General features: G+C 46.5%; 1 protein-coding gene across 1 annotated transcript; it reads left to right on the top strand.

Moving 5' to 3' along the window:
- The first annotated feature begins 973 nt into the window (after positions 1-973).
- On the top strand, positions 974-54,478 carry adamts6 (ADAM metallopeptidase with thrombospondin type 1 motif, 6). Its single transcript, XM_070988798.1, has 25 exons — positions 974-1,109; positions 2,619-3,030; positions 3,124-3,506; positions 5,324-5,498; positions 6,129-6,352; positions 6,513-6,596; positions 7,990-8,135; positions 11,011-11,054; positions 13,327-13,432; positions 15,884-16,030; positions 20,596-20,737; positions 25,169-25,276; positions 28,577-28,722; positions 30,142-30,205; positions 33,461-33,563; positions 35,183-35,316; positions 38,020-38,143; positions 38,894-38,974; positions 41,126-41,289; positions 42,841-42,979; positions 44,726-44,855; positions 47,259-47,463; positions 47,540-47,716; positions 50,473-50,629; positions 51,972-54,478. The coding sequence occupies exons 2-25, from the start codon at positions 2,931-2,933 to the stop codon at positions 52,079-52,081; spliced, it is 3,393 nt and encodes a 1,130-aa protein (XP_070844899.1). The 5' UTR covers positions 974-1,109; positions 2,619-2,930; the 3' UTR covers positions 52,082-54,478.
- The last annotated feature ends 6,470 nt before the right edge of the window (positions 54,479-60,948 follow it).

Below are 60,948 nucleotides of genomic sequence, written 5' to 3'. Positions count from 1 at the left end.
CCGCATCAGTATAAAAATGTCATCATATAACTGTGGGACGCTCACAGGATGCAGTACTCTGCTCTTTTGGTACTTTTAAGTACATCTTGCGCATATTACTGATGTAAGTTTTCAGTGCAGAGCTTTTACTTGTAAAATTTGGTTTTTTACAGTGTACTTTTGCTACTTTTAGTGAAGTAAAAGATCTGAGTAGTTCCTCCAACACTGCAAATCAAACTGGTTTAGATCCACTGGTTTAATCTTCAACATGTGTTTTAAACTGATGTGACATGGGGTGAGGGGCTAACTAATGAGGTGCAAGTACTTAGTTGTACTTAGTTCTGACTTTGTCGCTGATACTTTTGCACTTTTACTTCAGTAAACTGCCTTTGAACGTGCTCCTCAAACACACGGGCTTCTCTTTGTGATGGAGTACTTGTGGGTAAGTGATCTGAGGGCTGAACCTCCTGCACCTCCTCTGTCAGGGCTCGCGGAGCTGAGGTTTATGTGAGCTGGTGTTATTTCAGGGCAGCACTGATAGACATGCGCACAGCTGATGGAAGAGAGGCACATCTGCACTGACGTCACCCCCACCCCCACCCCCCACCCCCCCACCTGAAAAAGCTGCCAATTTGAAGCTGTCCGGGACTGGGACATACCGGGTCTCTGCAATGTAGTGAGGAGGAGCAGCTCCAAGCCAACTTCTGTGGTGTTTGCATGCACTTCTGTGAGCTGCAGTCTGCTGTGAGGTGGCAGGAAACCCTCTGCAACCTCAACTCACTTTTTAAGCCACTCTGAGCCACCACCAAGAACACAAAGTCTAGATTATAAAGACGACAGATAGGCTGAAAATAGACCCTTCTGCTGGACGAAATCCAAGACTTTGAAAAGCTGAATAACTGCTTTTTGCGCGTGTGCGTGTGCGTGACAGTGTGTGAGATACTGCTGCTCCGGGTGTCTGCTCCGAAGGGGAGACTCTCGCTGCAGTTCTGGAGGATGGCAGAGTCCAGGAGGAGATGAAAAGAGGAGCGCAGCAGAGGTTTGTGCGCGGAACTTCAGAGCTGCAGCCGTCTTTTGTCCTGAGCTCTCGCTGCGCACTCGGACCGGAGCTGACCATGAAGATGAGCCTGGTAACTATGTGCTAATGCTGTTGACTTTCAGGTGGTTTTCGTCGGAGCAGATTCGTCTGAGTCCTCTGAGAGGAGCAGAGTGTGTTTACAGAGCAGCGTTTAGCCAGTTGTGCCGCGAGTCCGCAGAGTTTTTGGGGGGCATTTGCGCGGAAAATGTGCACTTTTGGAAACATTTACGCACTGGGGGAGCATTTGCAGGGTGTGAAGTACTGCAGCGCTACAGGTCCACAGCTGCAGAGCTCAAACTAAGCAAACTTCTAGACAGAGCGCGCTTCACGCCTTTTGCAACAACACCAAAAGGCGTCAACGCGATGTCAGGTGGCGTATTTTGATTGCGCAGACGCTCCTTGAGGCTTGTATTCGAGGTACCGGTGTAATGCAACCGGGCCGGCTGCCAACTGTCTGGGTCACAGTGGCCAAGTAAGTAGCGCTGTCTGTCTGCAGCGCTGGAGTCAGAGCCCAAGCAACACGCGCAAATCCTCAGATCCAAAGGCTGTCGCCCGCGTTATGAGCCCGGTCACTTTTCATTGGACATCATCCGTCTTTCACCTGGAGCCGTTGACGTTTGTTTATAGTGGTGCAGTTTGCACATGCTGCCGTGAAGCGCGTCAGTGAGTAAAACCACAGTCTGCAGAAATTATATCATGTCGACTAGTCAGCACCGTTGGCGCTGCTGAGATTTATGCATCCATATTAATGCGGTTATTACGCGTCAGTGACACTGTGCAGCCTCGTTCAAGTCACCCCGGCACATGAAGAAGTCAGCGGCGTTTGGCTGAAATCAGTGCTGTTAGATGGCTCCTCAGATCCTGGACTTTGTGTTCCACTTTCATTCATTCACCACACCAACAGGGATTATTTTCATTACAGCTGCAACGATTTTTCAGTTGATCGATTTGATCAGCAACCATTTCTGATAATCAATTCCTCTTTTTGGTCATTTTTCAAACACAAATCTAAAACTTTTTGGGCTTCTGGCTTCATAAATGTGAGCATTTGCTGCTTGTTGTTGGGTTATGTCATTTTAACTTTAACATTACTGTTTTCTGGACTGTTGGCTGGATAAAAAAGAGCATTTCAAAGAGATTTTTCCATTATTTTGTGATATTTTCTAGATAAAATGACTAATAAGCTACTTATGTTCATTGTTAAGAAAGATTTTCCATTATTGTTCCATCTGCTGGTTAATCCATCAGTGGTTTGGTTCATAAAATGTCAGAAAATGCCCCAAAGGTGGCAACTTCACATCGCTTTTTGTCCAAACAGCCATCTGAAATCCAAAGATACTCAGTTTACATTAAACTGAACCAACAACAAGCAGCATTTCCTCACATCTGCGAAGCTAAAAGCAGTGAATCTTTGACATTTCTGCGTAAAAAAGTATCAACTGATTATTAGAGAAGTTGCAGATGAATTCTTGCTGGTCGGTGAGTCGATTAATTGATCAATCGTCCTGATTAAGAGATGGAGATAAAAGGCCGTTTGACCTCTGACTGATTTCCTTCGCAGGAATGCAGATGGATCGGTCGAGACAAGTTTCCAATATAGAGCTTCCCGTTTGGAGTTACACCTGAGAGTGACTGTGTCTGATGGATTATGCTGTTTTCTCCGAGCTGCTGACATGAATTCAGAGGCCAGTGAGATGTGGAAGCGCTCGCCTTCAGGAGAAATCTGAGACCTGGATGAGCCCTCGAGCAGAACATTTCAGCGAAGGAGACGAACCATGGACTTGTTATGGTGTGGCATCGGACCGATCGCGTGCTTTTAACCCGTTTGTAGCACCCTCTACCCCTCACCCCATGTCACAGCTTTCCCTGAATTATGGAAATTTTGTGGAAGACGCTGACTTGGACACTGAGCCTGGTGGTGATGGCTGCTTCTGAATTTCAAAGCATCAACAGACTTTCACACAACTCTCAAGGTATGATGTAGACAGGTGGACAGGAAGCGCGTGCCGTGTTTTAACCGACAGTATGCTCATGATCTCCTCTTTTCTCTTTTCTCCTTTAAAAAGAGGAGTTCCTGTCCTACCTGCAGCACTACCAGCTGACTGTCCCGGTGCGGGTGGATGAGAACGGAGAGTTCCTGAGCTACACTGTGAAGCAGCACCGGCCGGGCCGACGGAGACGAGGGGCGGCGGACCCCGTCGTGGGACAGCTGCCCGCCTTAGGCCCCCCAGAGCCCCGGCTCTTCTACAGACTGTCAGCCTACGGAAAGCACTTTCACTTAAACCTGACGCTCAACCCCCACCTGGTGTCGAAACATTTCACAGTGGAGTACTGGGGCAAAGAAGGGCTGGAGTGGCGTCACAACATGGTAGATAACTGTCACTATGTTGGATTCTTGCAAAATCAGCACAGCACGACCAGAGTGGCGCTCAGCAACTGCAAAGGCCTGGTGAGTAGAGAGGCTGTCTTCTTCTTATTCCAGTGACCGGCCCACGCTCCGCCTGAGCCACGAAGAGTTCACGCCGCTCACCTCAAACAAACCCAGATGCTAATGCCACATAACTCACATATACCTAGTTTGTGCTGCTCTCATGTCAGCCAATCTTTCAGAGGATTAGACCAGTTGTAGTTTGCTTAGCAGAATCTTGGCTTCCTTCCACTTGGCACAGCGAGTCTGCAGGCAGCTCAGAGTGAGGTGATGCACATGGAGGGAAATCATCTCGGTGAGCTGTCCGCGATAGGCATCAGGGGCCTTTCTTTCCACGCGTGCGTCAAACGTCGCGCTCCATCCTCGGATCTGAAAAGTCTCGGTAGTTGAGATCGCCTTTCTTTTAGTTGATCTGTAAAACAGTCTGTCTAAATCACAGATATTACCGCGAGCGCTCTGCTCAAAAACAAAACCGAGCAGCACTAACAGGGCATCTAATTATCCTGTCTAAGCTTTTAGTCCTCAGGCTTTTATCCACAGACTGTGTGACTGTCCAGCTTCTCTTTGCTAATCAAGAAATTGGAAGGCGTTTTAATAGCTGTTATCCCTCCTTGGTTCAGAATAACTCTAAAGAAGGGAAAAAGGCCCTGCTTCTTATTGGCAAATGTAATCATGTGGAGGAAACATGTAGCCAAATGTGCTGGCAGGACCTACACGGAGCATCATAAATTGAATTAGTGTTTGCCCTTTTTTCTAACAGCACCAAAAATGGACAAAACTGTGTCTGTGCTTTAATGTAATCAGCTGTCTGGACAGTGTGAGATCTTGACATCACACACCATTAAAACCCTCGATCGAATGTGTTTCTGGTGTGATGTGCTTTTAATTGCTTTCATCGTAGGTTTTACAGAACCAGGCTCGTGTTTTTTCTACAAACTCATTGTGACAGACTTCTCTCTGTTTATGCTCCACAGAGGGTGTTGAAGGATTAAGAATAATGTTTGTGATTTCAGTCTTGATGTAACTGATCGTTAAGGGTTCTTAATTTTGACTGCAGGCTGCTAACTAATGTGTTATATGTGCTGAAACGTGAGCCCGTCAGAGAGGAAATTACACGAGGAGTATATGAGTTATTTAAAGTACCTTCCACAAGTCGAGAGGCTCGCATCAGACACAATACAGAAAACTGAAGCAGCAAAAACGGAGATATCCTGACTCCTTAGTGCTGAAAGTCCAAAAATGCTGGATCCTACATTTCCCATAATGCAACTCAATGGCATCTTTCATCAGACCTTCCCTGCCAGTGAAGTGCCCACGTATCTCACACTCCAAACTCCAGACCCGAGCTGAGATGACCCCGATGACGTCACCAGTTATCTCTGATGATGTCATCGGGTTTGCCCACAGCTGTTAAAGTTGAGTCCAGAAGGAAAGCAAAGTGAACCTCACATCATTCACCAATTTGACAAACGTCCAGCTGCACAGACGTCAGCTGTAAGCTAGCGAGCAACAGACTGACTGCGTCTGTGCTGCAGTCTCTCTCCTTTATCAACTCACTCTGAGACGTCTTCTCACCAGTTTGTGCTGCCTCGAGGAAAACTTGCCTCTTTCCATTGACTTTGCATGCAGTCACATCGCCTCTGAAATTCTCTTTGCGTATAAGTGAACTGCAGTCCTGTGTGAGTCGGTTGACGTGCACCTTCACAGCAGACAGAAGAGTCAGAAATACAAACGTTTGATCTGCTTTTCCTGCATTTTTGTTAATATTTCTGCATTTAGTGACAATGTGTGCTTGTGTTTGTAACCTGTTCCTTTCATTGATTTTCTCCCCCGACAAGCACGGTGTTATAACAACAGAGGAGGAGCAGTATTTGATAGAGCCATTAAAGAACATATCCTCCACCACCTCCAGTGAATGGAACCTGGAAGAAGCACAGCAACATGTTATTTATAAAATGTCTGCCATTCCCTCACCACAAGAGCATAGCCAGGAGTTCAGCTGTGGCATTTCAGGTTGGTGAACCTCCATCTGGGTTGGACTCTGTGTGGGTGGAACTGACGTAAAGGAATAACTATACATAGCAGGTTAGAGGAAGTGCCGGTTTGGTTCTAGGCCCAGGTTCTGGTAGACATGACCGGGCCTCTTGTGTGCTATAGTTGCTCCTGGCCTGGACACCTTTCAACCTGTAAGAAAAACTCCAGCTCCAGCTTTCATAAAAGGCCCTTCAGTGCATAAAGAGTACTTGGCTCTGACTTTTATAGAAGCACAAATACTATTTATAGAACCAACAATCATGTTCAGATTTTAGAATTCAAGCAGCTCCACCGAGTGCTGCGTCTGCTGCAGAGATATGCCGAGTTGGAAAAAGAACCAGGTGGATATTTAGGTATTTGGGCCAAGGTCTTATAAGAAACAGCAAAGGCTGTCATCGCCAGGAAGCTAGCATGCCCTGACATGTACCATCCTATAGCTTTTTCCCAGAGCATCTGGGTCATAAAGCTTTAGCTGCAAGGTTCAAAGGGGCAGATTCCCTGTGTGCCTCCCCTACGCTCAGGCCGGCTCTCCCTCCAGCAGATAACGCATCATGATTTCGCTGTGGGCTTTTCCGTGCAGTAACGCAGCCTAACCTCTGCCGTTCACAGACCTCATTAAAAGCAGCGCACCTTGCCAGTTCAGCACGCCTTCCCCTGTCCACCCGTCTCCTGCGCCCCAGAACGACAGCGAGCAGTCGAACAGCACCCACAGACAGAGGCGCTCCGTCAGCAGCGAGCGCTTCGTGGAGACGCTCGTGGTCGCGGATAAAATGATGGTCGGTTACCACGGACGCAAAGACATTGAGCACTACATCTTGTCTGTCATGAATATTGTAAGTTTGATCCTACTCTTTGGTTCTTGTTGTCGACCTCACCGCTCAGCATACAGTGTCTCCATCACAGCTCTGTGGCCTGATGCTTGGAGATTCGATGTGGTGACACGTGGACACAATTTGTCTGACTTTGTGTCTTTTCTTCTTTTCTGGAGGTCAGGTTGCCAAACTTTACCGTGATGCCAGTCTAGGAAATGTTGTGAACATTATTGTGACCCGGTTGATTGTTCTGACTGAAGATCAGGTAAGGAAAATTCCTTCTGACTTGTATTATCACAGTTATTATTGCCCTTATGGTGTCTGTACCCTCACCTGCAGTCAGCGTATGACTGATATGCTTGGCGTGAGTGCGCTGCAGTATTTTATGTGATTGCCGCGGTTGAAAGGAGAAAGAAGACAGACTATTCTCCATATGGCCACCACTTCAGATGAAAGATGTGCTCAGGCATCTCCCCTCAGGGAGCCTCGATTGAGGGTTTTTACATGCACCGTACATGTGTATGTATGTGTGATGGGAGAAACAGAGTGTCTTCCCAGCATCTGGTTTTTTCTAAAGGGGTCAGAGCGGTTCTTTATGCAGCATCAGGTCCAAAAAGCAAGTTTTCATGTAAAGTGGAGCCGCAATTTGATTCAATAGGAAGGAAATACAAGTCTCTCAGTCCTTGTTTTGGATAAACCGAAGAGAAAATACGGTTACAAATCAAGCAATATTTTATGGTGAAAGTGAGTCACTGATGGGCTGTTGAGTTGTTCAGGATCGTGTTGTAATTAATCAGACGGCGAGCTGAAATCAGCACTGCATCATCCGCTGGCGAGGGTTTACCGTCGTTGAACCCATTACATTCATGGAAGTGAAGTCGATGCATTTTGCAGACTTCACTACAACTTCAGCTCCTGCTAGTCTTCTTTCCACGTCTCCTGCTTTTTTCTAATAATGCGAGTCCTTGTTCTGCTCCTTGTGACTCATCTAACTCCCCCTGCTATAAATGGTTTTACCTCTACCACCGCTGCATCTTCTCTTAAATCAAATACAGAAACTGTTTGCTCTTCCAGCAGCTTGTCCTCTCACCTCCCTCTGATCCCAGTACAGTACTCCTCCGAATAATTCATCCAGATAATCGCTCTACTTTGGCGGCATGGAGCCTCATTGGTTAGCACTGTCAACACATGACATCAAGTCCACTGTCTTTTTTTTTTTTTTTTGGCAGTTTTGCCTCAGTTGGACAGTCGACTAGAGACTGACAGGAAATAAAGGGGGTACATCAGGACACAAAGGTACCTGGCTGTAATCAAACCAGGGATTTTATGATGTGCCTCTAACCACTCGACCATGTGACGTCCTCGTGTCACATGCTTTGATCACTGTTTGTCAAGAAAGGTGCTGCTTAAGTCCACACATATTCTCCATGACAAGTATCTTTACAAGCTGTGTGATGTGCAGTAACACAGTAACACATCACAAATACGATACAATATGATACAAAACGACACAAAACGACACATTATGTCATGAGATGATGCGAGAAACGAAACGATACTTTAAAGTTCCGAATCTGCGTGGCGCCATGTGCTTTGGTTTTGTACTGACGTGTCACGTTTCACTGCGTTGTGTGTGTGTGTTGTGTTGTCTCTTGCAGCCTAACCTGGAGATTAACCATCACGCTGACAAGTCTCTGGACAGTTTCTGTAAGTGGCAGAAGTCCATCCTGTCTCATCACAGCGATGGCAACAGCATTCCTGAAAACGGGATGGCTCATCACGACAACGCCGTCCTAATCACCCGGTAAGCGTGGGTCTCATGTACGAGTGTACGAGCACATTTTGCTCGTATTGATCGGGCACAGATTCAAAGAGGGAGAGCTGTTTCTCTCGGTTGTTACTTTCATTGTAAATAGTGCTAATTTTCTCATTTTGAGCAAATAGGTTGCAGGTTATTTTCTGTGCTCTTGGCGCATTAAAGCTGTGCAGTCACGGTTCAGCTTCACACTGGAGTTGTGTGTGAGTGTGTTTGCGAACACCTCAAACCTCCAAATGTCCACTTCTTGTGCACAAACTTTACCTGCAACCATTAAAGCCGGTGGGAATAAAGACCTGAGTTCTTAAAATAAAATGTGCTGTTTCAGACGTACTGTACCTGTCACACTGCAATTTATGTCATGGGTGTTACCATAAAACAGCAAACATCTGTCATTACCTGGAACAGGCTTCATTGTTGCCAGAAATGTTTTGGCCACATAACCTAGCAACTGAAGTCCATATTCCCCCCTCCGGTTTTGTCAGGAGAGAGGATGGTGTTCAGTGATTGACATGGGCTGAAGCCAAGCTTTCTGACTCTCTGGGCTCTGCACAAACAGCCTTTCTATCACAACTTTGCTTTTGCTTGTTGTCTGTCAGCTGATGCTCTCCAGCTCGTCTGGCTCCTGTTTTTATTGTTGGTTTTAGCTTCTCTAAGCACCAGCACCAAACGCTGTTTAGGACAGTCTGGATGCACCGGTCACAGGGTGTAATGACTGTTTTTTTGCTCGGAAGATGATAAATGGAAAATAAAGCTTAGACACTGAACACCTCGCAGAATTTGTAACGTTCATGAAGTTCGTCCACAAGGGGTCGCTGCACCATAAACAGTGTGTAAACGTGCTAACCTGCACCACCTGTAAGGAAAGTAACAGCATCAGTTTAGACCTGCACACACTTCAGTGACTTATTACTATTTCTGTTTGAGCATCTGAAGCTGCGTGAATCCATTTTTGGCCACTTGGTAGCAGAAGAACTGGAAAACAAGCTAACGGACACACAGCTCGGACATAACGTGGCATTATAATTCTGTTATAGCTAATATGCTAGCAAACGGTTGCCTACTTACACACCAGACACACACAGTGGTGTGTTTCTGACCACCTGACAAATGTGAGGTTAGTATTCCTCTTCTTTTAGCTCTTTTTTGGTCACCAACAACTCCTGAGAAAACTTAAGCTTGCTAGATATTTCGCTTTCTTCACTAGCTAGCAGCTAGCTTTATGACTGTTAGCTTCAAACGGCCGCCTGCTGCTGCTGGAAACATGAGTGAGGACAGCGATGAGGCTAAATTGTTCAGTAAAAATGATTTAAAACCATGAAGAAGTAAAGCAAAAGTAGGTGAGAGATAATGCTATAGTAAGCACCAGCTGAGCTCAGAGATGCTAACATTGGAGATGGTATAAATAGCTGATGGTAGACACCAGGAAGCCCTCATTAACCACCACGTCTGGAGGAGCAGGCAGACATTCCTCACAATGATGGAATGCACCTAAAAAGGTTCAGTAAGATTTTTAAGGTGGTTGACGCTTGCAGCAGCTCAGAGGACACTTATTTAAGTCATACTTTGGGTGCATTTTCTCTTTGGATCAGGAGCAAATGGACAATTAATAATAAATGAACTGTTTAAAAGTAATTTTTAAGGAAAACACTGAACTTTCTCTGATTCCAGCTTCTCAAATCAAAGATTTTATGTCGTTCTGAGCTGTTTTAGACTGTTTTTCAGATTAAACAAGACGTTTTAAAATGGCACCTGGGTCATCAGGAAAATTAGATTTTCTGCCATTTTATCATCGATTAATTAATCAAAGTAATCATTGTTGCAGCCCCAGAGCCAGGGCATGAAAATATGATGTTCTGATTATTTTGTTTGCTTCATTATTAGGTTTGCTCAACAGTTATAAATATTATTAATGCAATGTTGGTCCTAACTACACATATGAGGCTAATTCCAACTTTCTAATTGAACTTAACACACAAATAAATATAATTACAATTGGACAAATATTATCATTGGGAATGAGGCATTCATGGTCAGGAAGCAGTTAGCCGTCAGTGTGTTCTTCCACTACTTCTTCATCATCTCCTGCAGAGATGCAACAGCACGACACACGAAACCTTTTCATTGAGGCGATCATTAACGTGACCTCCTCACCGCCGCTGACTCGTCGGTCTCTCTGTCAGATTGCATTTTGAGGCTGCGCTGCCTTGTTTGGAATGCGGCCTGTCACGTTCAAAAAAAAAAAAAAAAAAAAACACTCCGAGGGAAATTAGGGAAATAAATCAAAACAAACAGACGTCCTGAGCGAGGTCACCATTGTGCCTCGATGGTTTGGAGCTGCTCCACTGGGAAGGAGGAAGAGGGAGCGAGGGAGGCGGGGGGAGAGGAAGAGGAGAGAGGGGAAGGGGAATGAAATTAAATTTGCTGTGCCCTTGGTTTTAATAGATTAAAAGCTTTAGGAATGATTGGATCATTCATTTGAAATGTATGATGTGTTATTAAAGCACTGAGGCTCGCAGTGCTCCGGCCTCTCTCCCCTCGCTCTATTGGATTACCTGAGCTACAGGGGTTAACAGCCGGACTCAGCGTGAGGCCTTTCACTTCGCTCCCATTCATGTCTGAGCACAACACCAGCGACATTTTGCACAAGCCTCGCGCTGTCGGGGGAACCAGGTGTTTTCTGCAAGCGAACCTGTCACGACTTCATCGTGCACTATCGCTGCGCTAAAGGCTGAGATTATATCTGGCCACGCTTGTGTGATTAAACACGGAAAGAATGGGATGGCAAAGAGCCAGCGGAGGGAAACACTGTAAAAGAGTGTCGAGTTGATCTAATTGTTTGTGTTTTCTCGCCTGTCTTTAGGTATGACATCTGCACCTACAAGAACAAACCCTGCGGTACCTTAGGTGAGAGAGCTCCACAGATTTATGTTTGCTAACATGTATTTTCTTGCCACATTGGTAATTCTAGCTGATGCTGACTATATGACTCTTTTTCCCTCTGGAGGGGGTTTCATTTTCACGCTCAGCCTTCGACGTGTCCTCAGACAAACCGTATTTAGCAACCCTGGTCTCCCTCAGAAGAACCCCAGACGGCTCTTCCTGGGAGACATAATGAGAAGGATGTTTTCACTTGTGTTATTATAGCTCCTCAGCGACTCCCCTCTGCTGGTGGAGGCCACGAGCCCCGAACCTGGACGGCCGTGGTCACCTCCTCACACGGCCTCCAGTTTATAGAAGGAGCTCCGTCTCTCCCCTCCGCCTCTGTTTGGCTGAGGTTTACACTTCCACTGGGGCTGAGAGGGAAAGGAAAAGGTATGGGGAGGGAGACTCGGAGGGGGGATGAAGAGGAGGAGATGGAGAGTTGAAAGGAAAATGGAAGGGGAAAAGGACAATTACAGGGAGTGTTAGAGTATGCAGGAGGGAGATAGAGTGGGTGATATGCTGGTTTTGGTGGTTTGGGGGGTGGAAAAAGGACAGCATGCAGCAGCAGAGACCCCCCCCCCCGCTCTCCTCCTCGTCCCACCCTAAACCTCCTTCCCGCCCAGCCCTTCTCTCCCCATCTTATCTTTGTCAAGGCCCCGCAGGCACCACAGTATATCTTGGTGGTAATACTGTGACTTCAGGGGTGGTTTGACAGATTGACCGCATTCGTCACATTCCCCGGTCGCTTTAATTGCCCTGGCATCTGCTCGGCTTCCTCGTTGTCTCGACCCCCACCCCCCTCTCCTCTCCCCCTCCCCTCCTCTCCTCCCTCTCCTCTTCGGGGGATCATGCTCCCGGGTCAGATCGCTGGCCTTTAGGGTCGCCCAGTAATCACGAGGCTGGAGATAATACAGAGTCCACCCCGGTGCTGAGCAAACCACTTGCACTGTGTGTGTGTGTGTGCGTGTGTGTGTGTGTGTGTGTGTGTGTGTGTGTGTGTGTGTGTGTTTGCACTCACTCGCTTCACTCACTCTCTCACACACACATTCTTAAACTAATCGCAGAGTAGCCACCCTCCCTCCTTCTTTCTTCACCTTCAGGCTCCCTCTCTCCCTGCAGTAATGGCTTCAGCGGCCTCCTGATTTGCGAGTCTATTCTTGTTTAGCCTCTTAGTGAAGAGGATACAAACGCCACTTTTAGCGGCGAGGCAGGCGGTTCACGCAAACCGTACGGGAAAACCTGAGGCGGCGCATGCAGCCACCGTCGCGTCCGTCGACATCACGCCCTGCAGTGGAGCCATATCGTCCTCCTCCTCAGCAGATAGAGGCTCCGGCCGAAAGCTGTGGACAGCAGATGCGTTTCCGTCCACCTGCTTTTATGCATTAATACATGAAACAAATATAAGCTTTCATCACATCTTCAGTCGCTCTTGTGGTTCCTCCTCTGCAGCGGTTTAATGGCAACTGGAGAATTAATCTAAATGCCACTAACTCCTGATAATTACGAGCATTAATTAGCATTTACTTTGACAGATTTTCTGGAAACCCTTAAGATCTGAGCATTATCTAAAGTATCAGGGACGGAAATGGATTTAATTTAATTGGAGATGAGGCAAAAGTCTTCTATTCAAACTGCCTGCACGGTTGAGTATGACAAGAAAAGCATGTGAAAGTCTATCATCTATCATCTGAACGCTCTCTCCTTCACACACACTGATGCACATCCCCCTGCGCACACACCTGCTCTGCCCTGTCATACGATCCGCTCTGCACTCACCTGTAGATGTAATCTGTGAAGAATTGCCTCCTGTCTCCTGATCTGACCTGTCAGGCTCCAGGAAAAAGGACCTGCGACACCTGGATTGTGGAGAGTTTCTAACTTTAAACACTCCTCTCCCTCGTTCTCCGACCCCGGTTCTGAAATGAGGAAAACATCTATATTTTCTGACAGGTTTCCGGTGGGGTACGGCGTTGGCGAGGGGGTTCTTATATTCCTTTCCTTGGCTCGCGTTTGAGGCGATCCCTTGTTACATGAATTGAAATGTATAAATCTAACCATCGTCTAGACATTTTCCAGCAGCAGTTTGCAGGGAATGAAAAAAGAAAGACGTCTAGCCGGTGATGCTAAAGTCAGCTCCCCCTGGTGAACAGGAGATGGTGTGTGCGGAATCCCAGTTTTATGACCACGACTCTGAAGAATACTGCGTCTTGACCCTGTGTTTGTATGTTTGTCTGCCGTGTGTGTGTGTGTTCAGGCTTGGCGTCCGTGGCTGGAATGTGCGAGCCGGAGAGGAGCTGCAGCATCAATGAAGACATCGGCCTCGGCTCTGCTTTCACCATCGCGCATGAGATCGGCCACAAGTGAGTCTTAAGACTTTTAAGATCCTGATAGAAGATATAAAGTTTGACATTACGCTCTTGTGGGACAAAGTCATGCAAGAGGACGAAGAGGAATATTCCACAAATGTACTCTGAACTCCAGAATCTCTGAATATGCAAATATCTGTAGTCTCAAAACTTGAACTGCTGCACAGAAGAAGTCCATTCTCCGTGTTTGTGCCCTGCAGGATCCAGTTTCCACGTCACGCTTGAGCAGGTTGCGTCTTGGACCTCGCGCTCGTATGTCTTAATGCGACCTCGCTTCGGCCTTCTCGTGTCAAACTCTGCTCAGTGGAGCTCAAACGTCACAGTGGAGAGTTCAGTGTTTTTCTTTACTTTAGATTTTCTGATTTTATTGTCATATTTTGGCACAGGCAGCTTCTACAGTTCAGCAGTCGCTCTCGCTCTGACAGCTGCCTCGGGGTCTCCGTGGTCATGTCCGTCCAGAGGACCGTCCTCTGTTATGACATGTGACAGCGTGTGTTAGAAAAGAAGCGGTTTGTGTGATGTGTTGTCCGACCGCGTCTCAAATCAAAAGTGTTTATAGAAGTTCAGAGAGGCCACCGTGCGAGGCGGAGGGAAAGTTGTTTAAGTTTGGGGATAACGGCGCACATTTTCAGACGGTCCCTGAGGACGTTCGTCATGATGCACCTGGTTGTTTGCATGAAAAATGACAGAAATAGTTGAAAGGCGTTCAAATCCGCCGGCCCCTTAACGTCACCTGCTGTGTGATACTCTCTCCTCTCCTTGATTGTCTCCCGTCTTTGCTTTTGGCGTGGACTTCCTGCCAAACTCTTGGCTCTTGGTGTCTGTCACAGTACAGCGCTGCTCAGACGACACATCGTTGGCAGCCACGTTAATTTTTTGAATTGTTTCAGGTCCCCGAATATGATTTCTGACACTGTTTTTGTCTGCTGATTTCTGACAGCAGACGTGAAGCTCTGGCTAGCTTTGCTGCAGCCTCTGAGTCTCTTTATAGTATATTGTTTAATCTTGAGCTCCGGGGAAGTCATCTGAAGCCAAAAGGCTGAAGCTGAAGTGACGCCACAAGTCGCTGAAGTCAAAGTCGAGTCTTTTTTTTGATTTAGTCAAGTCTAAAGTCGCCAGATTCACAGTTGGACTCAGTGGACGTAAACTGCGGTTTTTCTACTATCTACTTTAATACTAACATGGTGGAATCTTTCACTTTTTTCTTACATTGCATTCATTTAGCGTCCATTCCCCATGAGCAAAAGCACCAGGCTGCGTCCTGGGCTTTTCGCCACCGAGACGATTGTGATTGGTTTAAAGAGTGTTTTCCCCCTGTACCACAGTGATGGTGGGGGCAGCCAGACCTTTCTCCAGCGCTGACACAGCACCGTGGAGATGGATCAGATTCAACCTGAGCCCTCGCTTCCTATAAGCAGGATTCCTTCTCCTGCGTCTTCAAACCTTTTGCCACTTTCCTGACTCTAATAATCGCTCTTAAACGAACATTCGAGTTCACCAGACCTGCATGTAGCCTCTTTTCCCCCAGCAGACGTCTTGAACTGTATCTCCACATATTTCCTCATGCAAATGTCAGTGTCCACATACCTCTGGCTCTTTCTTCCTGAATATAAAGCAAAATAATGATGATGTATTAGTCTACGTATCCCCCTCGAGAGAGTTCAGCAAGATGGCGATTTCCTTTATTATGTCTCGTGTCTGCTTCTGTTGTGGGGCAGTTGTAAAAATAGTCTCTGCTTCTAGAGGATGTATAAAAAAAACACGCTGCAGCGGGGTTTCAACTGGGCTGATTTATTTCCAGAGTAGGGTAAAATGTCATAAACGCCAGCCTTAGAAAAACAGGTTCAGGCTGTGCGATGCGGTCGGGTTTGTTATATACATTAGAGCTGATTTGTGCTGCCGGACTGGAAGGAAAAGTCAGCTTTGACATCCTGCTGTAACACGAGATTTTCTCTCAAATGATATCCAGACAGATAAGGTTTTTTTCAGATGCATTGTTAAAATGATTTATTTTCAGCCCTAAATTCTTGAGCAGCTTTCATAACAGACCACGAGGTCGGAGCTGTTCGAGTTCTGGGTCTCGTCTGTTCTCTGCTGCAGCGATTGATCTGAAGGGTCCTCGTATTCGCTCAGTCGGCGGTGACTCGGCCTCACGGCTTGCTCAGACCTGCAGGCGGTGATTGACAGGCAGGCATCAGAGTGGTGATTAGGACTTTTCGTTCCTGCCGAGCTCCAGACGGGCTTTGACCCCTGACCCCCGGCTCTCCTCCACACAGCTGTTTCAGAGCCGCGGAGCTCGATCTTTACAGCCGCTGAGGGAGACGTCCTCCGGCCGGCAACCTGGACCGTCCCCTGTCGTCCCACCTCAGCTGTGCCGTTAACAGATGAGAGGTCGCTTTTAGACCAGCGATGCCTTAATTCCAGTTTTTATTTTGTGTGTTTCAGTTTTGGGATGAACCACGACGGGATCGGGAATTCCTGCGGCACCAAAGGCCACGAGACGGCCAAACTGATGGCCGCTCATATAACAGCCAACACCAACCCTTTCTCCTGGTCTGCCTGCAGCAAAGACTACATCACCAGCTTTCTCGAGTAAGTGGACGATGGTTGTTCCCTGTCTGAGTGTGTTTGGTCGCATGTGTGTGTAGCAGTGTGTGTGCAGTAGAGGAAAAGGTGCATGGCTGTTTTCCTGCCCGCCTGCAGCCGCCTCGCTTTGCAACCCGCCGCCGCTGGCTGGCCTTTGTGGTGACCCGCTAGGCTGTCTTGTATGCAAGTCCTTCGCCACTTATTCACATCCATTTCATCACCGAGGCTCCTGCCAGACCTCCTTGTGGCTGTGTATGATAACTGGGTGCCTTCCGCCCTTGCATCCTTGCACCGCAAGGCGGGTGATGTTAGAGCTCATGTGGTGCTCAGCGGCGATGTGCAGGCAAGCTGCCTTCGACCGCTGCGGATAAGTCACAGGCGACGGCGACTTGAATGCACAAATAAACCGAGGAGTGAAGCGGCGGCAGAATGAGGGATTGCCGGCTGAGTACTGCCAGCCTGGCGTGGTCAGGAACCTGCACAGGTTTCTAGGAGTTAAAACATCTGGAGCTGGCCTTCAGAGTCTGGCAGCGAGCTCAGAGCCCTGAACCCTGCGAGTCAAGGCACACTGAGATGAAGCTGCTTTTGAAGGAGGCGTCTGAATGAGCAGCTTCACTTTAGGAGTGTACAGCTTCCTTTGAGTGGAAGGAGGAATGTTTGACTTAAAACAGCTAAATTCTTCACTTTCAGACTCACATTACTGTTGAATCTATTCAATCCAGGACAGTGCAGGAGAACTCTGTCATGAGGGACAGTTTCATCAAACCTGACGCAGCACAATCACACATGTCTTCCTTTTATTCCTTGAAGTGATCTTCTTCGTCCAAAACGTGCACCTACGTTACCCACAATGCAACTCAACTGCAGGCACTTTGGCCATAGATTTGCGTGTGTGACGCTCGTAGCGGCTAATGCTGCCTCCAGCTGTGAGGCTCAAACAGAGATAGAAGAGGCCTCCTGAGCTCTGCTCTCCTCCAGGACTGTAAACAGGCTTTGATGTCTGAAATTGGAGGAGTTCTCCTTCAGACAGCAAACGTAAGAGATGTCAGTCTTGTTCCTGCAGATGAGAAACATGCTGCCAGTCTCCTTTATCCTTCTTAAACCGTGAAAGAGGTCAAGGATTCCTCATCTTTGTAACACTCAACAACTCTGAGCGATTGCTTGCGGCCATGACGGCATTTCTGTAGAACATGAGGACAAATGTGGCGCAAGAAGCAGATTTCACAACAGGAGCAGCTCTGAGTGAGTGGTGATGCTGTTAAAGCTGCTCTGATCAACATTTTTAGAACAACAAAAGATGAAATTAGTGTCATTTATATGAAGGTGCAGCCTCAGAGAATTATCTCCCAACCAGATTCTGATTTTTAGCATCTTTTAGCTCATTGTTTTGGTTGACTCTTAATGTTCTCGTCAGCCTTGTTTCCTGCAGCAGGACGACTATTCGCTTAATGCCCAGCACGAAACGACAAAGTTAGCAACATAGTGGAGCATTTAGCTGTTAGACAGCCAGACATTTTCCTCACGAGTGGGTGGAGACCAAAAACAGAGTAAAAAGGAGAATAAATGTTGGATTAGCATTCGGCGGTGTCCAGAAAGACGCCGCCATGATGTGCAAATACGTTTTTCACATCAACTTTAAAAGGGGACACTTAAAAGCAACATGCTTGTTCAGTGTGGTCCTGCACACACATGCTGTGCTAATGTGCATGCTTGTGCATTATAGTGCACTGTCAGTCTGTGTTTGTGAGGCTCCATCTGATTGGAGTATTGTGGAGAAACACAGGATTTTGCCACAGAGACATAAAAAAGTCTCAGTCAGAGAACAGACGAATCCGTCCGTCTCCGTCTTCCTGCAGAGGCCTCACAGTTCAGACCGGAGTGCTGCTCGCAAACCCCCGTACGCGACGTTGTGTTGGAGCATCGGTTGGATGCGTTGTGTCTTTGTGCGTCTGTTTGTGTATTCACGTTTAGTCAGCGAGGCCCTCCGAGAAGCCGATAATAGCGGCCGTGGTTGTCAGATGGTGTTTCCGGCTGAAAGCTGTCAGCGGAGGGTTATTGAACGGCACTTGTGACAGAGTGATGGTGTTATATGCCAGCTTCCAACTGGGACACAAAGAGCTGCTTCTCTGCAGCTCCGCCGGGTTTCTGGCTCGAGTGTCTGAGAGTGGCCGAAGCTGCGCTCCAATGAAGAAAGACACAACGTTGTTTGGCTTGTTTTCTCAGCAGAATCAGCTATTGCTCGGCCTGTATTATCCTCGTATTTGTGTCAGTGTGTGTGTTGTTCTTGGTTTTATTGCCTATAGCTTTTATGTTTTTTACAAAAGGGTTCTGTCTGTAAACTCCAATTATCCTCCCTTTCTCTCCCTCAACCAGAGTTTTGGATATCGCACATGCCCCTCCAGGCCAAGTAAACAACTTTGGCTGTGGTGTTGGCCTAGATTCACCATCACTAAAGCAATATGTGGTGCTTTGTTTGGGTTTTTTTTAGGAATGGTTTATGAATGCACTCACAGTTCAGTCATAGTTTACTCTCCCAAGCCTGCATGCCAGTTTGTTCTAAATGTTATATGGCAGGCGCTTTGGGTTTATTAAACTCTCAGAGGCCGCAGGCTCGATTAAATTTGATATTAGACTTGTGTGACTTGCGCCTCATGATAATTGTCAGGTTCGTCTGATTTAATCACGCCGCTGTCTCAACGCTGCTTGGATCCAATCAGCATTTTCAGCGTCTACATGAACGACCGGTGTCAGAGTTCAAGGATCGCTGATGTTCTCGCTTATTAGAGGATATTTCCGCTCTGCATAATGAATTTGGCTGAATCCACCGGACAGGAAGCCTTTGCGACGATGTCAAATAATAGCCTCTATGTTTAAACTTTGACTATTTTGTCTCTCTCCAAACCAATAAATAGTGAGGCTTGCCCTCAGTGCACGGGGAGTCTGGGGGCCTCAGAGACCAGTTTGTCTGTCTCTGTCCATGATGAGAGGGTCCTCCGAGGAACAAGAGCCAAGAAACAGGATTATCCCATTCAGTGACTGAGAGCAGGGGATGGAGGGAGGAAGAAAGACGAGAGAGGAACGACGAGAGGAAGAGTTTCCGCTTTAAATACACGACTTTATTTGCGTATTAGATATTGTTGTTATTGTTGGACCGTGCGGTTCTCCATCACTGAACAATTAAAGTTTATGCTGTCGTCAAATATTCTGGGAAAACAAGATATCCAGTTTAACTGTAGATCGATGGGAGGCTGCACCAGCTTTGCTTAGTTAGCTAAGAGCTAATGTTAGCCTGCTAATATATGAAAGTAAAAGATGAGGCGGTGGTTGACAAATCTGACCTGATGTTTGGTCACCGTGCTGGTCAAGAATGGTGTAAACTGGGAAGATTTCATCACACACACCTCAAATTACGAAGCGTTATGCTAATAATGCCAGACTGGCTAAATAGCTCCACATAGATTAGCATAATTAGATTAGCACAAGGTAACAAAATTAACCGTCCAGCATCTCTAAAGCTGCTCGGCAGAAGAAAAGGGGACGTTTGTTTGCGGTGCAGAAACAGTTGCTCAGAACAGAACACATCGTCAGGACGTGTCTCATCTCACACCTCAGACACAAACATCTCAAATCCCGGACACCAAAATAAGTCTTTTTTAATCGGTGTGATCTCAGTTTGGGCCTCGTCTCCTGCGCTCTGGGTCCTGAGGCCGAGCTCTACATTTCTGCTGTCACCAGGCCCACTTTTCCTTTCGAGGGATGGGAAGCATTCCACTGCGTGTTGCAGCTGCCGCAGCTGGAAAGAACACGGCGTTATAGTAAATAGCTGAAGTGATACTTTGCCTTGAGAGAAACCTCTGACTCACAGAGAAGCAGCGCAGCTCGCCATCGAAATGAAAAGCGTCTCTGTTTGTTTACTGGCTCTCGTCTTCAGTTTGATTTCAGCGTCTTACACGTTGGCGAAAGGTCAGACGGACAAAACTGAATTTTAGTCTCTGAGCTTCAGCGTCTGAACTCAGAATAAACACCAACAAAAGCAGCTCTGGGAGCTCCTCGGCTCGCGTGTTTTTATTTTTTAGCTACTAGAATACAAAGCGGCCGCGTGTGTGTGTGCGTGTGTGTGTGTGTGTTTCCTGCGAGTTCATTGTGAGCGCACATATTTCTATCTGACAAAACAGACTAAACATAATCCCGAGCCTGGACGTATGACCCACAGCTCACTCCAGACTCTCCCCTTCCTTTGGCTGCTCTCTTTCTGTGCTGGCTGCTGTGTGGACTCAGTGTGAGCAGCGACACGCAGGACAGCGGCGCTCCGGCCATGAAACCAGAGGGGCTGCTCTTTTAAGGCCTGTCGGTTAAATGTCTCTCCTTTGATGAGCAGGTGCTGATGTGTGATGTCAACATTAACTACATGTCACCTGAGATCTTTGACAAGCTTCCTGCAAAGGCGGTAAAATTAAACGAGTCAAACAAAGAGAAGGGGGGCGTTGGCACGTCTAACTCAGCCATCACCAAGTGTAGAAAGGTTTCTTTGTGTAAGAAACAATCCTATTGTAGGTTTGTTTTTTTGACAGCTCAGGTCGGGGGACGTGTCTGGACAATGAACCTCTGAAACGAGACTTCCTGTACCCAACAGTGGCCCCGGGGCAGGTGTACGATGCAGACGAGCAGTGTCGCTTCCAGTACGGAGCCTCCTCACGCCAGTGCAAGTATGGGGTAAGAAACCAGCATCTTTCCTCCTCACTCCTCTTCTCACCACCCAAACAGATCCCGGCTCTGTGTGTTAACTCCATAAACTGTAGTTTTTGAACACGGGGCGATGTAGGCAAAGACGTCTCGCGGCAGCGTCGCCAAAACACCCACATGAGAGTGGCTTTGAGAGGAGGGTGGAAAGTACGAGCAGACTTCATCCGCACGCCGCTGCAGCCAGCTGTGGTCAGGACGTCCAGTGTCCACTGGGAGCAGAAGTCCGTAGATTTGTTTAGAAATCATCAAAAGGCCTGAAAATCAATCAATTCGTTGGACTTTAAAGACGTTTAGTTTTGTGAATTTTCACAAATTTCTGACGGTTTTCTGACATTTTATTGATCGAGCGATGGTGCGATTACTGTCAGATTCGTCAAGGAGGAGAAAAATGAACAGTTGCTGCCCTTGAAATCCTAAAAAAAGGAACTCCTGACAACTTCTGATCTTGTCTCAAAACTATGTCACAGTGCGAACAGGAGCAGTCATGTTAATATCAAGTCATTATTCTGGGCACCTGCACAACTTCCTGAATTTAGGGTCCCAAAAGTGCACGAAAGCTTCCTTATTTTCATCATGTCGGCCACTTTAAACCCACCGAGGCAGGGACACAAAACCCAACCAGGACCGGGTCCAGGATGGGGGGTGCGGGTTGCGTTCGATGATCGATGTTATTGACGTCAGCAGTCAGTGGTCTGATGTTGTGGCTGATGGTTTTGACTGCAGGTCTGAACTTCTCTCACCAGCTCTCCTTCATGCATTTCTGGATGAATAACTTCCAGGAGAGACAGTTTGAATGATGTCGTATCTCCTGCAGCTCACTGTGAGGCGCTTTGGATAAAAAAGCTCTAAAAAATGGATGAAAGTGCTGCATTCATTCAATATAAACACAATTCAAATGCAAAAAAGCTGAAAAAGTCATCGACATTTTCATTTCAGCTCTTCCACGTTTAATAACGGGTGCTGACGAACACTCGCAGCATGTTCACTCCTCACTGGGATAATAACAGTTTTCTCCAAGTTCACGTTTCCTAATTGAGATTAAAGGAGCGTAAACGTGCGAGGAAGGTAATTGTTTTATTATTTCCTGACTGTTTGCAGGCGTCTTTCCACACGTTTCCTTATTCTTCTTTTTAATCTCTAAACGTCCCAGACAAAGAGATGAAGGATTGAAATCAACACTCCTCTCATCTGTAATGATAATGATTCACCTCCCCCGTCTGAGTAATGAGAAAACCTCAGCGCATGAAGTGACACAGGCAGTGAAAGACAAGGAGCAGCCGTGCGGCAGGACGAGCGGTTGAAAGAATCCTCCAAGATTTAACGAACAATAACGTGATATTGTTTGGCATTACGTAAATATTTGGGCACACGATGGAAAAAGGGGACCGAGATTAGCTGAGATCATGGAGTTATTTCACTTCATTGAAAGAAATATCTGACAGCAGATTATAACAGGCCCCAAATCAAGGCCTGTTATTTTGGCTCCTAAGCTCATAATTGTGGTTTTAGATCAGCATGAAAGACACACATTTATGAGCGGATTGGATTCCAGCTCTGATTCAACAGAGCTAGATTGGAGTTTTTCATCTGACAATCAGATCTATTTCATGCAGCCATCTGTGAAAGAGATGCCCTCTGCGACTGCTTACAGGACAGACATGACCACAGAAATGGATAAAGGGTCTAATGAATGGAAGAGTCTGGTTTCTGAAGCAACGCGCAGCCATAACTTATTGAACTTTTCCACATTTGGATGAATATTTTCGCATCATTTCGTGCTGCAGAAGAATACAGACAAGCAGTGTTGGGAAAGGAAGGGAAGTTTAGCCAGAGCGTATCAAAGTTTATCTCCAACATTACGATAAATAATGTCACGCACACATTTTGTAGCCGTCATATTTCACTGGTGAAGCAGACCGTAAGATAACAAAATGATTTATTATGTTTTCAACCACAGAAAACTCTAAAATTCTGGCCACAAATCTTCACCATATTCATTCATCCTCAGGACAGGATGGAAATTTACCACCACACATGACCTGCTGTGTCCTGCTTAACTGGGATAAGCTGGGAACAGTAATGTAGAGCAGCGATTCCCAACCCGGGGGGTCCGGAGCCCACGGAGGGGCGCAAGATGATTACTGGGTCAGGAAGGAAGGAAAAAACTCAATTCTGGTGCGCAAAATTAGGTTTCATATCCAGACTTTTCCCAACTTTTGGTTCTTCTCATGACATACTGGATATTTATGATTCTCACCTGCAACGACCCAACGATAACTAACGGCCAATGAAAACAGATTTCAGTTGATTACAGCTAGACTGAAACTACGATCGGCCGTGCTGGTCTGTTTCTCCATCGTCAGCCTCGTCCGCTGAAATACCTCAGCAGGTAAAGCTTTAGATGCGTTGAATTATAACATAAAGGTGCACGTTCCTCTTGCGTCACCATCAGGCCAGAAGACTGATCCACCCTCCCCGACATCAGCTCAAAACTTACATTTTCCCGCTCTTTTTGACCAAATACCTGCAAAACTAACGATGTTCCCATTAGCTTCAGATGTACTTTGTGTTTAATGCTAATCAGCAAATTGACACGCTAACAAGCTAAAGTAAAATGGTGAAAATGGCTAGCTAAACATCAACCTGTTAACACTGTCATGCTTAGCATTTTAGCATGCTGACGTTAGCATTAAGCTGCAGTGAGCTGCTAGCATGCTGTTTTCACCACTTTTTAACTATTCAGCTTATTATTTTGTTTTTCTACGATAAAAGTCTTAAAACTTTTAACATCTGTGTTTAAAAGTAAAATATCCCAATTCAAGCAATCTAAGAAAGGGAAATAACTCCCCCTTCAATGAGCTGCTCACACATCAAACCAAAGTAAGCGCTGCTTTGTATTTATCGTCGTCACCAGAAGACGTCGTGAACCGCTGATGTGAAGCAGCACAGCGGCGATATTTCACTGAATATGGCTGACGACACTTTCAGGACCACAGAGGTGTCACAGAGCTAAAATCACAGCGGGAGGCCGTGTCAGAGGTGGGAAAGTAACACAGACGTCGACAGAGGAAGCTGGGGTAATTTATAGCAATAATATGGTTTCAATGACCACTTCCCACCTCTCCGTCACCGTCGTGCAGGACACGGGTGTTTATGAGACGCTGGGAGATGAAGGTATGGAAAACAAACAACCTTTCTTTGATGGCTGTACTTTTGAGGCCCTCTCTGAGCGCCCCTGCGCTTTTTATCGCCGGCGTGTTCTCTCTTAGCGTAAATCCATCAGGTCCACTTCCATGTTGGTTAAGGCCCGGGCCGCTGACCTTTCAGCGGGGCCGCGATCGTGGACGGAGCGGCGGGGCGGCTTATTGAAACCAGCTGGCAGAGGCGAGTTGCTGCAGCCAGAGAGTGGCAGTTTGCTGCTTTATTTAATCTGGATATGCTCAGGGAGCTGCGGGGCCGTGGCATATTTACTGACCCCGGGGGTCAGAATCTATGCCCGGGATCATAACTCTTTTTCATGAGCCTGCTCTTCTGCCATCCACAATTGTCCTGTAAAAGCCTTTGAAGTTGAGACGACCCAGTTCGGTTTAATGGGAAATCTAATGCGAGGTTGTGCAGAGCTGTCCTTGTAACATGTGTTCACTTTATAGTTTTATTTATTTGGGGGCAACTTAGTGCTGTCGACCCACTATCTCCGGCTCTCTAACACACAAACACACACACACACACACACACACACACACACACACACACACACACACACACACACACACACACACACACACACACACACACACACACACTCCATTCCTTCAGTAATCTAAATGGATTTTCCTCATGCTCGAGACTGAGGAGGAGAAGACGGAGATATGATGTTTATTCAGAGCGCTCAGTAATACTAAAGATATTTGTTAGGCCTACGAGTTGTCTTTATCTAAGACTTGGGAGGCCTATTGCTCACTCTTGATTTCCCCTAAGAAGCAGAAATTGGATTTCTTGAACTGATGTCACGGTCCCATGTGGTCCTGAGGTGAACGTGAGCAAACGTTAGTCATGGTGTTGATCCAGCTGACTCTTCATTTCTCATAAGCGAACACTGACCCTTGGCGTATTGCTCAAGATGCACTGTGATCCAAAGCATATGGGCTCTTGAAGTCAGATGCCTCTCAGCGGTCTTGATGTGGTCTCATCAGCTGCTCTGATTTGATCTGGAATCGCGTAGATTTATCGATGTCTTTCCACGCTGTTTGTTTTTTTCTCTCGTAGCTGTCAGAAGAAAAGCACTAAGAGGAAAACCACCAAAGGCTACCGATAAATCATCCTCGCCCTTATTCAGCAATGCACCCCCCAGTCTGCTGAATTGATTTATTCTGACCAACTTGCTTTTGCCTTCTTTCCTAGGAAGTGTGTAGAGAGCTCTGGTGCCTTAGCAAAAGCAACCGCTGTGTAACTAACAGTATCCCTGCTGCAGAGGGGACCCTGTGCCAGACCGGCAGCATTGAGAAAGGGGTAAGTCATCCAACACCTGTCATGCATGTAAAGCTTTGTGCCTCCACTCACACCTTCCTCACCTGGGCTGCTAGATCAGGAGGAGGAGCATGAAGGCGAAATGAAGTGAATTATCATATAATCAACAGGTTAGAACGTGGAAAATGAGTTTTTCATTTCACTGTCTTTGATAAATTTAGCGTTAACGTGTCTTTCCAGAAACAAAATCCCTGTTAGCGCACATTTAGCCATGCTAGCTGTCAGAGCTAGCTGGCCTGTCAGGTCGCTAAGGTGTGATGCAGCTAATAAGACAGCTTTCCCTCAAAGGGCTAATCTTGGACGGCAGCTGGGTTTGTGAGATCATGCAGAATCCATCTCGCCATGTGGACCAGGCAGTGTCCTATCAGGAGCTACTGACACCTACGAGTGGGCGGGGTTTAGTTGTTCAATGACAGCGTGACAATGGCGGCTCCTGAAGAGGTTCATTGAACTGGCTTCAACAAGGGTTTTACTCTCCTGCTATGTCAAATATTTCATTGATCTGATTGGTTGAAGTTAACTCATAGACAGGGATAGACCGATGGTTCATCCACTCACCTGCCAGGTGTTTTTTTTTTTAAAGCACCTGCGCTCTTTCAGACAGTTTCCACAGATGACTTCCCAGATGGTTCTGTGTAACAACCCATCTGGTGCTTCAGGTTGTCAGAGGTCCACCCTGTCAGGATGGGAACAGTCGACTACGGCGTGAATTTATGTGCTCAAGATGAACTCTGCATGAAAGCTCTGCGAGCATTTAATCTAATCTAATCTCCACTGAGAAGACCTTTCTGTGGTGCTACTTTCTGCTGAAGATGAAATCTCCTGAGAGCTTCCTCTGTGCAGAGTAACTTGGACTTTTCTGGAAAGAGATGCTGCAGCTGAATTTCTCAATGCAGTGATTCACCTTGACCTGATATATTTTGACTGAGGCAGAAATCTTAAATAAATTAACTGCAAATAAAACCAAAACTCTCTGCATGACCTCAGCAGATGCTGCTTGTGGTTACTCACAGTAACGCAGTACCTGCTGATGCGACCTGAGTACTGCAGTACCCTCCCCTGTGTGCAGACACTAGCCTCAGCTCGTGGTACCTCACTGCCTCGACTTGCATCTATTCCACGCTGGGAAGGGTTACCATTCTCTGAGTGTGCACTCATGCAGTGGGTGCTACCACACACACTCACACACACACACACACACACACACACACACACACACACACACACACACACACACACACACACACACACACACACACACACACACTCTCACACTCTCACACACACACATGCAAGCAGGCCAGGCTTTAGGTCATCAGCCCGCTGTTGATGCCAGCCAGGTTAGGGGAGACAGTTTTAACACGGATTACGGCAGCCATTGTCACCGGATGGTCCGAGGTCTAAAAGGGAAGAATAGGAGAGTGTCACGAGCTGTCACCCGTGATTACCATTAGCTCAGTGGAGCCTTTGAGGACCGGGGCCCACGGACAGGGTCCTGGACAACACAGGGGGCCCCAGGTTGAGCCTGGGGGGCTTTGGAACAGCTTTTGGAGCAGCTTTAGGAGAGCCAGTGGCATACCCCGTCTGCCCCTGCCGGGGACAGCTTCAAAGGAATATGAATGTCAGCCATTTCTCACCCAGCGTGTAATGGAGAGAGGCCCTTCCAACAGGAGCAGGGAGAGACCGGGGGAGGAGAGGGCCGAGGGAAGGGGGAGAGGGCAGAAACTGACCGACAGAGAGCAGTTTTTTCTCTTTTACTGGACTCTCAGATATACACTCTAAGGTTGTTTTGGAAAGCTGACTTCACCTTCCTCCCTCCCGTCTCTGCTCAGCAGTTTCTCCCACCTCTCCGTTCCCTCTCTCCTCTCTGCCAACGCTAATCTTGTTTAGACAACGTCTCAGGACGTGAATGAGTAAGTCAGAGAAAGAGGACAGTGGCCCAACGTAGCCCTCACCTTGATGTCCCAGTCTCTCTGGGTTCTTAACCTACTGACACAGTTGGAGAGACAAAGGGCGTCTCTGATCCCCTCTTCCCTCTGGAACTCTGAACAGCTTAGCATGAGGCTTAAAACACTCCTGAAACGCAGCACAGGGCTCTCACCTGCTGCTGAAACCACCTCGCAGTGCACTGGAGACATGACAGGAAAATACAACAACGTGCTAATTCAGGATAAGAAGTTGGTCTGTTGGTCTGCATTGTGGTGGAATGATAAAGAAAGAAAAAGCAAATGTCGCTTTATTTCCCTTCAGAGTCAGGTAACCTGTGGAAAATCACCAAAGAAAAAACTTAACCTTTAACTCATGTTAGATGCTAATGCTAACTCTACACTGTCTATGAATTAAGGGTTTCAAACATATTAGCATCTTAGCAACTTAAACATGTGATTCTTATGACATTTCTGTTTTTCCCTCCAACATTCGAGTCCTTAAATTATTGACCCGGCGTACAGAGAGCTGGAGTAAGGACACGGTTAGCCTAGCTTAGCATGAAGTCCACAAACAGGGTGAAATCGCTGATGGCACGTAACTCTGCCACAAAACCACAAATTGTTCTTTTTACCTCCAGTTTCATGTATGTTAAACAAATAAGACCTCCAGTCCTTAAGCTAAGCTAGGCTAGGCTAAACGCATCCCGACCCACATTCTTGAATATGTAGAACAACGTGGAACAAACAGTCAATGAAGTGACTCAGTAATGTCTGAAATGCAGTAACATTTACCTAAAGTATGCTAACGTTAGCCACCATGAGTCAGTGGTCACACCAGACTCCATCAGGCAAGCGAAGGGCACATCCCCACATGCTGAACTTCTCCTTTAATGAGCGAAATGACACAACCTGAGCTGAGTCACATGAGCTGCACAATGAAACAGTAAAGCTCAGTTAGGAGGGAACCGGAGCAGCAATACCAAAATGGAAAATGGCAGGTAAGAGCAGAGAAATAACAGGACCAATGCAGAAATGAAATTATAGGGTGAGTAATAAGCGTAATCACAAGTTAGTCGGTGTGTTTTTAAAGCGAGACTGAAGAGGGAGAATGTGTCATTGAAGGCAACCTTCATCAGTCAGCTTCTGCTTAGTCTACATTTCACTTCACACACATGCACATACATTTATTATGAGCTAATGGCCGTTGGAAAACTGTAAATCTGACACTTAAGTGTTCTCTGTTGTAATAAATTGCTGTTACTGAGAGTCTCTTCTTTAAATAATCGTTAATGTGTCTTCATGATGTAAAGAAATTGCTGCATAATAACCAAAGTCTCCCTCTCTCCCTGGCCAGTGGTGCTACCAGGGGGAGTGTGTGGCGTTCGGTACCTGGCCTCAGAGTGTGGACGGAGGCTGGGGGCCCTGGTCCATATGGGGGGAGTGCAGCAGGACCTGTGGGGGCGGTGTATCCTCCTCCATGAGGCACTGTGACAGCCCAGCGTAAGTAGGCAAAGTAAGCCACAGCAAGCTGAACACACACATCCAGGTCCTGCCTACAGGTGTGTGTCTGTGTGTGTGTGTGCACGTGTATGCTGTGTGGATGTATGTTATGCCGCCGCCTTTTTAGCTCTTCTTTTAAATGTGATCACTTGAAATGCTACTGTTGTGCCTGCCGCGACTGAGAAAACAAAATGCTAGTGCTAATTAGCATTAGCAACGTAAAAGCAGCATCGCATCATTCTCACCAGCTCTGAGCTGAACCTGACAGGTCGTGCAGCTCCAGGTGTCCCCAAATGAGTAAAGCTGATTGGTTACTTCTTGTCACATGATCTGTGGTGGGCTTGCTAAAGGTTTCTTTAATTTCTTATGAAGTCAGCATTTCGTTTGTAAGAGGAAGTCATACCTTTTCTTCCCAAGGTTGCAGCGTCTCTGCCATGCAGTAAAATCGCCAGAAGAAGGTTGTTTAAGGTTGTCCTGGACAGACGTCTGCCTCATGCTGCTTGAGATGGACTGATGCAGCATGTGCAATCAGTTAAGACACAGCTCACTCTTATAATCTTATAGCACTGTTTAGTTTTGTTTTAGGGCCTCTCACACGTGATCGCAAAACAAATCATCGTCCAGTGCATCTTCATCCGGCGAGGAGACGTTTGGGATCTTTATCTTTCCTCCGGCGTCGCATTCCTTTGTTTTGGAAGCTCGATATTACGTCAAACACGTCATGGGAAGACAGGAGAAGGAGCCAGGGTGAACCAGAGGCAAGGAAAAAAAAGGGGGTGGGGGGGAGAAGGGAAGAGGCGAAGGCATAATGTGGAACACCTGTGAAAGGTGATCGCTGCCGCTCAGGCGTCAGCGCAAAGAGGAGGGAGGCAGAGAAAACAGAGCCAGAACAGCCTCCAACACATTCATTACAGAGCCTGTCTCGCTGTTTTCTGCAGTGAAGTGGAAATAGTCACGGAGGAAAGGTGGGCTAACGAAGGTGAGAAGAACAAAGAGACGATACGAGAGGAAAAACAAACCCTTTATAGATGTAGCAGATGTGCGGCGGAGAGTCGAGAGTCGTCCTGGAGCTGCGGGACCTGAGAGTCTCTCCCAAATCTAAATGCCGTGTCACACTTAAGAGCTCTAAGAGCAGCTTGGATTTCATGAATGAATCATTGGCACACATGCTCAGCAAAGCACACACACACACACACACACACACACACACACACACACACACACACACACACACACACACACACACACACACACACCGTTCGGAGGCCCGTTTCGTGACCTGCATTCGCCAAACGCTTCCTAACCTTCTCACCACACTTGGTTTCTCTGAAGAGTTTTGTGACTGTAATGTGTTGATGTGTTGAAGATGTCCTCTCACGTCTCAGTTCCCCACTCATTCAGCTCTCCTGTGTCCCTCAGCCCGTCCGGAGGAGGCAAGTACTGTCTCGGGGAGAGGAAGCGCTACAGATCTTGTAACACCGACGTGAGTTTCTTCATTTGTTTGCCTCCCTGTTTCACTCAGCTGCTCGGTATTTAGACCAAAGTACACAAGTGACGTAGAGCCTGAACGTCTCCTGATGGATGCTCGGCTCTGGTGCATAAAGGGACTGAGACAGTCGGTCCGTGGAGGCTTTCTGAGCTGGGACGGATTCATCCTGTCGCCGCTCGCCTGCCGAACCTCCTCTTTGCTGTTTTTCTCCTGCAGAACATGTTATCTTAGGAAAGGGTTTACAAGGAGCATGTTAGCTAGCAGCACCAAACCGCCTTTAAGCTCTCTGACATGTTTTCTTCCTGGAAAGCAGGACAGACGATGATAAAAATGCACAGGCCGTGATTCGATACTCCCCCGGTGGCTTCGCTTTCATTCGTCTCTTTGTCACATAATAGTTCATATATTGTTTGTGACATTTCACTCGAGTCAACGATGATGACAGTTTCAGAGTCTATTCCATGAAAAGCAATTCACAGAGCCTTTTTTTTTTTGAGGTCTGGAGCAAAGCTTTAAACAAATATTTAACATGGCTGCAAGTCGAGATCCCTGTTCAACTATTTCTAGGTGGGCTTTTTTTTCACAAGGTGAAAATTGAAATAGTTAGGGCCCTGGTGGACGTTTAACCGCAAGTCTTAAAAATAACAGCTGAGAGCAAGCACTGAGTGTTTTCTTTGGAAAACAAACAACATCCCCAACCGCTATTTCATCACACTGACCACACCTTGTCCAGGGAAATGTGTGTGTGTGCATGTGTGTGTGAACGCCAGATGTAGCTACAATGACAAATACTCACACACTTGCATGCATAAATTGATGTTTATATCCTGGTTATTTTTACATTGATCAGTGGTCAGATATTATTTGTTAATGCTGCCTCCCTCCCTTCCTGTTGCTACTGCGTCCGTCCTGTGGGAGCTTACTTTATTCTAGGGCTGCTCCTGTTAGCATTATGCTTCATGCAAGAGCTATTGAAAGAGGAATCACCTTCTGGTTGGATACTAGCCCAGTGGGTTTGACCACAGGCAGATATGTAGGTTATAGTTGACATTAAAGCTCCAGTGTTTTAGTGTTATGAGTCCATATGGTTGAGGGACTGAGCTAAACTGAGCTAAATGCTAACATACTTGCTAACATACTCATAATGACAGTGCTAACATGTTAATCGTAATGTCAGCCTTAGATTAGCCTCTTAGCATGCTAACATTTGCAAAATATCAAGAAGCAGAACAGCTGAGGCTCATGGGAATGGAAGTTTTGCAGGTAGTGGACTAGTTAAACTTTTGCCCTGATGATGGTGCTAACTGGCAAAGTAAGAGACAAATGACAAATGTCACGACAATCCATCCATTTATAACCACAAATGTCAACCTCATGGTGGCACGAGAAGAAAAGTCAGGTGGTCGCCAAAGTCAGGAGGATCCATCGTCTGGTCAGCGTGGACGTGTGTGCCAGATTTCATGCCAATGCAGCCAATAATCGTTGAGATATTCAGTCCGGATCAAACTGGAGGACCGACGGACCGACTGTTAGCACGCAGCTAAATGAGTCGTCTCTCAGCCCAAACCAAGATTAGTAAAGTGAAATCATGAGAATATTCTCCGACTTCTCCTCAGGAGACCTTATCCAACTGTTTTCACAGGTTGTGTGTGACTCCTCATTACTATTACTATTATTATTATTACCAGTTAATTGATTTTGACGTGTAAAATCAGCGGAGTTCCCCTTTAAATACAGTCATGGCAGGCGAGTGTTGTCATATAAACATACAGTAACGTGTAATACTGGTAAGTCAGTAAGCTCATCAGTCAGTCAAGAGAACAGTATTGATGATCGATTAATTTCTTATCAAGAAGAAACATCAAACATTGTTTGCTTCCAGCTGTATAAATGAGAAGACTTGCTGCTTTGGGTCTCTTTGGTTTTTGAACTGATGCTGTCAGACATCACCTCGAGCTCTGGGGTCATTTCTCTGATTATTAACAATTTTCTGACATTTTATAGACAAATGATTAATCGATTGTTCGGAGCACAATCAACAGGTTAATCAATAATGAAAATAATCCTTTTAATGTGCTCTTGGAAGTTTTTTCCTCTGTCAAACTTGTGCTGGCGCATGTAAATCTCATTTGGCCTTGCGTTGTCATTTCAACACACACTTGTAATAATATTATTCTGTCTCTTCTGACTCAATCTGCATGTTTGATGTGCAAGTTTAAAGCTGCCATATTGGCAAAACCCTGGAGTGCTAATGAAAGCGGCTCAGCCTTCCCTATGGCCCGCTCCAGCGTGGAGCTCTTTCAGCATGTGAAATACAGCTTTGACCTAAGAGCCTTCATTTGTCCCGGGGGGGGGGAGTGTTTTGGGGTTTCTGAGGACCTTTTCACACCAATAAAGTGTTTCTTTCCACTTTTTGCCTCCTCTTACTGGAGCAACATCCGCACACAAAAACAAAGCAAAGCCTCCAAACGCAAAAACTTTCTCAATTAGGAATTCCAAGAAACGAGTGCGGTCGTGTCCGAAAATAAAAAATGACATCTTATGCAGACTTTGTCCAGTTGTTAATAATTATGTCGTCTGTATGCAAATTAAAACTTCCCAGAATGAAGAAACGGCCGTTGGAGATACTATAATTCACAAATGTTGACAACATGCTAGCCTGTGTCTCAGGACCTTAAAGGATTATTCCAGCACGCTTCTTTAAATCATGTCAGTTTTTTCGGACTCTTTTTGAATGCGTGCCACAGATTTTTAGATTTATGGATGTTTTTTCCTACTGTTCCAGTTATGCATTGGTTTCCGTTCATTTCCGTATGGCATGAAAATCAATTGGCAGACTCTAAATCTTGTTTCAGTTGTATAATCCATCAATTCTGTATTTTTATTTTTTTTTGGCAGTTACATAATCATAGCTTGGTAATGCAGTTTAATAGCAAATTGATCAGAAAAGTCTGTACTCCGTTACTCTGCAACCATAATGCAGACTTGATGTTCGTGTGATATATTATACGACTCGAGAACTTTTGTTTTTAACTTTTATTAGATCATCATCACGTCTATGTCACAGACGCTAAAGCGTTAAGGACAGCAAGGCTTGATGCAGCTCTGCATAACTTGTGTTTGTCCGTAAAACATGCATCAAAGAGAAAAGGATGAAGCAAACAGCCATGTTCAATACTCCAGTCAATGTATTATCCTTTTTTCCATCTTTATTCTGAAACATTTCCTCCTTTTTAAACCTTTTTGCAGGCCTGTCCTGTCGGATCTCGTGATTTCCGAGAGAAGCAGTGCGCCGACTTTGACAGCATGCCTTTCCGTGGGAAGTACTACAACTGGAAGCCTTACACTGGTGGTGAGTTCAGGGCCGGCTGGCACCCGGAAAAACTGCTTTCAGATCTGAAGTGTTTCTTTAGAGCATTAAATATTCACTACTTAATGAGCAGCAATCAAAGTTTGGAAAAAAGACAAGAATTAATACTCCCATAACTGCTAGCTAGTCTGAAAACTCCCCTACAAAATCGATTGTGCCATAAACATTTTTGTTTTATCTCACCCAGTAAAGACTTCGGTGATAGCTACGAAGCATCTCTGTACATGTACATGTAAAAATATTTGTGTTTAAGAGTAATAGTAACAAGCAGTGGGAAATATTCAGTTATGCTAATCAAACTGATGCTGGTTAGCTAGTCATTTAGCCTGATGTTATTAGCCTAATTTGAGGTGTATCGTGTCAGTTTGTGGGTTATAGTGTTAAAACTTCCCAGTTTATAACACTTTTAAGTGATTGATCTGGTGGTATTTGTTCAGATTTATCAACCATATATTACTTCTTTTACACTTAAGTCTAAACAGGTCATATGCTAGCAAGCTAACTTGAGCTCTCTCAGTTAGCTAGTTCAGTTAGCCATGCAAGTTACACCTGTCAGCCAGTTGGTGTAAATATTGATTAACAGCTCATCTCTCTGTAAGAACTAGCTCGTGCTGCGGCCAGCTTTCGTTTAATAAAGTGTAAATTCTCAATAAATATTTATGTTATAACGGGGCTAATCTTGCTAAGAGCTGATGCAGCTGGCTCCAGAATATTTCATACATCGGTCAAGCGCTGAGCTGTGAAATCTCCCTGTCATCCTTTTTGCGTCATAAATGACAGTCTGCAGGCCGGCCTGTCTTGTATACCCAGCTAGCACTTGGTCTCTTTGCTGTGTGGAGAATTCCTCAGATTCCTGCATGCTGTGCTGTGTTCAAAGACCCTCGCTGGTCTTCTGGATCTGCTGGGAGATTTTACATTTTGGACAGATGTCCTGACGCATTTCATGTCAAGAATCTCCCGGAAGAATGACTGGGGCTCGTTCTTTGCTCTCCTCTGGATCAACACTTATCTGACGAGCCAGGAAGGATGGAAGTGCTTTTGTGCTGTAACACGGTCGCTGGCAGGAGTCTGGGAGTCCAGGCCTCGTGTCAGTTCTCTCCTTCATGTCTGCAGATCGTGGAAAATATCCACTTAACTGAAAACACAAAGAGTGATAAAAGTTCGAGGCATGTAAACACAGCCTTTGTTTTCTTTGAGAGATGGAGGAGCTTAAGTTCGATCTCTTTTATCACGGGGGTCTGTTTTGTCCAATCCATCACCTCCTGACTCGCGGCGTTCCTCAGGCTGGGGGCCGTCGTGTAAAAACAGCAGATAACCTGCGTCAGTGTTGCTGCTGCTGGCGGCCGCCGTCGTCTCTGTCGGTGTCAGTGTCGCAGTGACGTCAGGCTGGGGTTTAGATCCTCATGATTATTGTTGTCAACAAGCGGAGGAGATCCCAGAGCTGGCTGCGAGTGCTGGGACCACAGCAGTGTTTGCTGGTGTTGTTTTTCACTCATCCCTGAGTTGTTCTTGCAGGTTTCGAGTCATGTTGTGTGCTTTCTGTGCGCAGGCTGAACTGTAGATTACCATGTGCTCTGTCTCTGTGTATGCTCTATAACCAGGTGGTGTTAAGCCCTGTGCGCTGAACTGCTTGGCGGAGGGCTATAACTTCTACACAGAGCGCTCTCCTGCAGTCATAGACGGCACCCGATGTCAGGCCGACTCTCTGGACATTTGCATCAATGGGGAGTGTAAGGTAAGGTCATTCTTGCTTTATTTCACTGAGGTCTTGAACAATGATGTACCGGCTTAGCTGAGAAAAAACAACATAGTGAATATGAATCTTTTTGACCACCTTTTTTTCTTCAACACTGAACCGTCATGTTCAGTTCTGACTCTAGATTTTCATACATGGATGAAATGTCTGTTTTCTTCTGTTGCTCCAGCGGCCAGATGTTAGAAAAGCTCCTGGAAACAGAATAAAATGACGTATAAAATCCAGCTACTCAACGCCACTGAAAACATACCATCGGTCCTCATGTAGGAATTATTTCCAGATATAAATTTTTGAGCGATCCTGTTTGGAAATCGGGCAGATTTGCAGAACCTGAAATACCGCGTTGATGCATTAAGTGTTGCTTGAATCCAGTATTATGAAGGATTGACACTGATAGGACTGGAGCTGGAGTGACATGTTATCTCTGCATTCGCTGACCTCAGCTTCAGTTCTAGTCTTGATCCTCGACAGCACAGTTTGCTGAACGCCGATCGCGTAAACACGACCGCCGAAGCTCAAATCTGCTTTGCTGTCAGTCAGGAAAAATCCGGCCTTTGAGTCGCTGATTGTGGTCAAATGACTGGCGTTGCTCTTTTCGACTCGCATCAGGCCTCTGCAGCCTCCAGCAGGATTGTTTTGCAATAAATAAGACACAGAAATCATTGTTTTGATTGAATAATGATTTTACATATATTGAGGCCGAGGCTGATTTAATAACAAGGCAGAATAACATTTTATTGAAAGGAGCTGGCAGCCGGTGCCGTCTTTGTTTTCACCAGCACGAATCATTTTTGTGCTGTGTGTGTGTGTGCGTGTGGAGATGAGGGTTTTTGTGTGTTTTCTGAGATGCAGCTGAAATAACTTTTTGGTTGCTCGCTTTAAGTATTTGCTTTGACTTCCACCTGACCGTACGATGTGATTCCCGTTTGGCGTGACCGTGCGGCCCACGCGCCAACAGCATTGCTCTGATTCTAATATAAAAACACAACATGGCGTGCGCTGTAACGGGCAGACGTTGGAGGCATTGCAGGTTTGTTTCCAGTCTGAGTCCAGCGTGTCTTTCTTTTCTGAGGCTGGCTCTCTGGGTTCACCGCCACTCTGTGATCAATCTGTAGAGCAGACTCTCTCAGAAGCACTCAGACCTGCTCTGCTGTTTGCAGAGATAGTTACAGAGAGGAGAAAGAACTGGGAGATCCAAAAGAGTAGTGGAAGTGCTGGTGATAACAGTAATCCTCCCAGTTGTTTTGTCACACAGTATTAACACACAGCCGATAAAGCTGTTATCACACAGTTTACACTGGAGCCGTGTCCAGAATCACTCCCTATTTACTATCTATGCACGACAATTTCTGTCTGCCGCTCTGCTGCCACGTCTGCTCTCTGTAGTCCAGCTAACAATCATCCTCATCGTGGATTAACCTTCAGATCTTTTCCTGGATTCATTCATTGTTCGGTCCATAAAATGTGCAGAAATAATGAAAAAGACTGATATTTGTTTGTTCTGTCCTGATTCTTTGACCAAAAATTCAAAATATTGAGTTCGCAATGATGGAAAACAGATAAAATCAGCAAATTCTCCCACTGGAGAAGCTGCAACCAGAGAAAGTTTTTAAGGAATAGTTGTCATGCAATTACTACTGAGCGTCCGTTATACGTATATATATTAAGTAGTGAATGATGGAGTGATTTTGGAAAAGTCTCAAGCATATTAACACTGCACTACCACTGTTATTATGTTTGAAAAGGCAGAATAATTAAAGTGTACATTGAGCAACAAGTAGATTTATGGACGTTTTGATGCGTATCTTGCGTATATATTGCAGAACAGCTAATAGACTGTCGGCCTGACGTGGATAACAAATGTTTTCACGTTGCGAATGCTCTAATGAGTCCATATTTTGCTGGTGTTGAGGCCTTAGAGGGGAAAAACAGTTGAAAACGTAATGAAAACTCAGATCTTACCTTCAATCAAACTCTGCTGACGCTCCAAGGCATTACCAATCAAGCAACGATGAAGCAATCACTACAAAGATAAAGATTTAATGTTCTCCACACGGCCTTCTTATTAAAATTCATTTGAAGCCAGCGCATTATTGTCTGTTACGTTGGCTAGTTAATGCACTCAGAGTCCATTATGTTTTATAGCATCTCATATGTTTTATATGTGAAAACCCTTCCAAGTTATTAGCAATTAAAGCTGCTGGGTATCGATGTAGCTGTGTGAAATGATCAGTCTGGCATTGTTCTGTATTTTTCTTGTCAACAAATCTCATGAAAACACCAGAACCAATAACATGCCGGTCTCTGAATGGTTCAGCCCCAAGCTCATTGGTTTTTACTGATTATATAAACTTTAAAAACAGGTCACAAGTGCATATAGTTTCATTTAAATAACGATAACTGTCTCCTAAAACAGCTGGGCACTGTGGTTTTTACCTAAAGTCACTAAAATTGGAGGAAACCGTGAATTTGTTGGGGACTATTTTCACCAGAGCCCGGCTAGCTGTGTGCGTTTTCAAGTCTGCATGCTAAGCTAAGCGGCTAAGCGGCTGCTCGCTTTAGCTTGACAGTTTGCTCTGAAAGCAGATTTTTAATGAACTCGTGTTTTGAATTGGTGCTAAATCCTGAATCCACTTCCCAGTCTTCCATTAACGCAGCGCTCTTTCTTTGTTGGCTTGAAAGCACGTGGGCTGCGACAACATCCTGAGCTCTGATGCTAAAGAGGACCGATGCCGAGTGTGCGGAGGGGACGGCAGCACCTGCGAGGCCACAGAGGGGCTCTTCAACGAGTCTTTACCCAGAGGAGGTAAAACACACCTGACAGACCTCCATACCTTATCTCGTCTCATTCCTGTCAGATGACTCGAACAGCAGCTTTCAGGCTCCTTCGATGCGCTCATTGTGGTCTGTTTTGGTTTGATGACCACATTTGACTTGAAGATGATGATGATGATGATGATGATGTGAGGAAAACTAGCTCATCATCCTTCTGGCGAAGCAGCGTTTGTCCATAAGCCAACACATCCCTGCAGCCAGGGAGATCATCTTTCATGGAAATGTGCCTTTCTTCTGCCTGTGTCGCCCGCTGACAGAGCATATGTTTTTGGCTCTGTAGAGCGATGTTGTCAGAATATAGATCAAAACATAATATTTTTCCCATTAATTACATCATGGAGTGAAGACTTGAGGCGCAGAGATAGGGCCACGGCGCTGGCTGTGGCTGGAGGTCGTCTATAGAGAGCAGGAGAGGGAGAAAACATATTTCTCCTTCTATGGTATGGCCGGTAAACCATCTAAAAATACTGTGTGTGCACGTGTGTGTGTGTGACTGTAAAAAAAAAAGGGGGGGGGGGTTGTTTTGTCCTCCTGCTTTGTCCTTTTTGGGCGATTTGGAATTTATTCTATATGTACTCCTACCTGACATGGCATGCAGCTTTCTGTCTTCTTGTGTTGAGAAAACATCTTGGAGAGATGAAACATGGTGGAGTGGGGGGTGTGTGTGGGGGGGCTGAGTGGGAGGAATACCACCTTAACGATCCCTGTCCTTGCCTTCCAGGCTACATGGAGGTGGTCCAGATCCCAAAAGGGTCGGTTCACATCGAGATCAAAGAACTGGCCATGTCGAAGAATTACATCGGTAAGTGGTCGAAGCGATCGCTCGTATCATCGAACTAATGTGCAGTTTATCAGCTGCGATGAGCTTTGATTAGTGTGACATTTTGTACAGACATTCGTGGTCTCCTGAGGATGAAGCTCACTGACTTCGGTGGCTTTTCCTCGTGCGCCGCCATGAGGCTGCCATGTTTGACGTTTGAATAAATATTCCAGTGACTGTTTGATTGGTTGGCATCAGTTCAGGTCCAGTATTCGTGGTGCCCAGAGGGTGAATCCTAACGACTTTAACGATCCTCTGACTGTCCCTCTGGTGCCACCGCCAGGTTGACCTTTGTGCTTTGAGGTGAAATATCTTGACAGTTATCGGATGGACTCATGCTCCCCTCAGGATGTAGGGATAGGGACAGTTTGAGGAGAGAAAAGGCCAATGCAGCAACAGAACCCTGAGTCTCATTTGATCTGCACTGCCTGGTCTACGTGTCCTGAGCTGCCCCTAACAGAGAGAGCAGCAGCTTCCTCTCTTAATCTGACTCTGGATTCTTCATTTGCATATAGTTCCCACACTGCTAGTTCCCCTTTAAAATAGAAATTAGTAGATATATGAATATTAGCATTGTCAGTGTGAGCATGTTAGCAGGATGAGCGTAGCATGCAGCTCAAAGCTCCTCTGTGTCTCGGCACAGAGGCACCGTTGTGGCTGCAGTTTGTTAGGATATCAATCCACCGATCTCAGGAGAGCCCGCAGCTCCACGCTGCGCCATGAATCGGCGATTTGCGACATCAAGCTGTTTCATATTATCTGTTCAGCTCTGCGTTAACCGCATTTCCCGGGATTCCCTCGTGTTGTTGTCGAGAGCAAATTAGAAGATGCCATCGTTTAATCCCCCCGTTGCCCAACGTGAAGCCATAAAACCCTGAATCTTAACACATGTGACGGCCATCTTGGCACCAGACTCATCCGCCGCGGTCCAGACTAAACAAAAACTATTTGCGACACTGGCAGCGTCAGACTTAAAACAATCAAACAACCGGATTCAATTAAGCCGGTTCTGTGTCTTTTCATTAGCAGGAGAAAGACATGTGACAGCGTGTTGAATTTATAGCGGATGGTGTTGATGGAGGGCTTAAGTTACACTTTGAACCAGAGAGCTGCGTCAGATTTATGGGGCCGTGGTGACAGCTGCCTGGTCCACCAGGATTATGGGGGATATGATGTCTATATATCAAAGTTTAAAGAGTGCAATTTTGGCCATTGTGTGGGACTAGATTTTCCCTTCCAAGCAATTTGTAAGGTTGTTATGAATTTCATGTGTGACCCCAGTGATAAAGATAATATTTTCCTTTTGCAGCATTGTCTGAGTCTCTGCAAAGTTTGCATTTTTAAGGATGTTTTATTAAAGAGCAAACGAAGTGAGAGGACATGAAATAGAGGCCGGGATGCTTGTGAAGACTTGTGTAAACTGCAGCGCTCAAGTTGAATTTAGTGAGAGGAGTAAAGGCACCTGGTAGAAGCACCGCGAGGCCTCGCTGGTTCGATTCCAGCCTCTTCGCTTCATGTTATCCCCGCTCCCTCTCCAGCTGTCACAATCTGAAAAATAATAAAGCCGAAACGCCAAGAAATAATCTTAAAAAAGAGGAATTAACTATTGTTCATCTAATGTGCGTAAACGCTGCTGAGGGGAATCTGCAGAGCTCGAGCCAAAGAGACAGAAAAGCGAACGTTTGGATCGTTTCTCCTCAATTTGGCCCCTTTTCAGCGCAGAGAAAGTGGATATTTTCAGATCTGTTGTGCTTGGAGACCAAGTTTTGTTTTGACAACCAGACAGAGTGGTATTCATGAGATCGGTCCAGGCTTTCACCTGAAGCGTGTTTTCTTTCTCTTCCTGAATCAGACGTATGTACATGTCGGTGCACGTGAGCGTCTTCCTCTACAGTGTGTGAACAGGCGTGTGTGTGTGTGTGTGTGTGTGTGTGTGTGTGCGCGCGCTCCGTCTGTGCCGGGATAGAAAGTTGTCAGTGACATCAGGGAGGCTGAAAGTGATGATGATGAAGATGAACGACGGCAGTGACATCACACCAGATGATCGCCTCCACCTGTTGTCTCTGCTACCGCTCCTGTGTGCGTTTGACTTCAGCTCTCTGAAAGTGTGTCTGCTTCTCCGTCATCACTCAGCTTTGAAATCCGAAGGGGACGATTACTACATCAACGGAGCGTGGACCATCGACTGGCCCAGGAAGTTTGACATCGCGGGGACGGCCTTCCACTACAAGAGACCCTCTGACGAACCGGAGTCCTTAGAGGCGCTGGGAGCTACCACGGAAAACCTGATTGTCATGGTAATAAATACATTTATTGTACACCTAATATGTCAAAATCACAGTTTTTTTATTATTATAAAGCTGAGCAGAATGTTTTCTTTTATCTTTGGAAACATGAGACAGTTTAAACCTGCTCAACATTAGCATTTAGCGACATTGTTAGCGAACAGTCCAGAAGTCTTTTCGCTCTGTTTTTGGTCTCCACCGTCTCCTGAGGGAAATATCTCTGGCTGCTCCTTTATGTCCACCAGTTCGTCTTTAACTCTTTAGAGCTTTTATTGTGAAAGCAGCTGCCTGCCGCGGTCAAAAACGACGGTATGAGAGCGCTGAGAGTCAACCAGAACAGTGGAGTTGTTTGGCTCTAAATCTCTAAATGCTACGAAACCGATGATCTGCTGTAAAAAGAGGCTGACCAGACTGAGCCAGAATGTCTCAGTGACCTGATTTAAGCCGCTGAATGTTTTATCAGTGTTGTAGGAAGCATGACGTTGGGTTTCTGCTCGCCGCCGCCGGCGCATGCAGCTCACTCTGCAGCTCAGTGATTGGACGTTTCTCTCTGTGTTTGTCTTTGAAGTGGAGCGTTCTTGTGAGTAAACAAAGGCATGTCAGTGAACTCTCAGTGTGTGTCCGTGAATGATTTAAGCTGCGCTGTTTGCGTCCGTGTTGCCGTCTTGTCTGGCACAAATGAAACCAGACGGGAATCTGTGCTGCATGTCGGAGACCTGCTGCTCGTCTCTTGAGTTTCATGTCCATCATGTCCACGGACGCCGTCTGTCTCTGCAGAGGACGAGCGAGCCTTTAACTGGGACGGCTGAAATAACTCGTCTCACTCTGGAGCTCCATCCTTGTACATTTTTGTGCGTTTTATGCTGAAGTGACTCAATGCAACATCTGGGAGTTCACCTCAGCTGACCCTCAGCCGGAGGTTTGGGCTTATTTATACGAGGGTATTAAAAAGAAGTGTGCAAAGCGAATGTCACTTGATTTGGTGTCTGTGTTGTTGAATGTGAATGTTTGTGTGTCAGGATGAGGCAACTGAGCAGCTTTTGTCGTAATACTCGGTGGTTTCTGCCTGGATGTGAATGTTGAAAATATCAGACCACACAGCACCACCGGAGCAGACGAGCGACTGGCCGATCCAACAGCAGCCGTCGCTCTGTGGCTTGCAGAGACCGAATCCCTCAGACGAGCGCGGACCCAGCGTTTAAAGCTGCTTTAATCAGGATTTTTAACCTCGCGTTGGTTCAGATGACTGCGTGTAACGTGAAAGAGGTCCATCATGGTGACAAACCCACACAGAGCTGTCACCTGAGTGTTCTTCCTCTCAGCTTTATGGAGCTTTTTTGCCCTTTTTTAGGTCATTGTTTTGGTTTTACAACCAGCTGTTCCAGAAATAAAAACCAGTTGGAGCATTTAGTAGATAAAAGAGCAGATATTTTTCTGAGGAGTTGGTGTGGAGACCAAAAACAGAGCTAAAAGAAGCCTCAAATTTGTCCAAATTAATGCTAATGTCGCTAAATGTGCCTGAATAATCAGTTTCTTTCCTTTCATTTGGCACCTCCTCCGCAGGTTCTCCTTCAGGAGCAGAACCTGGGAATACGCTACAAGTTCAACGTGCCCATCCAGCGCACTGGAAGCGGTGACAACGAGGTGGGCTTCTCCTGGCACCACCTGCCCTGGTCTGAGTGCTCCGCCACCTGCTCCGGAGGTGAGACAGCGCTGTTGAGGTCACGTGATGCGCCAACGCGTCAGATAAGCGAAAAAGCTTCTTCGCGATGTTTTGACTCGTCTTTGAATTTACGGCGTTTCCACGACCACGTTTGCAAAACCTCCACGATCATCAGCTCACTTCAGAAAAGCTTTCCTTCCTCCTGTCAGGTCATCTCTCTGTCTTTTTTTGTGTGCAAAGCGCTTCATGAACACTGATGTTGTAGATCTGCTGTGCAAGTTTTCATTATTATTTTGTTTATTTCCTCTGAGGGAGGAACACCGCCGACCTTCTGCACAGCTCCAGCGTCCAGTCGCCTTTTGAAAAGAGCACTCCAAGCACTTTGGTGTTGAGCACCATAACGCGCTGCGGGTGTTTAAATTCTTTTTGAATATTTCTAACCTTCTCAAATATTTAATACTTCATATCTCGTGTGTCCGTGTGTCATTCTGTAAATCTTCCCCAACCAGTAATTACGCAAATGCTGAAGAGCAGTGTATGGAAACCCAGTATCATAATTTGCGATGGTTTTCCAAAATCATTACTTTATAGCTGGAGATTCAGCCCTCTAATAAATTCAATATGTATATTTTCCATATTTTAGCCGGAGTAATGAATATGGTGTAATTTCTGTGAATGAGCTGCTCTGCATAGCTTCTGGTTTACCAGCGCTGCACACATTCGGCCGCTCTTCTGCAGCGCTCGTCCTGCAAAGTCAAACATTCAAAATCTGAAACCGCACTGAAATGTTGACCGTGGCCTCAAGAATGACTAAACCAAACCTTTTAGCCCAAAAGCAATGGGTTTCATCTAACAATAAATAGTGTGTCTTCCCAGTTGTCAAGTGTGGCCTGGACGGGTTTGTAATATTTTGTAAAAGCATGACTGAATAAGCATGTGGGTTTTTCTGAGGAAGGATTTCCAAGTCCAGAGCACCAGTTGGAGTCCGCCCTCGACGAGGACGCGCGCCGCCTTCCAGCGTTGTAAACATGCCTTTGCATCGCTGATCCAAATGATCTAATTTGCGTCTGCGCTGAGTCTCCGACCGCGCCGAGCTTTAAATCAGTGAGACGTGTTTTTAATCGCGCGCGCGTTCGGGACAGCCAGCTCAGCCAATCACGCCGCGTCGTTTAATATATCACGACAGTAATAAAAGCCATGAAAAACACCTTCTGACAGCCTTACAACTGCAGCGCTTTTACCCCATGCCTCGCGCTATTCCTCCAAACTGTATTTCACTTCAAGCACAGATGGGTAGATTTTCTATACTTCGCACACACACACACACACACACACACACACACACACACGCACACGCACACATCCATATCTCATTACAACTGCCAGACAAGTCTGCTGTGGGATATGTCCCACAAGGGCCCAAACAGACCCTTTCTGAGCTGGTATGGCATACACACACACACACACACACACACAACACATGCATGCTCACACACACACACAAACACACACACACACACGCGCGCAGTGGGAGGTGTGACACTGATACGGTAGCCCTCGCTCTCCCCATTAGAAGCCAAAGTAAAGAGCTCTCTGCTCTGTAAAAGTGATTTGCCAAGATATCCTGCAAAGAATCAGGAATTTACATGTCTGGATTTACTACAGACTGAAAGCGATACCATCTCCGCTCGACACGCCGGCCCGCTTCCATGTTCCCGAAGGCGCTTAATGCGCGAGATCAGTGGACTTCTGTGCTGCCTTATTGATCGGCCTCTTCCCCTGCAGGCTCCCAGAAGCAGGAAGTGGTGTGCAAAAGGCTGGATGACAACTCGGTGGTCCAGAACAGCTACTGTGACCCAGACAGCAAACCTCCAGAGAACCAGAGAGACTGCAACACTGAGCCGTGTCCTCCAGAGTACGTAACGCTCTCTCTTTATCAATCCATTCATCGGCTGTTTAGTCTGTCAAATGTGAGAAATGAATGAAAAATGACAAACACGAGCTCCCAGAGCACGTCTTCTGTTTGCTTGTTTAGTCTGAAGATCAGCCCGAAAACCCAAATATATTCAATTTACAGCACAGAGAAAAGCAGCAAATCCTCACATTTCACAGTGTTTGACGTCTTTTTTGCTTGATAAATGACTGAAATGACTCATTGACTATTAAAATATAATTTTTTTCTCCTGCTGAAGACGAGCGGTATTAAAAAGCTTGCATACAGAGTGTTAACCATCTTCTTAAACCTGCAGTATTTGCTCCCTTTTTGCTCTGTTTTGGTCTCCACCACCTCCCGAGGGAAATGTTTGCTATGTTCGCCAGCTAGCTGCTAGCATCATGTCCTGTGGCAGGTGGTATACAGTGGGTTTTTTTTTTTTTTTTTTTTTGCTGAAAACATCTGCGTGATGAATGTGGAAACGCGGCGAGCGGTTAAACCAAAATAATTAGCTTAAAGGTGGTAAAACGCTCCGAAGGGCCGAGCCGCGTCTGGGTTCGTTTCCACACCTTTCACGTCACGCAAATTGAGCTGCTGTTAATGTAAAAATATTGAGTATAGCGGCTTTAAGTCAGCGCTTTCAAAGCAAAAACCCTCCATAAACACGAGCCTCACGATATGAATCCGCCTTCAATGAGCCCTAGTTTGTGAAATGTGTTTGGGAGAAAATAATAAAATAAAACGGCAGTGATTTATAACTTCATATGTTAACTATTTTCAGTGTTTGCCTCGTGCCAAAAATCAGAGCCCTGAAAATGACCACCTGTGTTTGATTGCTTTGGCCTCTCCGCCGACCCTCCAGGGGTAACGCACACGTACACAGGTGGAACATGAACCTGCGTTCGGTGGCCAAATGTCTGCGAGCTCCACGCTGAAGCTGGAAGCGCGGCCAGACGAGCTTCAATCACGTCTGGAAAAAGAGGGATTAAATGCGTCGGGTTAATTAGTTTCAGACGATCTGACAGTTATTTGCGTATGAGAGCGAGCGTTGGTGTCTCTCAGCTGGGCTCCGGCCAAAAAAACTGATAGTGTCGTAAATCTACTGTATAAGTGGTAATTTGTTTTCATGCATTCAGACTGCAGTCCTGGTTATTTATTTTCACATCTGTATTCAGTGGACGCAGACTTGTGCTATCTCATTTATTTTGATTAGCGCTTGAAGGCTGTTGCAACGCATGTGTGTGTCTTGAGCTGCAGCACACACATGACGTTTGTGTGTGTTAGGAAGGAAAACGCCTCCTCTGCAGCCTCAGGAAAGGCCGGCTGAAGGAGGCCGTGTAAACACAATTGTTTTAGAATAGGCAGGGTTTTATGGGCCTGAGTAATGAAAGCTAACACAGATGTTTGAACACGTCGTTAATTCTGTATACATTCCTTTAGATGATGTAATATCTCACAGGCTGCATGTGTTTGGAGGCCGTTGTCTCGGCAGTTTTATGATATTAACTCTGAAATGTGTAGACAAAGGCTTGAATCAGCGGCCTGGCACGCTCTCAGCAGCATGGGGGTTACCCGGTCAGGTAACAGGAGTTTATCTGCATCATTCATGTTAAAATGCTCAAACCGAGACATTTTATTCAGGCGTTTGTCTCTGTGATTAGCCTAGCTTACACTAGATAGCCTAGCTAGCATAGCCAAGCTTCACCAGGAACTCCTTCTGAAAGCACATTAAGGTTAAGATAATGAGTGTGTTTGTGAGCTTAAGGTGGATCTTTTAGCTCTGGGGAGAGCCAGGCTAGCTGTTTCTTCCCTTTCTCTACTTTTAGGCTAAGCTATGCTAACTGCCTCCCGGCTACTGCTCCATATTTAGAGCAACAGACATGTGCACTCGTTCACAAACACACTGGGGGCCCTCTCGTATAAAAGCAGCTCGACGGAGCCTCCAGGGGTCCAAACGCTCCACAGAGAAGCTTTAATGAAGCTTTCTTTAACACCTTTTTCAGTTTATTTTGTACTTCGGTGTTTATTCCCAAACAAATCTGCAGTTAATCAAATTACAACAAGCCAGCTGACACGAAGAGAAGCTGGAGCTTTCAGGGGCCCCTGAGGGTCTGTGGCCCTGTGCATGGTTGGGTAGCGTTTAACATTTGTGCTAGTGCAGGTATGCTACCTGAGGTTTTAGCACCAATACAAAATAAGACGTTTGAGGTTTGGTGTATTTTACAGCGGTGGCCTTCTGGTAATCCGACCTTGATGAAGTCGCTCAGATGGACGACGCATAACGTGATTTTACGCTCTGACTAATTACCAAAGGCTGTTTGTAATGAAGTAACCACAGGGAGCGTCACACACTGTGCTGCACAGAGTAACACTGTTGTCCTCCAGGTGGTTCATTGGCGACTGGTCGGAGTGCGGGAAGACGTGTGACGGCGGGATAAGGACGAGGACGGTCCTGTGCATCAGGAAGATCGGCCCCGCTGAGGAGGAGACGCTGGAGGACAGCCACTGTCTGACTCACCGCCCCATCGAACAAGAGTCCTGCAACAACCAGTCCTGCCCGCCCAAGTGGGTCACTCTGGACTGGTCAGAGGTAAGACGACACCCTGACACCAACTTGAACTAACTTTAACGAGATGCGCGTCTCACGCCTCCTCCTCCCTCCTCAGTGCACGCCGAAATGTGGCCCGGGCTTCAAGCACCGCATCGCCTTATGTAAGAGCAGCGACCTGACCAAGACCTTCCCTCCCGCCCACTGCCCGAGCCACAACAAGCCTCCGGTCCGAATCCGCTGCAGTTTGGGACGCTGTCCTCCTCCTCGATGGATCCCCGGCGAATGGGGACAGGTAGGACGGCACCTCCTTCACATGGCAGCTCCTTCTTAACCCACGCTGGGTAATCCTTTAAAAGGTTAGCTTGGCTGCAGAGGTGAGCAGACAGAGTCCACGTGTCGGTGGATGGTTAATATAATTTACACCTGGATGACACGCGGGGGGTTCTGAGCAGGCCTGTGGCGTGTGCGTGTGCGCGCTGAGGGTGCGTGTGTGTGCTGCAGCGGGCCTGGAGTGTGTGATCGGTGGCAGCGATATCCTCCCGGCTGTTTGAAGTGTATCTCAGCCTCAGTCCAGGCCTCGCGATCACTTCCAGGAACACGGTTTAGAGGAAGACCGAGGAGTAGCATACTTGGGCTCACCCTGACATGACTTAGTGCGCTGAGCTGAACACTTTACAACACAGCTGACTCATGTTGGTGAGAGGACGCCAGAAAGACGTGCGTCAGAGCGAGCTGTATCTACAAAAAGTATGGCTTGTTATTTTGGAGGATTTGTTAATAATTCAGTGTAAAAGTGGAATTTTAAACAGTGCGCCGTGATGTTTAGAAGACGACTCTCAGGCCGCTCGTCGCTGCGCTGGAGGTGATGTCATGGTTCGCGCTCTGTGTTGTTCAGGTCAGAGGTCAAAGGTCAAGAGTCAGGCAGTCTAGGTCGCAGCTCTCCCTCGGCGGCCACATGTGCGCTCACACACACGGGAACACACATCAGTTGCACACCTTTACAATTCAATCAGTGGCGGTAAACAAAGCAGAGCTGCCTGATAACCTTGGCGCGGTCCATCAAAGAGCGGCGTCCCCGTCACGCCGAGCCGAGGTTAATGCCTTGTGGAGCAACAGCTGGAGTTTGCTCTTACACAGCGCTTTCTCATGCACTGCAGATGTGTGTGTCTTTCTCGTGTGTGTGTGTGTTTTTTTTTCTTTCTGGCTGTAATTACACGCTTCGCCCTCGCCGCTCCGGTCTCTCGCCGGGCGGCCCTCAGCCCGCCAGAAAGGGGAGATTGTTGCCAGCTACCGAGCGCCTGGTCTCCCGGGCCAAAAGGTCACTGGTTCAAATCCCACTTAAGTCACACCATTGACGTACGCCATCTGTCATGGCCGGCGGCGGGTCCTAATAAAGACTGTCTAATTGGGAAGGGATGACATGCGGGCTCGCTGATCTGAGGCAGCCAGAGAGGATCATTGAAGGTGACAGGAAGCCTGGTACTTCTGACGTTGGCGGGGGGGGGCTGGCTTCATATCACGCACGCTCGTGCACGGGCGTGCGTGATGGCTGACAGGTGTGTTGTTTCTCAGCGCGAGTGATTATGAAGATATCTGCTTCATTTGACGCTCGTGTTTTGCCGAAGGCACTTTGGCAGCTACTGCAAGTGTTTTTGTGGTCTTTATTTTGAAGGAGTTTAACGGCGGCCCGTACAAGCGCTTTTTATTACAGCTGGCACGTCTGCTGCAGAAGAGCTGCAGGTGCACATTTTGGGTTCAGCACAGACTTTCACATAGAAGCGTCCGCTGAATGGAGGCGAGCGTGGACCACACGCTGAAGGCACGTTTGGGTTGCTTTTATCAACACACATCATTTAATACTCCGACATAAATAAATCCTAAATAAACTGCAGTGCAGGGAATAATCCCTGAAGACTGTAAACGTTCATATTTATGAATAAATATTCTTTTGTTTATGGCAGAGAGATGTTGAAGTGGACTCTGGCTCAGCGAGGATGCAGCTCTTCTGTCAGTCTGCAGGCCTCTGAGCTGCACCCTGACGCTTCCTCTGGTCCTGATCAGCAGCTCTGAGTCAGCACTCGCTGCACCTGCCTTCACTATATTCAGCTTGATGCTTTTTTGGATTTGCTTCTGGAGTTGCAGCTGTATTAGTTTATGTTTGTATTTAACTGTATGAGCGAGCATCCGTCCAGAGGACAGACTCTGGCAGAGGGAGAACTTGGCCTTATGATTTGTCCTGTTTTTGAATTTTACATTTATGTGCTGCTGCAGCAGAGGTTTTAAGTCTGTGAGGTGTGGCTGACAGCTGATGTAGGGGAGGCAGGTGCATGCTGGTGTTCTGAAAACAAGAGGAAGTTAGTTGCGTCTGATTTCTGCAGTTTGCGTCAAATCAGTCAGTCAAATCTGAACACAGCAGCAGGACACGTGATCGTCTTCAGCGTCAGGCGTGAATAAACATCCAGACACATGCTGAGACGTCACAGGAAGAAGGCAGAACTGAAAATAATTGTGTTTTTAAAGGGTTTTATCAAAGTAGTCCAGTGAAAGACGTCTGTGCATCTATCATAGAGAGCGTAGTGGAACACAGCCTTTAGCCGCTAAAGAGAGAGAAGAGAAGCACAAGTGAAGGATAATGTGTCTCCATAACTGCTGGATGTGGAAATAAGGAACTGTTTGCTAACAAGTTCACCGGGTCGACTCAAAGGGTGAGACATGTCAGTGACAGCCAGCAGCTCTCAGGAGCGTCTGAAACGATTCCTCCTCGTCTCCTTCAGCCGGGCGTGTCGCTCAGTGCTCAGCCTGAAAAGCGTTAGAAAAAGAATCAGTTGCTTCGGTTCGTCCCGCTCAGTGACCGACGGGAGCGAAGGTGACCGGCTGCCTCCTGATGATTGGCTGATTGGATCAAGGTGTGCAGTGAATGTGCAGGGACGGTCGAGTGTGTTTCAGCCCGGCACTCAGAGAGAAAGATGGTCGTCGTTTACCTCGTTAAGCCTCAGCCGGCTGAACGCGCTCCTGCACAGACGCTAACCTTAACCTCCTCTGTTTCAGTGTTCGGCCCAGTGCGGCCTGGGCCAGCAGATGAGGACGGTGCAGTGTCTGTCCTACACCGGGCAGCCGTCGAACGAGTGCACAGAGTCCCTCCGACCCACCACCATGCAGCAGTGTGAGAGCAAGTGCGACGCCACCCCCATCTCCAACGGCGACGGTAAGACGCCGAAACCTTCACGCCTGAGCCCGCCATCGCGCTTTAATGGCGACTCGTCTGCTGGCGCTTTTCACGGCAGGTTTCTATTTAAAACCGCAGCTTCCTTCAGATGCAAAGGCAGATGGTTTGTGTGAATGCCTGTTGTGCTGTACACAAAGCCCCGATTGAAAAGGGTCTAAACCGTCTCTATCTTCATCCTCACTGCTCTGCCATGACCTAAACACACTTGGATGACACACTCCTCTACACTTTGCCAGCTACATTAATCTTTCCAGTGAGGTTGGCTCCTGGTCAAAGCGAAACAGCTCAACCCTCCATATACACTTACACATGATGGATGGCTATTCAGATGCATCGAGAAGGGCCTTTCGATTAGCCTGAATGGAAAACGTGAGCAGCGTTTACAGGCTGGCTAATGGGATTAGCTGTAGGCTAATTGTTCCTTTACGGACAGCAGTGAGGCAATGTCTCGTTTCATTTGGCTCTGCGGAGGCAGGGGCCAAAGCCTAATAAGGGAAGACACTCTGATCGTGATAAGGCATTTAGAGCACTGCCTGTCCGCCATCCAGCAAGCAGTGTGAGTGTGTGCGTGTGTGTGTGTGCGTGTGCGTGCACGCTCGGCATGGCAGATAGCCCAGTTAGTGAACGAGGCCAGAATCTGTCTCTGTGTCCAAGCATAGTTTTGCTCAGTGGAGGGCTGAGGGAGACGCAGCAGCGCTCGTGTAGCAGGTTAGCCTCAGCGTCTGCCTCTCATGTATGACCAGAGCGCTGAAGTCAGAGCGCTAAACATCCGATTTCCTGAAAATAAATGTAGAAAGATGGTCCTCTAAAAAGCTTTCAGGAGACGTTCGACGCCTCCGACCTGAACGCGTCACTGCTGCAGCTACAGCAGCTGGAGGCTCATTAGATCAGAATATAAAGCGCTGATTTTAGCCAAAACTTAAAATGAACTCATCATGACACAATTCATCATTTTTAATCATCCCGTCCATTTTACACCACTTATCCAGGTCCAGGTGGACTTAATTTCATTGATTATATCATTAGGAATTATTGTTTTCTACTGCTGGAAATAAAATATGATTTCATGATAAATGAAAAATCATTATTGGCCGCGTCTTCTCGGCTGCTTTTCGTTTTGGATGTCGCTGAATTGTAATTAAATTACGTGTGGTCGTAAAGGTCCAAATTTAACTGGGTGAATCCTGCAGAAACCCTGCACCAAAATAACTGATAACATCTTTCCTTTTGCTTCACGTTGCACAAACTGAGCGCAGACTCGGCTGTTCAGGACGCTAATTTGAGGTGGATTAACGCTCTTCTCTCGTCTTCCTCTGCACAGAATGCAAAGATGTCAACAAAGTGGCCTACTGCCCGCTGGTGCTCAAGTTCAAGTTCTGCAGCCGGGCGTACTTCAGACAGATGTGCTGTAAGACCTGCCAGGGCCACTGACCCCGAGAGCGAAAGCAAGGCGAGAAGGATGGAGGGAGGCCGACGCAGCACTGACAGGGAGAGAAGAAGAAAACGAGGCAGGCTGAAAATAAAACCAAACCTCCGGACCGGTGGAAGACAGACGGAGAGGTCGGCGCTGGCCGAAGAAGAAGAAGTAAGGATTTCCCTATTTATCACACCTGATCCTCCTGCCCTCCATCGTGGTGGAGCCCAAACCACTGCTCAGCCCGCAACGCTGACACGAACTTATTTTTTACAATGTTCACTTCTGTGAAGTGGAACTCGGAAGATTATCTGTCGGTGATGTTATTTTTATTATAATAATAATTATTAATATCATTGTTAGTCTTCCTTTGTGTTTGTTGTTTTCTGAATCCAAAGTGCTGGACACATCGCTCACAGAGGATGTACCCGGAGACGGACGGATGGACGGACGGAGGGGAGGACTCCTCACCCAGAGAGGGGGACGGGGGTCGAGGGCGTGGGACTCCCGTCTTTGGGGTGACTGTGATGGTGCTATTGGCAGGCAGACTTTTTGGCTTTGGTGCACTTTTTCGTGTAAATACTTCGCCAATTTAGCGCTCAAATAGGACAGAGAAAGCCCATCAGTGTACTGTATATTTATTGTACAACTCCAAACAGAGCTGAGATACTGTCCTCTGGTCATGTTTGTGTCAGATAGTAGCCTACTGTCGAGGAAGGGAATGTAATGTGATTGAACTCATATTCAACGTCTCTGTGCTGGAATGAGAATATTACATACTGTAACATACGTTAAACCCTTATATACTGTAAGGATTTGTATATTATATATGATGTTAATCCAGAAGGTACCACCTGCTTACAGGAGCGTTTTCAATTCACAGCTGCTTCTCCCCAGACGGGTGCCTTAGGTCCAAACACTCAAATTAAAGTTCACCCGGCGGGTCGGTCGGTGGTCCAGACGCAGTATGAAGATCTGGTCAGACCGTGTCCGGGCCGCTTCAGACACTGTTAGCAAACTGGCCTTGACGAAACATCCCGTCGAGGAGCTTCCAGTTCGCTATTGAAGGATTCATTTTGAAGGAGCATTTTCTATGAAGCAGCTTGTTCATTGGAATCGCAGCGCAGTCGCTATTTCTTTCATAATGTTCGAATGTTTGCATTTCATCATCCAGCAGAGATTCGGAAATGAGAACATTAATACCCGTCACTCTCATGTCTGTACTTTAGCTTTAGCCAGGAGACTGTTAGCTTAGCATAACATACAGTAGAGACTGGAAACAGCTAGCCTAGCTCTGTCCAACGGTAAAAACAATCACCTACCAGCACCTCGCTAATTAAAATATATTATTTCTTTAACCTGTCCAACAACCAGAGTGTAAAACTTTGATGTGGAAGTTTGAGTTCAAGGATTCATGCTCACGTTTTCTCTAAGATAATCCCAACATTAACAGTAACACTGAGATGTTCACCGTCTCATGACTGTCTTCAGATCAGATTCTAGAAATAAAAGAGTCATTTCAGGGAGTTTGTGATGCTCAGAAACCCGACCTAACCACTACGCCAAAACCACTTCCTGGAGGCTCGGTCCAGCACGTAACCTCCTGAGAAATGTGTTACACTTTGTTTTTGCACAGATTAAAGAACAAACACCTTCATCTGTGAGCTCTAGAGCTGCTGCCAGGCTAGGCGTTTCCCCCTGTTTCCAGTCTTTATGCTAAGCTAAGCTAACTCCGTCTCCAGGCTGTAGCTTCTCACTCATCATACAGACATGAGTGGTATCGATCTTCTCGTTCAGTTCTCAGCAAGAAGGCGAATTTCCCAAAAAGTCGAAGTGTTCTTTAAATAAGGGCCCAGCTCTAAACACACACACTCATCACGTTCATCACGGATACGTTGCCAGACCACGTATCCGGGCTTCAGATTGAATGACCCCCTCGTCCTCTTTCCTCGTCTTTGTCCCTCAGCGAAAACACAAAACCAGCCGCCTCAGTGGTGCTTCCCCCTCCTTCATGTTATTGTTTTTTTTATTTCCGTGGAGTACTGTGTTTACCTCCTCTTTCCTCCCGCTCTGCTCCGAGGGTTACGGCCTTCCCAGGCTTCTGGTGCTATCAAGTGGGTGCTTCCATTCAACCCTCTCCAGTGTGCTTAAAAGTGAGGCTGGATCCAAACAATATGAAATAATATCCTTGTCAATATCTCTGTTGGTAAATGCTGGTCATGTTATTGTTTTGTTTGTATCTGTTTATACCTCACACTGGGAATTTTCATTGTTAACCGTGTATTGTTGTTTGTGCTACCAACACAATGGACGCTCGCCCAGCCGTGACGCATCCCTGTAGGCGGGGGACGTTCCCGCTGGCGGAGGGGTTGCGAAAGGGAACACCTGCGAAACGCCTCCATCACACTCAGCACGTTGCGGAGGTGCAGTTGGAGAAATCTGACAGACAATAGGAGCGTGCAAGAATCTCATCGAAGCTGTTAACAACTAATTTCTAATTTTGCTGCTGCTACTTTTTGGTAGCCACCGTCAGTATGACAATGTCGAGCAGATTTTATCGGTTACCAAACCTTGAAAGGACGGCGGATGGCGAGAAGCCTTTGAATTCAGTTCATTCAGAGCGCTTGGACTAACTCGTCCGCTGGCTGCGGGATGCGGAGCCTCCAGAAAACGAGAAGTGAAATCAATCAAACTGGTACTCATTGCTGTGAACTTGGATGTTTGAATGTCACATTGCTTATACCTGTACCTAAAGTGCAAGAGAAATGAAAAGCATCATGTGATTATTTGCTTATATTTTATATTCAGTATTAATGTTGGTACACTGTTACTAATTTTTTTTTTCCAAATGTAAATTATATGCTAATTTATTGCGTTGTCTCACTTGTACATTTATTTCACTGCATGCAAACTGAAATTTAGCATAGTGAAAAAAATGCAGTGATGCAGCCCCTCACCAGCCCCCCTTTTTTTAAAAAGTAGATCCAATAAAAAGAGCAGCTTTTAAAGAGACTCTGCGTCAGTGGATTCATTTCTTTCCCCTGCTTGTCAAAACGCATCATAACATGTCCGTGCAGCGTTTCTAGCCGTGATCCCTGTGAGAGGAAAAAGCTCAACATCCAGCCGGGATCAGACGGGAAGCGCCGGTGCCAGGCTGGATGCTCCGTTCTCACAGGCTTTAAGAGATATATACTCCTGTCCTTTCACTCCGCTCTTGGAAAGCACCCACGGCATGAGAAAAGCTAATGGCATCACACCAGGATACCCGTTACCTCCGCTGAAGAAATCCATTCATTCGCTGCTTCAGTTTAGGGTGACCGAACCGGAGACGGAGGCCACCGTTTGTAAGAGCTTTTGTCCTTATCTACCTAACTCTGACGCGCCGGCTGCATCATCATCCCAGACTCAAACATAATAAACGTCAGCTGGTCTGAGCGAGACGTCGTCCTGAACTGTCCCAGCTCTGTTGCCATAGCTTTGGTATGGCACTCTCCTTCCTCTCATCCTGGCCTCAAGTGTCTGGATTCGCTCTCTGGGAGCCGTGAGGTTTCCACTCTCCTTGGTAATTAATTCCAAATAAACAGTAACTAGCCCACTTGGCTGGGAAACGCTGCCGTCTCCTTCTAATCCACAGTGTCCAATTACAGAGGGAGACAGATGGCCTGTTTGGTCTAATGTAACCAGTTTAGAATACCTGTACGTCTGGCCCGGCTTCTGTCTCCCGCGCTGGCCCGTCTGTGATTACATTAGTCCGAACCTGCAGAGCTGAGGGTGACGAGGAGAGAAAAAAGGGAAGGTGATGGAGTTCAGGCCGAGAGATTCGTACCTGCAGACGACCCGAGAGGCCCGAGGCGGCGCGAAACATTTGCGCTCTGACACATGTGCGCATACGTCGAGGATGGGTCACCGCAGACCGGACGCACTAACAGAAGCGTTAGCGGTGTGTGCGCACGTGGCCCAGAGGCCTCCTGATGATGAGGCAATGAAAGTAAGATCACCCTCAAGACAACACATGCTGTCACGCAGCTTTATTGCTATTTAGCTTTGGATTGCCAAGTATTTTCTTCAGCTCTGTGGCTCTTGAGGTTCGGTCACATCAGAATGCGCTGCAGGTAAATTCATCTGCATGTGTTTACTAAATATTTGTGCTTCTAGAAGCTCGGTGACGTCGTTCCCGGACTCTCGGGGCTTGTTGGTGAGCTGCTGTAGCCAGTGAGCTTACCGCTAACTCACTAGCTGGCCAGCTAGCACTAGTCGGTCTTAATAGGACCTGTTTTCTCTCTGCTGTTGTGTTTACTCGAATCAGGCCAGGAAACCTAACGTCAGTCCAGGCCACATTCACAACAGACCACGTACACAAAGACCTGCTTTTCTGTGTCGTCTTCATGCCAGTAACACATCTTCAGTTCAATGAATATTCAAAATAGTGAAAAAGTGTCTTCAGTTTTCAAGAGTCAGAGCTCTGACCGGACTTTATCCTCATGAACCTCTGAGTTACCGATGGAGAATACAGCTTTCTATTTGCCAGATTATTTCTATCTCCTGCTTTCCGAGCGCGGTGAAGTTGTTTAAAACGTGGAATAAATGCGGGACTTCTTAATGCTGGTCTGATTTCATTCAATAACAAGTTACTGAAGCAACAAACGGATCCTTCCAATGGTCAGTTAGCAAGCCCGTTAGCTTGTTAGCTTAGCAACAACAGTAATAGTCTGCAAACAGTTTTTACTCTGATGAGTGTTAATTAAAATGAGCAACAACACGGCTCATAAGCTAACAATCAGCATCCAGGATGGTTTGCTGTTGTTCAATGACGCTCATTCAAAGTTCACTAAATTGAGCCTGACGTGAAACGTTTGCACAGATTAACTTGGCTGTTTTAAATGCTGGTGTGAGACTTCACTGCACAGTGAGGCTCTGTCAGCATGTTCGCGACGAGATGAAGACTACAGAAAGGTACTGTTGAACGCTCTCGCTCCAGTATGTTGACTTTATTAGTCAAGGGGATAATATTAGTCTCCCTGACATGGACCATATGTATTTGAATAAGTGACGAGGTGATTTCCCAGCACAGCGGGTCGCTGAGACGTGGAGCTCACAGGCTGCTTATAATAAGAGGTGCAGAGAGGATGAGGAGCAGATTTCTCCTCTTCTCTGGGATTCTGCACTTCAAATGGAAACTAGTGTCAGAGAGAGAAGCCGTCGTCGCTTATCAGCATTTCAATATCCCTCAAAAGCTGCATGACAAACCAAACGTATGCGGGCAGCAGCGACGAGGTACGTTCACACAAATATGCACAAAATAAAATTCAGCGTCCCACAATGTGTTGAAGAGATTTTTACAGATCCCCTCGGAGGCTAGAGGCATCACTCTTGGCTGCGGTCCTGAGGACACATCGTAGCTCTGGACTTAAAGACCGCGGCTGTTTGTGTATTTACCCTCCAGCTGGGAGGTGTGAGGATTAGCATAGCGACAAACAGCACAGCTCTCTGAGGGCTTATCGTGCTTAATCAAAGTTGCCGTGGTACTACAGCGTCGTCGATGAGTGCTTGAAGCGTTTCGGACACTCTCGCATTTGAACGCGGCGCGGCGGGACGAGCGGCTCCAGATGGTGTGGCTGGAGACAGAGCATGCCTGGACCTGGGGGGTCTGACAGGCAGGAATGCTGGCCTGGGATGGGAAGGTCACAGCTCCAGCACCTGCTATCTACTGGGCTCTGTTTGGGCTCTGTACTGTTAAGCCCTGCTGCTCTTTCCCACAGCTGAGGCCCAGATTGAACTGCCGTGGACAAGATCAAAGCCCCGAAGGGCACTGGCTGCAGAGGGGAGGGCAGCAGCCACCCCATCACATGCACCAGGAGGATGTGTTTTTTCCTTCACACCTTCAAAGACGTGAAGAGAAAGGCTTCAGCTGTGCACCTTTTCCTCTTTCAAAGCTGTTTTCTTTCACTGTGCGGAGCTCCACACTCTTTATCAGCTGTGAACCAAACACACTACTGTGCACACACATACAGCAGCCAAACACGCACAACAACAGCACGCTGATCTGAAACAGGTGATGCTGGAAGTCTGTGACGTAGCTACAGCGTACACGTTGTCTCCCACAACAACAAAACATACGAATAAACATACAAACATACAATGCCAACATCGATTTGATTGATCGGGTTGTTCAGTATTTCTGATGAAGTTCCTGCAGATTCTGCTTTCTAGAAATGGACGACACTTCAGGTCTTGAACCACTGACCTGCTCCTCAGGCAAACATCTGGACCAGTTCATACAGGATCCCACTCATGACAATGGCCTTCAAAGGTAACACGTAAGGGCACATGACAACCTTCTGCCGTCTCAGGATACTGAAAGTGATGGATGAAAGTTTGGCCTTTAAGAGCAAAACCTCGATTACCAGATGACACTGCTTTTACTCTGCACAAACATCCCGCTGTGTTGTTTTCATCAGGAGCAATCTGATGACACGTTCAACAACTTCAGTCAATTTTATGTGATAACTGCATGAAAAAGTGCAAAGCCTTCCCATCATGCTCCCATGAAAGATGAATTTTTACCCTCCAGTGGACATGAAGTAGCCACCGTCCCATGTTTCCATGCATCAACACAAACAGACAAATCCTCAACACCCACATGGCAAAATGTACTCCCTGACCCTTCACAGTCGTGGTGGATCAACAAGTTCCTCCCCAATGTAAATGTGTTTTCAGTGAACTTTAGACATTAGTGAGTGCAAAGGGCATGTATCTGGAGTCATTACTTCTTCTGCTGTCCGGTCCTCAGAGGTATGCAGCCTCGAAGCCCCAGGTGAAGAAGATCAAAGGGGTTCGTAGCCAGGAAACAAGTGGCTAGCTCTCCGTCATTGGGTACCTAAAAACCAACAAACTTTCTTTTTCATCTTCTGTTGTTCTGAGTTGATGCAGCGCTCCTGTTTTTTTAAAGTACTTCCCTGACATTTGGCTGTTAGAGCTTCACTTTGTAGAAACCAACAGAGATCCCGTCTTTAAACCTGCTAATACTGCTGAAAGTTGCATATGTGTGTATTTATTTCAGACTGTTTGAGAAGCGTTTTTATGCTGCTACCTTCTGCATGACGTCAGTGTTAGGCTGTGCCTTAAATTTTTGTTTTGGACTCAAAGATGCAAACCGGGGAGAGGATTCAAAGAAAGAAAAGAAAGTGAACACAAAGCGCACTCAAAAGAAGTAGAAAACTACAAACAAAAGGAAGCAAAACTCAAACACTGACGAGGCAGGAAGGCACTGAGTGACGGTCCATATGGAAAAAAAATCCAACACCTAACTACAACAAGAGCACACAGCAGAGGAACTAGGAAACAATGAGGGAACGAGTAAAATCTGGCAACATGTAGAGCCGAGCGTCCTACTTAAATGCTCAGCCATAATCAGGCTGATGAGCGCCAGGTGCGCTGCTGAGGAGGCGGAGCCGGAGTGCAGGGACACACCCAGCTGAGACAGGCAGGGGGACAGATAGACAAATAACACCAGGGGAAAAGGAAACAGTAGGACAAGACAGGTTAGCGAATCCTCACGGTCAGTGTGGATTGAAATATGGAGTGATTGTATTTCTACAGTTTGCTGCGTTTTGTCAGTATTGAACTTTGCTACCATTGGCTGGATTTTAGGATATGTGATTCAGATCCACCTCAAAATTTATTGGGTTCTTCCTTGGCCAATGCGCCACCCTTCCCCCTGTTTTCATGAAAATTGAACCAGTAGTTTTTCCTGCTGATAACCAACAAACAAACCAAACTGAAAACATAACCTCAGATAATAATCAGTCAACTCTGCAGCTTGAACTTTTCAGCCTCTTCCAGCTCATTAAATGGTTTTACACCATGTTTACAGCCTGTCTGATCAACTCCCAAAGGCAGCTGTTTCCAGCACAAAAAAAAGAATAAAAACACGATAAAAAGTTCTCATTAACGAACCGTACGCTGGCCTACTTGCCCCAAACCAAACGATAGATGAAGTTAGCGATCACTAGCTGGTGAAGAAAGTCAAACATCTTGCAAAGAGTCAGATAAATTTCTGAGGACTTAGTAAAACTGAAACTAGAGATAAAAAGCAAATGTTTGCTAACACATTAGCCAACACATAATACGCTTGTGACATGTGGTGTTTGTGTGTTTTTGCCCCCTAGTGGCCAAAAAATCAAATAGCACAGCGTTAATGAAACTGTTACTTGCTGCTGAATCACTTCTTCACCAGTTTGACGTCCCTTCTTCTTCTTCTTATCTCGTGTTTTGACATGAAAATAAACACGGACGTGTTATTGACAGCTGCGTTACAAAAGGAAATATTTGATTTCGACGTGACTTTAAAGCAGCATGGCTTCACTTCTGTATTGTGTCCACTGTGCAGTGTCGCTGTGCTATTTTAATCTGAAAGACAAGGACAACTCCATCGACTGACCTCCACTTGAGACGGCACTTTGTTCTATTTAGAGTACAACTGATGGATGAATCTCTGGACAATTAATAAAATTGCTTGTGAGCAGATCATTTTATCTTCACGGCTACTTTTTCATTGTAATGAGAGCGCGGAGAGATTACATTAAGGACAACCAACACACTATAAAATGGGATGAGTTATTCCTCCATAAAACATATTGTTACCTCAGAACATCATTACGGTTACAAGCTACTAAAACAATAGATCTTAACGGGGGTTCACATTAAAGCAGACCCTCAGGGTCGCTGTCAAACCTTCAATATGGCTCCACTGGATGTCCTCGGCACGTCCGCGTATTGTCCAAAGATTCACCTTTTCCTGGTCGAGAGTGAAGGACATGTGGGCTATGAAAGGGAGACAGAAGCAGCATTACAATGTAACTGAACAGAGTAATAACCACGAGCC

This window comes from Chaetodon trifascialis, chromosome 20 (genome assembly GCF_039877785.1).
Source record: "Chaetodon trifascialis isolate fChaTrf1 chromosome 20, fChaTrf1.hap1, whole genome shotgun sequence".
NCBI classification, from domain to species: Eukaryota; Metazoa; Chordata; class Actinopteri; order Chaetodontiformes; family Chaetodontidae; genus Chaetodon; species Chaetodon trifascialis.
Note: the sequence above shows the minus strand (reverse complement) of the source record. Positions and strands in the feature narration are given on the sequence as shown.

Excerpts from the sequence above, each read along its gene's own strand:
- adamts6 (XM_070988798.1), top strand. The coding sequence starts at position 2,931 with ATGGAAATTTTGTGGAAGACGCTGACTTGGACACTGAGCCTGGTGGTG. Across the intron at positions 6,597-7,989 it reads TTGTTCTGACTGAAGATCAG|CCTAACCTGGAGATTAACCA; the intron begins GTAAGGAAAATT and ends TGTCTCTTGCAG. Across the intron at positions 50,630-51,971 it reads CCCCATCTCCAACGGCGACG|AATGCAAAGATGTCAACAAA; the intron begins GTAAGACGCCGA and ends TCCTCTGCACAG.